The sequence below is a fragment of the Porites lutea genome, chromosome 11 (assembly GCF_958299795.1).
Source record: "Porites lutea chromosome 11, jaPorLute2.1, whole genome shotgun sequence".
NCBI classification, from domain to species: Eukaryota; Metazoa; Cnidaria; class Anthozoa; order Scleractinia; family Poritidae; genus Porites; species Porites lutea.
The window spans coordinates 9,475,214-9,544,521 of NC_133211.1; the positions used below are offsets into that span (position 1 = coordinate 9,475,214).

The 69,308-nt window shown below is 37.7% G+C and overlaps 8 protein-coding genes and 1 long non-coding RNA gene across 12 annotated transcripts in view; 4 read left to right on the forward strand and 5 right to left on the reverse strand.

Annotated features, from left to right (window-relative positions):
- Positions 1-5,525: 5,525 nt before the first annotated feature.
- LOC140951804 (ribosome maturation protein SBDS-like) lies at positions 5,526-11,793 on the reverse strand. The gene is made up of 5 exons (XM_073401154.1): positions 11,643-11,793; positions 11,368-11,497; positions 10,119-10,319; positions 7,695-7,862; positions 5,526-5,945 (listed from the first exon to the last, which is right to left on the reverse strand). The coding sequence occupies exons 1-5, from the start codon at positions 11,768-11,770 to the stop codon at positions 5,817-5,819; spliced, it is 756 nt and encodes a 251-aa protein (XP_073257255.1). The 5' UTR covers positions 11,771-11,793; the 3' UTR covers positions 5,526-5,816.
- Positions 11,794-12,285: 492 nt separating this feature from the next.
- LOC140951680 (cytosolic arginine sensor for mTORC1 subunit 1-like) lies at positions 12,286-23,800 on the forward strand. Of its 4 annotated transcripts, none has more exons than XM_073400985.1 (9): positions 12,286-12,701; positions 12,973-13,043; positions 15,037-15,224; positions 16,450-16,588; positions 17,454-17,577; positions 18,029-18,121; positions 18,330-18,412; positions 18,884-18,978; positions 21,025-23,800. In XM_073400985.1, exons 1-9 carry the CDS (start codon positions 12,565-12,567, stop codon positions 21,103-21,105), a joined length of 1,011 nt encoding a protein of 336 aa, XP_073257086.1. In that variant the 5' UTR covers positions 12,286-12,564; the 3' UTR covers positions 21,106-23,800. The 4 variants fall into 4 exon arrangements, with proteins under 4 accessions (XP_073257086.1, XP_073257087.1, XP_073257088.1 ...); XM_073400986.1 differs by lacking the exon at positions 18,884-18,978 and adding an exon at positions 19,321-19,415; XM_073400987.1 differs by lacking the exon at positions 18,029-18,121.
- LOC140951681 (mediator of RNA polymerase II transcription subunit 31-like) lies at positions 23,674-27,748 on the reverse strand. The gene is made up of 4 exons (XM_073400989.1): positions 27,692-27,748; positions 27,524-27,604; positions 25,942-26,038; positions 23,674-25,553 (listed from the first exon to the last, which is right to left on the reverse strand). Exons 1-4 carry the CDS (start codon positions 27,729-27,731, stop codon positions 25,364-25,366), a joined length of 408 nt encoding a protein of 135 aa, XP_073257090.1. The 5' UTR covers positions 27,732-27,748; the 3' UTR covers positions 23,674-25,363.
- Positions 27,749-27,828: 80 nt separating this feature from the next.
- Positions 27,829-35,303, forward strand: LOC140952068 (eukaryotic translation initiation factor 4H-like). The gene is made up of 9 exons (XM_073401482.1): positions 27,829-27,955; positions 28,020-28,194; positions 29,566-29,620; positions 29,777-29,841; positions 31,169-31,283; positions 31,708-31,746; positions 32,210-32,410; positions 32,977-33,170; positions 33,535-35,303. Exons 1-8 carry the CDS (start codon positions 27,843-27,845, stop codon positions 33,159-33,161), a joined length of 948 nt encoding a protein of 315 aa, XP_073257583.1. The 5' UTR covers positions 27,829-27,842; the 3' UTR covers positions 33,162-33,170; positions 33,535-35,303.
- A 2,377-nt stretch (positions 35,304-37,680) lies between these two features.
- Positions 37,681-39,322, forward strand: LOC140951741 (uncharacterized). The gene is made up of 2 exons (XR_012167316.1): positions 37,681-37,786; positions 39,284-39,322. It is a non-coding gene; the product is annotated as an uncharacterized lncRNA (long non-coding RNA).
- Positions 39,323-42,180: 2,858 nt separating this feature from the next.
- LOC140951507 (uncharacterized) lies at positions 42,181-50,025 on the reverse strand. The gene is made up of 3 exons (XM_073400767.1): positions 49,948-50,025; positions 46,921-49,210; positions 42,181-44,658 (listed from the first exon to the last, which is right to left on the reverse strand). Exons 2-3 carry the CDS (start codon positions 49,208-49,210, stop codon positions 43,025-43,027), a joined length of 3,924 nt encoding a protein of 1,307 aa, XP_073256868.1. The 5' UTR covers positions 49,948-50,025; the 3' UTR covers positions 42,181-43,024.
- On the forward strand, positions 49,993-55,450 carry LOC140951508 (glucoside xylosyltransferase 1-like). The gene is made up of 4 exons (XM_073400768.1): positions 49,993-50,387; positions 51,983-52,274; positions 53,711-54,053; positions 55,041-55,450. The coding sequence occupies exons 1-4, from the start codon at positions 50,137-50,139 to the stop codon at positions 55,346-55,348; spliced, it is 1,194 nt and encodes a 397-aa protein (XP_073256869.1). The 5' UTR covers positions 49,993-50,136; the 3' UTR covers positions 55,349-55,450.
- Positions 55,451-57,582: 2,132 nt separating this feature from the next.
- LOC140951761 (MYG1 exonuclease-like) lies at positions 57,583-65,566 on the reverse strand. The gene is made up of 9 exons (XM_073401093.1): positions 65,478-65,566; positions 63,308-63,599; positions 62,018-62,248; positions 61,594-61,672; positions 61,139-61,261; positions 60,465-60,611; positions 59,949-59,983; positions 59,155-59,403; positions 57,583-58,684 (listed from the first exon to the last, which is right to left on the reverse strand). The coding sequence occupies exons 2-8, from the start codon at positions 63,565-63,567 to the stop codon at positions 59,199-59,201; spliced, it is 1,080 nt and encodes a 359-aa protein (XP_073257194.1). The 5' UTR covers positions 63,568-63,599; positions 65,478-65,566; the 3' UTR covers positions 57,583-58,684; positions 59,155-59,198.
- Positions 65,567-66,407: 841 nt separating this feature from the next.
- LOC140951803 (uncharacterized) overlaps positions 66,408-69,308 on the reverse strand; it is a 12,696-nt gene continuing 9,795 nt past the window's right edge. Inside the window, exons 11-12 of the mRNA XM_073401153.1 lie at positions 67,551-67,646; positions 66,408-67,205 (exon numbers count right to left, since the gene is read on the reverse strand). Of these exons, the coding sequence (XP_073257254.1) occupies positions 66,865-67,205; positions 67,551-67,646 (437 nt within the window). The 3' untranslated portion in view covers positions 66,408-66,864. The remainder of the gene's footprint in view (positions 67,206-67,550; positions 67,647-69,308) is intronic.

The following is a 69,308-nucleotide window of genomic DNA, read 5'->3' on the forward strand; positions in this document are numbered from 1 at the left end:
ACCTCACCAGGGGACCCATTAGTACTTAACTATAATTACATTAAGCCTAATAAGAAGTCGACGGACTTCAGGCCGAACGTGTGTGGAAAGTATGCTTTGTAAGGTTCATCCAGAGCTTTAAGTATTATCCTCCCACTGCCCACCCAATGTGACTGACCAGAATATTCGACGCTACTCTCATAAGGCGGCTGACGAGGTTTGTTGGCTTTGAAGGTGGTCTGTAGAAGACAGTGGACTGTTTGTGATTCGAATGAGGGTCACTGAACGTGTTGTCATTTAACAGCTGCTGTCTGGAATTGCTTGAGAATCGTCCAAACCGGGAAACAGTAGTGCCACCTGGCAATAAAAATACAAAAATCATGAACTTGAAAACATGTGTTTACACATTCATTGAGATCAAGAGTGGATTATTGCCTTGTTTGCTTTTTAAATTAGGATGACTGACAGGAGTTTTATGTTGTTCAGTTAACTACTTTAAATTGAAACCAACACTCTGACTAGCTACACTTAGGGCCTGTTTACGTGGAGGTGGGGGACCCCAGGTAGGTGAGATAACCCACCTGTCCATATAATCTCATAGTCATCCCACCTATCATGTAAAACGTAATCAAATTAAAATGAGAGATTATATGGACAGGCGAGTTACCCCACCTAAGCGGGTCACCTCACCTGCCTGGGGTCCCCCACCTCCATGTAAACAGGCACTAAGTAGAGCAAGCAATTAAACGGTTTAAGTTGTTGTTGCCTTTTTTGCACTTTTCTTATGTAAATGTGGTCTTTCAGTTTATTCAAGCGCTTTCATCCGCTTTAGAACTCCAACCGCAACAACAAAATTAACTTGACACTTAGTAAATACGTTTTCAGCAGTATTTTTTAAATGACCAATCAGCGTTTGTAACAGTACTGATCTTATTTTGTGCCCTGCATGAACTGAAGAATAATGCATCCATAGCCGGCCCAGATAAAAGCACGATGAGCATTTACTCGGAATAAAAACACTCGGTAAGAGATAGTAATTATGCCGTGGATAAGGAGCGAATTAACAATAACATGACTTCCTAGCTTGGAAAATATCGAATTCTTCCACTCTGCTTTTGTAACGTTTGAAGGATACGAACCGTGATGCATGCAGTTTCCTAGCTTGTAGCCGTTCAGTCAAGTTCCCTTTTGTGCCGCGCAAATTGCTTTATACGAGAACGCTGCGTTTATGAAAAAAACGTTTGCCATGAACAATATTTTTCTCTCTCTCTGTGCGATTCCAGGAGACAGCTGAAGTTCAGGCTACAAAGATTTTGAAAATCAAGAAAGAGAGAAAATTTCTGCGTTACAACGCGTGCTAAATTGCTTTTGTCCCCGCGATTTTCGCTTTTGAAGGTTGCGCACGAAATAACAACTCGCGCCAAACAAATCCATAGCACAAACATCCTGTCAGGATTTTCTAAAATACTTATTGCCAAATCAAAACGCTCTTGATAATAGAGAGTAAACTCATTTGAAACCAAGAAAATGTTTCTCTGTTTGCTGAAAAGGGCTTCACTGTTATCATGACTGCGCATGGCGACATAGCCTGTTGCAACAACTTCGAGTAATAGGTACGTAGCTGTTTTTTCGTCTTTTTTCCGTAACAAAAAGAAGTTTCTTCAATTAATTGTTTTCGTTCAGCTCTTATGTATTTTGTTCTTTGAATAAATGAATTGCCACGAATAATCCTACATTGGCGACTCGTTAGAAAAAGCAGTCCGGCGGTCAGTGTTTTGTTGTTCAAAATTTGAAGTGTTTGAGTGTAGTTCTTCATATGTTACCGTTAACTTTTTACAAAAAGACCGTAAAATGACTCAATAAGGAAACTCACAGTCTCTCGCAATATCGAATTCGACCACACAGAATATTTTACTTTTAAAGTAAAAACAAAAATAGAGAAACAATTCTTACCTTTTTTAGATTGGCGCCACGCGCGAAGTTGCACAGTTAAAATCTTGCTTTGAACTCAGTAGTTTTTTAAGACTCAGCAAATTTCTGAAAGAAAAAGAGTTGAAGTTTTCTTATTAAACTAATATCTTCGGCTCATAAATACTAATGTGAAAATTTAGTGAAACAGGGCGAAGAAAAAAAGGATTTTCAGTCACACGACTTCTTTGAATCGGAACTTTGCAGAATATTTGAAATGACTAACCTTTTCTAGCATTTCTCTCTTTTCAGGTATCTTTCTTCTTGAAAAGTCTTTAAACTCTTTCTAAAGACCTTTTTCTGCTGACAGGTTGGCGAAAAAGCAGGTTAAACATAATTTAGTTTCCTTTTTCTTCTAACAAGTCGCTGCCTTCACGCTTCTTTGCCCGTTTGGTAAAAACTGGCTGAGAAAAAATTTGCCAGCCAAGCAACAGCCGAGTGCGAAGTTGGCGCCAATGACACCACGTGGTTTAAATCCTTAGGCTTGATTGGCTTATTGCATTTTTTCATGACAGGTGTCAATGAGTTGTCAATCATTTAATCAAGGTAGAAAGCTTTGAATAAATGGTGAACGATAGAAAGAAAGATGTGTTTTGTATTGGTTACGTTAAAATTATAATTGAAGAGCAGCTAATATTTAATTTCCTCATGGTTTGGAAAGGATAAATTATTCTCACGTTTTTACAAGCCGCACGCACAGAACTTCTTTATGGCTTTTCTTCATGAAACAATGGAGGCTTAATGAGTTGTGCAAAACGTACGTGCTCAAAGAAACTCTGATACATTTCACTGATGTTTTCTGCAAAACAACTCTCTGCTGCGAAAACAAAGAGCGAGAAAAAAAGTTCTCGTGTCAGTTAAACTTGACTTTGAGCTAAACTTTGAAGCTGTAAATTAAATGTATCACCATCGTGGCTGCCATTCCCATGTTTTTCTCTTCCTTTCTTCAGTGCAATTCAAAAACATCACTTGAGGGAACATAGTACCGCTCTCCCCACCCATAGAGGATGTTTAGATGGATAGTGGGGGTGGTGGGGTGGGGGTATTAGACGCGAAGATAACTGATTCAACTGATAATATATAAATATACCTGAAACTTCCCAATACTCTCTTTGCTGATTTGTAATGTGCTCTTTATTGAGTGGCATTTACGAATCTGTTCTCTCGTTGAGGAAAAAAAAAAATTCGATCCTAGTCACGTGGTCTCCAACCCGAGGACGAACATTGGGAACAAAATACATGAAGTATCTACCTCCGTTGTGGATAATTGGAGATGACTTGTTCTTGAATTGTAAATAGATTATGCTCAAAAAGAAGTTATCCACATGGCATAATAAATGAAGGATCAGTCGAGGTAAAGCATGTTCTATATTCTCAGTGAACCTAAAATGAATAATTTGTCTTTTAGAGGCCACACCCCTGGGCTGAGGACTTGCCTGTTATCTGACCCGTGATGTTTTCAGTAAAGTATTTAACCCCAATAACTTCCATACGAAAGGGCTTTATCCTTGAGAACTTAAATAAGTACACACTTTGAACCCTTGAGCTGCTCTGAGCATGAGAATTCCAAGGAATCTGGTTCTAACCCTAAGAACCAGAAATTAATTATACAATTTATGATTTTATAACTTACATCAAGAACTCTGCCTTTCCTTGGCTTTAAGATAAGCAACTGCAGTGTTTTCAATGTAAGTTGACTGTTATTTTATTTCTGGTAGGCAAGAACTACAATGGTAACACATTCTATATCTGCCATAACATGCATGTCTCACCCCCGTGGATTGAAAATATTTATCACACGCATACAGGAAAATTTCAGTTTGTACCCAAAATAGACTAGTGAACGTTGCCAAATGTCATGTTTGAGCCCTATTAAGGTAGTTGAACACAGTTTAGGCAGTTTGTGAGAATATGTCATTTGCCAAATCATGGCAAGAAAAAGGTTGCAGCTCACAAGCTGAAACTTGGCAAGTGAAAAATATACTGATGAAAGATTTTGATTGACAGGTAAAATTTGACATTTTTGCAGTTTCCATGGCAACATGAACGACTGAATACAACCTTAAATTTTCACTTTTGCTCAGTTTACATAAAATTCCCTCATTAGATTTTCCTATTAACTTGCACACAGCTTATTATAATTAATCATTACCAATTGAAACTTATTTGACCAAATTTTAACAGACGGGTTTTTAAATAATCAGTGATATAATTGTACTGTAATTATTAAATGTGTCACAAAATTTGTCTGTTCAACTTGCATTTTTAAGTTCGCATTATTTAAAATATGATAAAAAGTAAAACTTCTGCCAAACATCACAAACTTTTAATGAGTAGATTTTGAGAAATCGTCTTCTGTGTATCACTGCTTTTTCACCGCCATGTTGGTATGTTTAATTTAAAACACTCACCGTCATGTGAGTTGCCGCTGACCACCCACAAAACTGTGTTCAGCCACCTTAAATAACAAGCTAAAAGGCTGTGTTTCAGTTAGAGGGACTAGACTTCCTAGACTTGAATTCACTCTGTATCAAATATAACCATTTTTTTTAGCAACCCAGGCTAGATCTTGTGAGAACTGAATCTTGAGGCATATTACCCAACAAAGCAAATTATATGGCAAAAAAAAAAAAAAATTGGAGAAGTCTCAAAAATTAGCAGTAACTGTGTAGAATTAACTCATGCAGTTTATGACAACATGGTTCTTTTTTTTAGGTGTCATTTTAAGACAAATCAGCTGAATCTCGAGAGTTTCAACCTGATGAGCTCAGTGTTTCAGAGGCATACAATCATGCAAGCTTTTCATTCAAGTGTGATGAAGACAATAGGGCCATCTATATGAGGAAAAAATAAGATGCATTTTAAATTAGATGTAAACTTTTTGTAAATGTGGCACAAAAATGTAGCCTGAAATTCATCCGATTGCTTCGAGTCATTTTCTCCTCTCTGAGGGAGTAATAACGACTCAAAGTAATCGGATGAAATTCAGGCTAACAAAAATGCTTTTGAGTCTTAAAACTAGGATGCAGCTGATATGCTTGTATATTATGGTACACTTCGCGTCTCCTTTAAGATGCACCTTGTGTAAGAAATGTCATATTTTTGCTTGTATAAATGGCCCTAATAATTGCCAAACCCTTGGACTTGGCAGTGTTTGATAATGGAACAGTGATCACTGTAGGCCTTGAGGAATGGTCAGTTTATGTTAATTAAAGGATTTGTGTCACTACATGTAACTGATTGGTTCCTCAAGTATAAGCTGAAGAAAAAAGCTATAAGACCTACTAAAGCCCTCAGGAATGAGGCTGATGCCCCTGATATCCTAGGGCCTTTCCATTTGTCAGAATTCCCCATCATAATGAGAATTTCACTTTTAATCAAAACTATCCAGCCAGATCAGTAAAATCCTAAATAGTATGTGTGCATGAAAGAGATTTTTTTTTCAGCAAAAACTCTTGGAAAAAGGCAGTACTTCATTGTCAAAATGACTGGTTCTGGCCAGTTGTGACTTTTGGAAAGCCCCCTGAGTAGGCCCACACTTACAAGAAGATCTGAATCCACCACAGCGAGGGTTTCATTGAAATTATTTTATTTCCAGAGTAGGTGTTAAAGCAAGGCTCTAAAGTAAGAATTTGATTCCTTGGAATCTTTACTTACATGTATGGTCATCAACAGTAAACTGTAGAATGTGTCAGTTTTCTGAGGGCTTGAAATATGAATGACACTGTTGTTAAATATCACTTTTTTGCTTTGCTGACCATATTTAATGTACACTTTTTTACGACCTTTGTTCTCAACATTTAACTGGCCTCTAAAATAATAAAATTTAAACTTTGAAAAAGACTTTGGTCTACAATGAGTATGATTTGTTATTCAAGTCTTTCATCCCCTTCCTCAATATCCTTTAAACTGATCATTTCCAATGTTCCTCTTCCACGTGTTTCAGCTCTAAGTGTTTCATCAATAACTCTGTAGCAACCTGGATCAATGAGACAAACCTAGAGAGAAATCCGACAACAACAAAATTTTAGGTGTGGGAAAAATGTTTAACCATACAACTCAGGGCTTGAAATATAAAATATAGAAAAATATGGAAGAAATGGTACAAATTAATACAAGAAATTATATGTGAGTATAAATATTAAAATAACGATACAATATGACACAAGATTTTGGCAGTTGACAAATTTTTTTGTTTGGTGGGAACTAATTTTTGCAATCAGACCAGAGTGAATAATGAACTGCCAATTCTGTGCATGAGCTTTTCAACAATATAAAATGCATATTCACAGCAAATTTGCATCTGCACAGTACTGCTAACAGCAGCAAAAATGATACAATTCCTGTAAAATATTGGGTTTAGAAGCCCACTTCCCATTAATTTGTTTGAGGATTTATATACTTATGAAAAGCTCCATTCTATGATAATTTGCCTAATTCCATAATCTGGGGTGATTGACACAATCACTGTTACATAGGTAAAATCTGATATTATGTTGATCCAGAATTTCCTTAATTATCTTCTTTGAATTGTAAAATATAAAATTAGATTGAATACTGGATGATTTTACATGCAACATTACTACCTAGCAAGGGTGAGGTAACAGGTAAAGGCGCACACAAGCCAAAGGCCCGAACAGCCGGAGCTTATACTGGTTTCTGTAGCCTGAAGCATGCCTAGGAGTATTGCTACTCCCCCATGGATGGGATGCTAGTCCATCGCAGGGTTACCCCCCAGCAGTATGTCATACCCATTTATACACCTGGGCAAAGAGAGAGGAAGTGGAGTAAAGTTCCTTGTCTAAGGAAACAACGTGATGGGCGACGCTTGAACCCTGGACCTCCAGATCCGGAGTTCGAGGTTAGATAGACAACGTGGACAAGTTTTTATTGACCACCATAATAATTTAAAGCACATTGCATTCTTTTTTACATTTTCCAAGGGCTAATGATGTAATTATTAGTCACCTGTAATATTAACATCTTATGGGAGCCCGAGAAAATGAATGTCAAGTTTCACAAAATTACATCTTTCACATGAGATTTTCAGAATTTTACCAGTGTTTTCACAATTCTTGTGAAATTTGACATTCATTTTCTCGTACTCCCATGGCAAATTTTCTTTGGTGTTATTTTATCTTTAGGCCTTGAAAAATGTAACAAAGAATGCAATATTCTTTAAATTATCCTGGTACAAGGGGTTTGTCCACTGAGAATTGGATTCCGTCTTAACCGCTTGGCCATACACGCCTCCACAAGAGTGAGTTTATACGTCAAAGAATGCTACGGTGTTTTTCAAAATAGCCAACAAAAATGGGACAGAGAGGAATCTTAGGGCATTGGCTGGGATATGTGACTTTCACTTATTAAGTTATTTTTAGAGGTTGTAAAGGGACGTCTAATTCCTAGGATGTCTGCAAATTTTCATTGATTGTTTGAAATGTCATCAAGTCCTTGTATGCCTGCTTCATAGAAAAAATTGGAGGACGTCTGTAATGGTGACCGTTGACTTCTCTCTTGACAACGCTGAATAAAAGTTTATGGACTGCTTCCTTCCTTCCTTCCAACTTTCCATTAATTAAAGCATTTAACTGGTCTAAAAATAACTTTGGTGAAATTCCCATACCCCAAGGGCTAGACTGGGTATTTTCCCTGTCCGTCCCATTATTTCCTCTTGAAGTAGCCTACTGCTAAATAAGAATAAAAGCTTTGTTATTCTAACCTCATGAACCAATTATTGTTCTTACCATTTCTAAATCCCCTCCTTGCCAATCTTCTGATTCAATTACTGATATGTTAGGTTTGAGTTTTTCCTGAATTCGCTTGGCTTCTTTGCTGGGTACAAATAGTCGCAGGCGCATCTGAGCACGTTCTATTTCCATAGTCTCTTTCAACTGCTTTATAACTTCAAGAGCCTGAAAAATTTAAAATAAAGGGGCTTGAATTAACTTAGAGTCAAGATGTGACACGTGACATTGAGCAAACATTACCATCAATAGATTCAGTCAACCAGAAGAAATTAAGGATGCAAAAATGAGCAGTTTTTCATCTGATTTCCGAACACTCTTTAAGGTGGCTCGACTGGATTTTTTGGGGTTGATACCTCCCAACTTTGAGCATTAACTACGTCGGGATGAGTAAAGATATGGAAAAAAGGTTACCACAACTGTATTATATAAAGATGAAAATTTCTTATGATCTGCGTTTTATTGCAATCGGAGTCGCCATGGCAACGTAATGACGCCATTACGTTTTTCATTTATCTTCGTGTTTCTCTGTTCCAGGAGTTTTTTGAAGAAATCGCTTTAGGGAGTATGTACCTGCTATAATTGCCTCCATTATGGCATAGTTTGAACAAATTCTATGAGAGCGTTTTCGAAATATTTTGAAATGTAGTTTTAAGAATAATAAAAACAGTGAAATAGCATGCTACCTACATAATTCGCTAATATTTTAAGAAAATGATAAGCATCGGGAACGAGGCTTCATCTCATTGTGGTTTGATTTCATTGAAAACTGCATACGAAAAAAGAGGGGAATTGCTCTGGGCGATTGCGAGTAAGAAGAATTTTATTAACTTGCGTTTAGCTGCTTTTGATACAGTTTTTGGACGTAATTTGGTCCATGTCTAAAAATTTCGCCTTTTTCCAAAAACCGCTCGATAAATTTTTCTATAAATTCGACAATCCCGAGATCAATTGTCAAGAAATATTCCCTACAAGTTTTAAGAACATTGAAAATAGGGAAGGCTTTTAAATAGGGCCTCAAATATAGCCATTTTCCCCCCCAGATTTTGTGTTTACAAGTGAGCGTCCTCATTATTCACTGGCATTGTTTTCAAGTTTCATATACACGTGCTCATTTAGCAAAAAGATAGAATTTGCATCAAAAAGGACCCTCGGTTAAATCTCCGGGATATGCTAATTATCGGGTAAAGAGATTAATGATACATTATAACATCAGAGCAACTCTTTGTGAGAGTTTCTGTGATGTTATAACCCGAGTAAGATAATTAAGTATTTCATCCTACACGATGAGCCGTGACGTTCACCGTTTCGGCTCTCACTGCTATCTGTGACGACAAGCCAATTATTAGCTTATTCCGGATATTTCTTCGGGAAGTAATCGAGAGTTCTTTTTGATGCAAATTTATATCTTTTGCTAGTTGTGCACGTGCATATGAAACTTGAAAACAATGCCAGTGAATAATGAGGACGCTAACTTGTAAACACAAAATCTGGGGGAAAATTGGTTATATTTGAGGCCCTATTTAAAAGCCTTCCCTATTTTCAATGTTCTTGAAACTTGCAGGGAATATTTCTTGACAATTGATCTCGGGATTGTCGAATTTATAAAAAAATTTATCGAGCGGTTTTTAGAAAAAGGCGAAATTTTTAGGCATGGACCAAATTACGTCCAAAAACTGTATCAAAAGCAGCTGAATGCAAGTTAATAAAATTCTTCTTACTCGTGATCGCCCAGAACAATTCCCCTCTTTTTTTGTATGCGGTTTTCGATGGGATCAAACCACAATGAGATGAAGCCTCGTTCCCAAAGCTTATCATTTTCTTAAAATATTCGCGAATTGTGTGGCTAGCATGCTATTTCACTGTTTTTATTATTCTTAAAACTACATTTCAAAATATTTCGAAAACGCTCTCATAGAATTTGTTCAAACTATGCCAAAATGGAGGCAATTATAACAGGTACATACTCCCTAAAGCGATTTCTTCAAAAAACTCCTGGAACAGAGAAACACAAAGATAAATGAAAAACGTAATGGCGTCATTACGTTGCCATGGCGACTCCGATTGCAATAAAACCCAGATCATAAGAAATTTTCATCTTTATGTAATACAGTTGTGGTAACCTTTTTTCCATATCTTTACTCATCCCGACGTAGTTAATGCTCAAAGTTGGGAGGTATCAACCCCAAAAAATCCAGTCGAGCCACCTTAAACATTTATTTCCTTTGTATTTTCTTGATGAATTATTGCATTTGAGAAATTAATACATGTAATACTGTTCTAACTAAATAAAGTAATTCAAAGATTGGTCAGGGAAAATGCATCACAGTATGCACTGAATTGTCTCTAAAAACTGGTGCTTTTGTACTCCGTGAATTTACCCCTTGAATTTAAAAACCAAAAACCAGCACAAACCATGTTTACCTGTTGTTTTGTTGTTCTTGTTGGTATAACTGAATAATGTATATCCTTCATTGCCCTCTCTATTATCCCTACAGGATAGGGTCTTTTGGATTCTGGGTTGACACATTTGTCAGCCACTATTGTAGCAATGTCTCTGAACATTGATTCAAGCTGCGTGCTTCTTTCCTTTTCTGATACTTGAAGCTCTCCCTTTGCTAGGATCTTTAAAGACACAAAACCAATCATCAATAATAGTAGAGAGATTTAGAGTCGTGTCTGTGGCAAAAGGCAAATGGCAAATGCACGGGAAATTGACTGAGAGAGCCTTCCCCTGGGTAGGGAATTTGACGTTTACGCGTTGCCTCAGGACCCCAGGGTTGGAATTTTGGCATGGCCACCATCTTGGAAGACCGAGAGAAACTGGAAATGAGTGACCTGCAGTCTTGCTAATACCCAGAAGTCACCAGAGGGGAATAACCTCAGCTTTTCTTCAAAGGATCAACACAACATGAGCGAAAGAAAGGTAAGAAAATCTGTTTTATTTTTCGGTATATATGAACCATCACTTCTTTCATTGTATGATCGAATGTTTACAAATAGAAGAGTCTTTGTTCCTTCTGTTTCTCCTGGATTACTTTTTGTGCATGTTTTCATTTTCATGAATGTTCTACATGATGCTTGATTACATTCAAAAGCTAATTATTATGCATATTTTCTTTGCTCTGTTTGAGGATCCTGATAATGCCCAAGAACAAGTCCTGTGGATACAGTGTGACACATGTGACATGTACTGTCATCAAGTTTGTGTTAGAGCATCTTGGCCACCATTATTACGCCCTGCAGAGGATGACATTTTCTGGCACTGCCTCTCTTGTGTTGCGGTAAACACTATGTGAGGTTTGAAAAGACATATCCTTTCCAACCTGTCAATTATTATTAAGTCCTTACTCTGATAGAAAAAGTTACCCCAGGGGCGGGAAATTGACTTTCAGTATGTGTCTGGGGATGGGGAATTTGACTCTGGCTTCCATGAAAATGTCAAATTCCCCTGGGTCTGCCCCCCACCCCACCCCCCACCTTGGTGCTTAACATTGATAAGTGCATTATTGCTGAAATTATGTAAAAGGGGAGGCATCACGAAACTTGGATCAGATCAACCACTTCAACTCATAATAACTAAATGACCAAAGGTCAAGGATATGGTTGCAGCTAATACAGGGTTAATCTGGTCTAATGTGATCCAGGTTTTGTAAACGGCTTTTTAAAGTACCTGTAAACAAATCTCTGATTGATCGGTTGTTCCAAATGCCCTAGTTAAATCCTCATTTTTAGCCATCTGCCCCTTTGAAACATTTGTGAAAACTGTGTGCGTTTGAAGAACTTCATCAATGTCTTTCTCGCTGTCAAAGAATATGGTTGAAAAGTTACAAACTGATCAATAAAATCCACTAGTAATATTTCTATGTTTTCTTTACATTCTGTTTAATTGCAATGTCAGCAAAAAAATACCAGACCGAAGAGCGGAAGACTGAAGCAGCTACTCACACTTTGTTCCGCCAAGACATCACTTTGTTTTTATAGCACGCGATTTCAAAGCGCTTCCCAGCCTTCTTCAATCTCACCACTGCGACATTTGTTAGTTTTACTTGATTTGTTGGAGTAAAAATCGACATTTTGGTTGTAAGTAAACGACCAGGCGAACTGTTGTGTTGGAAGAGAGGACAAACACAATCCTCACTTCAGTAGGGGTAGGTAAGGTTATTTGTCACTTAAGTTTACTTACTTATAATTTTTTCCCTCATTAAAAAAAATTATATATCGAATCTATATAATAAATATAGGAAAGAAGACAAGCTGACACTTTGCATTTTCCGAGAATGATCTTGTCATTCCCGTTTAAATATCTTTTGGTCTCACCCTACTCTAGTCAGGCTACACATCGCCTTGTAACCAGGCATTTAGTTTGATATCGAGGCCCTCACTTACGTAACGTGCATGTAACGCCATCTTACTGTTCTGGACAAACCGATCAAACGATTTGTTTTCATTAATAATTGCGGTCCTCCGAGTGTGGGAAAGGAAATACACATTGCCTCCTACTCACTTAATAGACTGCAGCCTCTTCTGGGGCAGCCAATCTTTTGCACGGTTTGAAAACTCGTACTAACAGGTGTGGCGAGTGGCGATCGGTCTCTGCACCCCTGTAATGAAGCTTTTACGTGGACATACGAATTTACTGGAACTTTGATCTCAGTTTGGGAAAACATTTTTTGTTATCGTCACTTGGCTATGACAGGAAGTTCCTTTATAGTTTGACAAGAGGTTGACCCTTCGTGTGCTTTTTAATTCACATCCGATCGCGCGTCTTTTGAAACCCATAGAACCGCGGGAAGTGGGCTCAACAACAGAGAAGTACTTCCAGCAAGAAACGCATCGCTTTTGACGTCTCTTGTTGTGTTTGAACAATATGATGAACGGAATATTGAGCCATTCTTCTGAACTTCATATTCTGGAGCACAAACTACGAGTTTCCAACTTAAAGAAGGATGCGATCTCTCTGTATACACATGCTCTTATAAAAATTTCATTACTACCTCGATCAAAGTATGTATGGGCGTTCTGTGGCTTTATTATTTTTTTCTAAGCCTATTTCTCTTTTCAGATCTTCAGTGAAAAATGTTTGAACTTAATACATTTGTACTCCAGTAGACATGCAATATTTTAGATTACAACATTGATTAAATTCGCATGTAAACTACGGTCTGGATGCGGCGAGTTGCTATCAATTGCAACCCATAGAGAAGGTTTTTTTTCCCGTGCTTCTTGTTCTGTGTGAAATCTGCCATATGTTTATTAATTCTGTATTTTCTTACAGGCCAAGGTTCTTCAGCTTTACAGAAACCAGAGATGGCTATACAATCATCGTCGAAGACGAACTTTGTAAAGGTAATTCAGTTGTGCCGTGTAAACTTTTATGTTTATATTCATGAAGCATGCCAAGATAACGTGGATTGTTTTGCGCGGGAAAAGCGAGATTGCATATTAGAAAGGATGTTTCGAAAACTGTATTTACGAACTACCTGTAATTGTTGCAGATATTTGTTTCCGAGAAGCAAAGTATATTGTACAGTATGTTATGTAATACAGTAAGGATCTTTATCCCTTTATCATACTGTTACATGTTCGCGTGAGATTCTCATATTGATATTGTTTTGGAACAGATGATCACTTTGATGAAAACGATAAAAAAAGAAGTTTCACTCCAGCCTAACAGACCATAAACTTTAACTTCGTGTCTTAAGATAACTCACTGGGCAGAGGAGTTCACGTGAAACCTCCGGGTAAAGAGGTTTCGTCGGACTCTGCTCTCATTTTATTTTCTTGTGACAGGAAATGGCATCGGAGGTCCCTTCCTCGATGTAAACAAACTCCTCTCACATTACACAATCTGATGAATTCCCGGCCATCATCATAAATTTTAGTAGCTGAAAGCGATTTTTAGTGTTTTATGTTAATGGTTGTAACCAGTGGTCATTTCTGAAAATTATGGCAAAACATTTTTTTAATAATAGTAAATATTTGAGCACTTGCTATTGATTTATGTAGGAAGGATAAAACACATTTCCAAAATCCTTCAGTGGTATGGATTTCAGTAACCCATTAAGGCTCTGTTTAGATTTTGTGTGTTGATGGAAACTCTGGACTAAAACACCTTTGTTAAGGCCTGTTGCAGAGGATTATTTTTTCTTGTTGATTTTTTGAATTAAAAATCATTCAAGGTGCTCTATTCAATTTTCATTTTTTAAAGTTTTAGTTTTTTGTCATTCAAAAAATAACATACATGTATATTGTTTTCTTGCATTATGTATTAGACTACTTTAAAATATAATTTTAATTATTCTTTTTAAGTTCAGAAACCAATATAGTTTTACTAAAACCTTTTTTTTATGGAGAATGAAAAGCATGTGCCAATAAGTTTTGTGCCTGCGGATGAAATCATTTAGTTTGACTAAGTGAATGGAATCTCTCTCGTGATACTTGTAAATGGTGCCCATTATTTTTCGGATGATTATGATATCAAATGTATATTTTTGTTTCTTTGTGCTGTAAGCCACCAGTTATTTATTATACAAACTAGTTGTCAAAAATTTCTTATCTTTTATCTCACCCACATAGGTTTACTGGGGTAATAAAAATTGTGATAAGTAAACAGGGAACATAATATATGGGTGGGCAGATCTCTTACCTTCAACTCAATATTTATTTCATAAGAGTATTCACAGCAAGAGATTGTGAAATTGACTTAAACACCAGGAATGGAAATTTATATCTTTGATACAAGCACTGCCTTGTTTACTGTATAGAAAAAACTTCTTTAATTTAAAGTTTTAAACAATTTGCTTAAGATTTTCCCTTTCCTCCAAAGCTTTTAAAAATTCGCTGAGGGTTATACAAACAATTCTGGTCTTTCCTGAAAATTTCCTTTTATAGGGCTGTAGAGTTCCAAAATCATTAAAAGATTATGTAGTAAGATCCAAAGCCATTTTTATCATTCATATTTTGGTTGTTGAATGCAACAGTAGCTAACATAAATTTCCATCAATCTTCACTCTTGGTAGTAAAGAAAAATGTTCTGTTACCCTCTATGCAAAAGTGCCACTTAAAATATTTATGAACAGAGGAACATGATACCCAAAACCCGAGTAAGAGGATCTTTGACAAATTTTAGGTCTAGATTGAGATCAGAAGCCAATTTACTCTACAGCAACCCTCACTAATAGTTAGGATACATTTTTGAGTCTCAGTAATGTAAGTGGTTAGGTCAAACCCGTGATGTTCAAATAAAGTTTGGCCCATGACAAGTTTTGTTTTTCTGAAGAAGGGCTTACAAGTATTCTTTAATAATATCACTAATTTTATCTAACAATTTCTTTGACAGAGCTCCCCAAAAGCGACAGTATTGACATGCCTGATCTTGTTTGGCGAGTTTTAACTGTTTCTGCTGGTGCTTATGGAAGCCATCAGCTGACTGGAATCAGTAAAATTGTCAAGACTATTATCACTCCTTTGGCAGACTTCCAAGTTTCTGTTCTGGTCATCTCAACATATCAGTCTGATTATGTTCTGGTAGGTTTGGAACTACTTACTTGGTAGTTTAGTATCGGTAATAAAGTCAAACCCTGCTTTATAGATACATCATCATCACAGGCAGTTTGTCCCCGGGCAAAGAAAGCCCTTATATTTTCTCTAAATTAAAACTGCTTTTTAACAATTATTTTTCGAGCCTGAATGGGCTCTGAGTCAATAGCCCATGAGATGGGCTATTGACTCAGGGGCCATGAGGGCGAGAGGAATAATTTTCAATAAATACCATTTTCCAAATATTTTTTTATCCTCTCTCAACATCATAATTTTAATTGAATCTTTCTTCACAAATATTCAAATTTCACTGAATAGTAGCTCAGTAATAATAATAAACTGTTATTTTGTTGTTTTAAAAAATAATTATTGTTTTAGTAAAATCCAACTAGTTGGTCAAAAATATCGAGAATAAAAAAATTTTAGCTAGTTAAAACTAGACTTTAATCCTTTTTTGCTGCCAAAAAGCTGGGCTTTTCACTACTAGTAGGCTAAAACATATAGCCTAGTAGTAGCTCAACCAATAAGAACGAAGCCTTGATATATAATAGACCACAAGTTGGATTTTACTTAATATGGACACCCCATTTATATGGACACTTTCTATGGCCCCTTAGTGTCTGTATTAATGGGGTTTGACTGTAGTTAAGATGCTTGAGTACTCTTTCTTGATCCTCTCATGTTACACTAGTTTATTCGTGTTTTGTACTCACTGAGTTTGGAAATATTGGAGGGTTTTACATAAGGCTCTACTCTCTCTGTAAGTTTCTCTCCTATGCTCATCCTGTTTTAATGCAGCTAAATGCAATTTAGGATAAGTTAAATTCGACACATGACTGGCTTAAAGTCTCTTGTCAGAAATATGTGCAGGTTGCCCTACTTGCTTGGCAGGGGTTCATGGGTATTTTACAGCTATTCTCTTGAGGTCAGGCCATTACATTCGCATGTCATTGCTTGTTGTGGCTCATGCTTGCAAAGTGTTTTTTTCTGCTCCCTACCCATTCCCTACAATGGACTATCATTAGTATAAAGTATGTTAGGTTCCTCTGGTTAGCAGTGTGACGGTACCTGGGTGGATGCCACTCTCATGGTTGTGAAGGTTACGCATTACTCTCAGCTAAAGTTTGGGTCTCCTCCAGCCTCACAGGCACCTTCCCCCATGCTCATCTCTGTTGATGAGTAGTTTAATTGGCGTGTTTTGTCTTCGCTCAAGGTCAAAGAAGTTGATCTTGACACTGCCATCAAGTGTCTTTCTCAAAACTACAAGATCTTTAAAGACAGTGGTAGAGGACTGGAACCAGTGACCTTGTCCATTGCTGATATGGCTGAAATGATGAATCACAGAAAAGCGGGTAAATTATTCAAATAAAACAGAATATGATAGCAAATATGGTTATAGTCCAGGGCTGTCAAAAAGTTTTCAAGTAGCAGGCTGGTAATGAATGGTAGGTGGCTTTGGAACTTGCACCAAAGGCACAAGTTCTTGAGCGCCGATTGAGGCATCTAAGTACATTAATTTTTGAAATTTAAGACTGTTGGAAATGGCATTTCCAGAGTTTTCAAGAGCTATTTTCCATTGCAGACGCCATGTTTTTTTGTCAGAATACACGCAGGACTGGGAACAATGCTGTCGAAATGTCCAGGCGCTCCATGACGTTGCACGGTGTGAACATTTCCCCTACCTAAACCTTTTGAAATATGCATTCAATGTCATCTAAAACTGGGAAATGGGTGCATTACAATTTTATTCAATGGCACTTATTTTTTGTTAGCAGTTATGGTAAAAGGAGGTGAAAGTAGCCAGCTAAGGATGGCTAACTAGCCAGTGGTTTTGGCCGGCTACCAGCCCTAATTGACAGCCCTGTAGTCTGGACCAATTTGTTCAAATCCTGGTTAGCTCTTATCCTGGCCAGGTTAACTTACAAGAAATCAGAGTATATCAAAAGTTGTCATGGAAACTAGCCCTGTAGATAATTTGAAATAAATGACCTTTGAACAGTGACCTTGGTCTTAGTTATTTAAGATTTGGACAAAGTATTATCCAGTGAATAAGTCGTGATACAGTAGTAGTGCAGGGAAACCGATACTACTTTATCTACTGGCAAGTGGTTTATCCATTGGATTCTTTAAACAGCTGAGGCCTGGATTATACATTACATGTATATGTATGTATGCTGTTAAGCATTTATAATATTGATTTCTTCAATTAATTTTCAGATGAACACAGACCAATTGTTCACCCATTCTCTTGCCCACTGAACAGATTTCATGTAACAAGTCTAGAATTACGAATGTTACCAAGCTTGACGTCCACTTTACTTGATCTGATGTTCTATTCAAAGTAAGGTTTGAGATTTTTGTCAGCTGGTATTTTCATTTATAATCATTATAAGTTTCTCAAGGTGTTGATTATTGGTGATGTATTGTTACCCTTAAATTCTTGAATAGAAGGTAAGGGAGTGAGTACTGGGTACAACACAATGCAGATTTTATGAACAGCTTTAAAAATTAATGTGATTGCTCGTCTGTTGTGTCTTTTAATAAAAGGTGGGATGGGTGATATTAGAGTGTCAGTTCTTTTGGCCTTAGGGTGATAAGGTAACCCCAACTGTGAAATTTTGCTCCTAAACCTGAGCTATCTTTAACCTGCATGCCAAGGTATTCCTATCGCAAGCATTTCCCTCCCTCCTTGTAAACAATACCTGACATATGATTGTGGAAAATAATGGACAATAGGTACCTCACAGCTCCCTACGTATCACTAACAACAATATTATTTGATTGACTTCTAGGTCACCGGTTGACAGGGGCTATGAGCCATTTTTTCATATTTCCATTGTTGAAGGGGACATTTCGCTGGTGTTGGACAATGAAGCCTTGTCAAGGTATAAAATTTATGCCACCAGGATGTATGCTGATATTTATTTAATAATAATAACTTACAGTGCCTCAGGTAGTTCAGAGTATTTGTTATTAAAATTCAAGTATGCTAAAGAGAGTGTGGGGCCCCACTGAAAAACACCTCAGTGATGTGGGCAATCCTGGATAAGTATTATTATGTTCACTCATTATTGTTTGTTGCCTATTTGGCAGATTTCCTGAAGGCTCACTTTACACCAACACTAATGATGAAGGATGGAAAATGATTCGTGTTGGAGATACTCCGCTGGGGTTTGGTGCGTTCTCATTAAATATTTCAGTTCTGTAGGTTGTACATAATGATTGATCAGTAGCAGGTTATGTCATTGAACTCATTGTCATTATCTCCATCCCAGTCATTGTCATCATTATCGTGTTTATCATCATTGTTATCATCATCCTCATTATCATTACAATCATCAAAGCAACTTGTCATTGTTATAATCTGTCATCTTCATCGTTACCATCACTAATATTAACAGTAAGTCATGAGCTGCAGTAAGGATACTTCTGTTCTTATATCGAAACAGTACTGCAGGTGCGCACTGCGGTACCAGCAGCTTTAATATGGCATTTAGGTCAGCAGCATATGAAACCAGAGTTTAAAATAATTTGTTTTGTCTTACATATTTTAAAGAGTATGGTGGCATTACTTGTTCTGTGTTAAGTATAGATGGCTGGCTGCTCAGTGTGCTTGTATCACTCTCTGCTTGTCATGTGTTATGTAGATGAAACTGGTGTAGCTGCGCAGATTGCTGAACCCTTAGCAGATGTTCAAATGACCACTTATTACATCAGTACGTATGGCCTTGGTCATACGCTGGTATGTATTGCCCTGTCAGAAAGTGCTGTGGAAAGTCAACCTTAGATACCTTATCTGCATTAATTTTGGTAGCTTGTTATTTTGGCTGGCATTCCTACTCAACATTCCTTTTGCCAGAGAATGTCCAGAAAGCAACTTGTGAAACTCTTTCCTGGTAAGGGGAAAATTTTCAATATATATGTCATGCAAAGTTGGAAATGAATTGAGGGTGACGAATTTGTAACCAGTAAATAACTTTCTTTGCCTCCAATTATGTATTCAAAGGTATCGTCAGAGGATGTTTTTCCACAGACACCATTTAATTCCATAATTAACATCTAGCTATTTGTATGTTGTTTATAGAGGAGAGTGGGATAGTTGCCCAGGTATCCGAACCTCTTACTGACGCTTCCTGTAGCACTTTTTACATCTGCACTTTCCTTTTTGATCATCTCTTGGTATGTACATCCTATGGCAACCATGGATGCAGTCTTACAATACACTTTACTAATATTATTATTATATTAAGGATGCATGGGAAATAACTTAATTTTTTTTTTATTTTTTCACTTTCAGTTATTTCTGTTTTGCAACTTATGTCATTTTATCGTTTTTTAACCAAGTAATGACAACATCACTATCTTAACCCTCAACTAATACACTGTTTATAGTTGTTGTGTGATATTTATTGTGATGCATTTATTTATGAGATAATGTAAAGGATTAATGCATGTATCGAGCAATTTCTGTTGAGATGACTGTTCAGTGTTTTGCTTTTTCAAAGTCCCCTCCGGTGTGGTGAAAAGTATTTAGAGTTAGTTAAACTTAAAGTGGGTATGATTAATCCAAGAATATACTTAGAGCTTGATTTTAATCAGAGATTATAGCACAATGTAAGCCAAGAAAATATGGGGGGCATAAGGGACCTTTCTCTTTTCATGATTTCTTACTTGTGTTTGCTGTATTCTAAACTATTTGCCAGTCATTGGTAACCTGTTGGTGATCTGTTGGTTAATTGTCGACTAACAGTCAGTTGGTAGTTTTTTTTGTTGGGGGTGGGGAGCTGGAGCTGTTTTTCCATTTATTGGTACCGTAAATCCTCTATTAAGCCCCCCCTCTCAAATAACCCCCCCCTCTCTAATAAGCCCCCCCTTTTCAGAGGAGGAAAGTTAATAAGCCCCCCCTCTCTATTAAGCCCCCCCCCTCCCCCTCCTCCAATCCTTATTCTTCACAAAAAAATTAATGATTAACGTGGACTGATCAGTTATGGTTTATTCATAAAAATTACCGAAGAACATGAGGTCGAAAGCACATTTTTGAAGAATAAGAATTTTGTTTTTGTTACTTTTAGGCTCCCACAAGTGAATTAAATACTTTTGACGGTGACTTTAATTGTACAATGCGTTAGTCTACTCTATCTCATACCACGGTATTTTTGCTACAGGTGATGTGTTTCGCTAAATTAAATAAGCCCCCCCTCTCTATTAAGCCCCCCCCCCTCAAAAGTGCTTGAAAAAAATAAGCCCCCCGGGGGGCTTAATAGAGGATTTACGGTATTACCATGTGAAGGAAACCATTGATGCCCATGACTGGAACTTCATACCAGAGGGAAAAAACATATTTTAAAAATATCAAAGAATGAAGTTGGTGATCACGTACTTCCACTTGAACTCAAACAAACAGAGCTCATTCACCCTCCACAACCTTGCTTGCATCTAACTTCCAACTTCCCCCAACTAAATGAGCGATAGCTTGAATTCATAACACTCTATGAAAGGGTTGTATCAAAGCAAATTTGTGCATAATCTTTTGGTACATACTGGTAGTTAGGAGCCAATTTCAATGTTCCCTCTTCCCCACTTTCAAAATCCAAATCCTAGGAATAGAGTGTACAATGAAGATGTTGTACATGTAGTACTTACTACCACTAGTGGGGATTAATCAATGTTGGTGACTGGTGCTGATGTCAGCTATTTGTTAGGCTAAGAAATAACTTTCGTTCACTCAAGTTGCCATCTGAGGCAAGTCTATATCTTGTTTGCATTATAATTATATTCTTCATTTTAGGTACCTGAGAATGAAATTGAGAGGGCCAAAGAATTACTCAGTTCCTTACAAGTTAGAAATGGTCTGCAAGAAAACTCATAGTTATTTACTAACATTATATTTTTTCACCTGTCCAGTAATCTCAAATTCATCATATTTTTTAAATTTACCTTATTTTTAATTTAAGAGTTTGCAAAATAGAATAAATACATCACTGAAAAATTAACTATTGAAACATATGACTCCCAGTATACATCACTACAGAGACATGTCGTGTAGTTTTCATTTTCATTTTCCCTTTGGTGTGGCCATTCAAGTAAAACCTCTTTGGTAGAGTACTCCATCTTTTTTTGTTGGTTTTAGAAAATAATGCTGAGGATTTTTTAGTAAAATATTGCAGTGAAGATTGCACTACCTGATTGCAAGTTATGTTGATAAAATTCTTTGCATCAGGTTGACTTTTTTCTGCTTATTTTTTATTATCTTTGATGAGTTTCAAATATAATATTAAATGAAAAACAAATCAAAATCCAAAATGGTTTGAACAGGACCCACAGATGCATTTGAAAGTTTGCATTTCATTTCAACTCCTTTGAAATCACATAACTCCACAGCTCCTCCAAAACCTGTTCACTTTTGATCCATAGTAACCCAACAAATTTCTCAAAATTTTGTCGAAAACATGTTGGAAAATCATCAAATAATTTTTTTAAAGTGGTAATGTTAATAGCAGGATCTATTCCGGTTGTCACTTAATACAGAAGTCACAATTCCAATTCTACCTGCACTCATCACTAAGGATGTCAATAGGGTTGTTTACCTATCTAATAAGGATTGTTTTGCATTTTAACAAACAAAACTTGAACTATTTTATAAAAGGATGTCGTTTTTTTGTGTTTACATTTTACAGAAGTCACACTTTGAACATTTTCTGGAAAATTGTTAATTTTTCTATGAAAATATGGTTGGCAAACCTCAGCCTCTTAGAATGTTGTTTTTGTCGTTACTTTTCTCTAACTGAGACCAGGTAGTTTGATAAACATGTTGCAGTATCTGCCTCTTGGTTCAATCTTTGTTTGTTTACAGTATTCTAGTAGCTAAGCCCCTTATTAATTAAGGAGTTGAGTTAATTTAATTTGAAATAATTAAGGAGAATAAAATAATATATTTTGCTGTATACTGACTTAGAGGAGCTGTCTAAACAATTTACTGACTAGAGGTATACCCCATTGACACCCCCAAGACTGACATTTAGAGTATGGCCTTTCGAATTGATTCAACAATCATAATGAGTGCATTTTTTTATGAACCTATAGTTTGTGTTGTACATAAGACATTATTTACAGTTATGGTAAATTATTGGATCAATTGAGGCTTCTGGATATCCAGCCACCTACCCCTCCCTTAAGTCAACGTACTTCTCACTTAGGGTGAAATTGTGACTCGGGGGAGGAGTAGGTGGTCAGTTACTCAGAAACCTCAAGTGATCTAGAAAATTCAATATTATTAATTAAACAAGAGTTCTTATTACACATTATTTACAACAGATTATTTTAAACATACTTTTTTAGCCTTGGAATAGTGCTTGGTATAATTACATGTAGATTGAGATACTTAGTAACAGAATTAGAAAATATAATATTAGTAGGATTCAGAAGGAAGAAGAGGGGTTTGTCTAAAGTGCGTTTCCAGAAAATATCCACGCTCAGCCATTGCAGGGTCAATGGAAATTCTCAGCTGGACCAAAATTTTTCGGTGAAAGTTCTGGAAGTTGTTGGGGGAATGGGGTCCCAACAACAAACTCTTTATGTGGAAATATGGATAGTTTCTGCAACAAGTTAACACTATAATAATATTAAAGGCTGAAAGGAAAGAAGACACTTCCAAGTTTTTAATGCAGACTTCAAGGTATCTGAATGTTATATGAAACACTGATATGTTTGATATGGCTTTCCAAACTGATGGTGATTACCTTTGTTGTGCCTTTGTAGGGTGAGATTGGCATGTTTTTAAAATGTTTTGAGTGTTAGAGATTATTGCTTTAATCATTTTGAAGCATAGTTTTCCATCAATATTCAGCAGAAATAATATTACAATTTTACAGACATTGTTTTAAACTACATTACTTTTTGTCATATTTGTGCATCTGCACTCAACTGGATGGACAAAAGCTAGCATTGATATGGAGTGTAACTTAGATTTTTTAGACCCACGTTTTGGTCTTAAGTTAAGGGGGGTGTTGTCACAAAATTATTTATTTTAGACAATTCACAGTCCTCTATTTTCTCACCTTTTTCATCCATCACTGGCCATGGTGGAAAAAAAAAACAACGCATAATATCTTGAAAAAAGAATTACTGGATCCAAGTGCTAAGGGAAACATTGTGTTGCTTCGAAGGTGATTCACACTCATGTGTGGTTCATTGGTTTGACCTTTTCCCCTTCCTCCCTCCACTGTCACAAGTTGGAAATCATGCTTTCATGATTGTGGTCATTAAACCCTCCCATGACCCTCGATTATTTATTGAGAATCAAGACAGGATGTGAAGAGTTTAAAATAATTCTAAGTTTGACTTTTTTTTTGTTAATAATGGATTGTACATGTAGACTAGAACATTGGAAGCAGTAACAATTTGTCTTAGTGCCAAGGTGCTCTGACAAGGTGTCCTGTTTCAAGATTATAATATTTTATTAATATTTTGGAGGCTTTATACATTGGTCTACATTATTTACATTAATTAATTTATTATAAGTAAGTTTGTGGTGACATGTTTATTTAATAAAGACATGAAAATGACTTATGTGTTGTTGTTTGAAGAACTTTGCAAAACTATATAGGGACTCAAACATAAAAATGAACACAAGCATGATCTTACATAAGCAGGCACAGAAGTATAAAAGTTTGGCACTACTATACTGGCACCAAAGAATAAAAACTGATGTGGCAGAAAAAGGTGGGATTGGTGACAAGTGCCATATTTTTGTTGCTTTTGCTTGTGCCATGTCACGTGTCCTCAATTGGATTAACACTGACATTATAAGCACAAGCACAAGAAGAACAGGTCCTGGTCCATCAAAGCTGGATACCACTACTCTAAGGTAAAAAGCTATCCAGTGGATAATGTCATCGGTTTCCCAAATACTTATTGGCTGGATAGTGATTTATCAGGCTCCAGTTGTTCAAGAGCTGGATAACGTGATCCACTGGATAAATCTTTGTCCAGTGGATGACGGAATTGGTTTCTGTATTTTTATCCCCTGGATAGTGCTATGCAATGTTTGAACAACCAAGGCCAGTTGGATAGCGCTATCCAACATTTGAACAACCAAGGCCAGGACGTGTTGATATTCTTACATTTGTATGTTCACGTTTATGCTTCAGTTGCCCTCAGAGAAAAAATTCTTATGTTAATGCTTATTCTTGTGTGGACCAAAGTTAGTCATGCTTATGACAAGTCAGATTCAAGTTGAGGATTTGTTAAAATAGAAAATGAGCAGATAAAAACTGTCCATGTTCTTGTGGATAAAACTGGCATGAAACTACTTATTTTTATAGGGGAAAAAGTGAACAACAAACACCAAGTAAAGGGAAGACTTGGTCACGTGGTGCAACTTCACCTTTGCCATTTGCTGTAAATCTGACTCTAAATCTCTCTATTATAAAAGTTATAAGATTTTCTTATCTGAGGTTTTTCTTTTTTTAAAAAAATCCCTCTTTGGCTTATTTAATTCTCTCAGAATAACTAGGACTGTCCCTCACTCCAAACTTCAGCACTGAATCTTAAAGAGTGCACACAACTACATATGTCTTGAGTGAGGTTAAAGGGGTCGAAAGGAGAACAGAAAAAGTTGCTTTAAGAATACTGTGGTTAGCCCAGACAGGAAATGAAATAAACAAATTTGAATTAACCTTTTTTCCTTTCACATAATAATACAAGCATTTAGAAGAAATTTTCTCAGTTTCTGCCTTTAAAATTTATGCCAGATAAACTATATGGTTTAGTTTCCCCTCATTTTGTTGTTTACAAACTCATGTTTGCATGTTCACACTGCTGGCATAACTACTTTCTGTTTAACTTGAGTAGTTATGTTCCTAGTGTGAACCAGGAATGGCATTATGACATTATCCTTATGTTGTTTTTCACACTAGTGTATTCCAAGCTTTAGTGGCTTATGCTAACCATGACACTACTGTGGTCTATATCGTGTTAACACACTAAAATGGTTTCTCTGTTCTTGGACGAATCTCTCAGTATTTGCTGTAGATGATGTTATGTTCAGTTTTTTGTTACAGGATGTTGTTTTGACTCAATTGTTTAGTATACATTTTTTTATCTTTGGTTTCCTTGCCTTGTGTTCATCATTGCTCGGATGGTTCAGAACCAGTTTGTCCTGGTTTTGGTAAAGTCATCCTCATTCTTCTCCTACAGTAATACTGCCAGTGGAGAATTTGCTGTTCATCAATGAACTTGGCACATGCAGGGTTGACAAGTTCTCGACGAAAATGTTCATATTGGAGAAGTTCCAGAAAATGTAGGCACTGGGGATATCTGAAAGAAAGTATGAAAACTCAAAAAAAAAAAAATCAAGTCATTCTTGGCCTAAATAGTGAAAATTAAATCCAACAAAGAAATATGCAATTTGCCCAGAATATTCTTAAGATTACTTTTATGTACAAACTAAAATTGAAACACAACTTATAGAATAACCTTTTAATGTTATTGTATAAATTGTGGTTCGATTTTATTTTTTGGATTTTAAGTCCACTTCTGTTTGTTCTCTGGGTATGGAAATTTACGATAATAAGTTTGAAACATAAAAAAATCAAAATTAAATGAAGTCTAGAAATGAAGCACAATGTTGATTCTGTACCTGGGAAGTCCAGCATATCACCTTGAGATATAACAGTGTGAATTTTTTAAAAGAGTTTTAACTTACTTTAGGAACTTTGCATACTCTGGTTTCTTCCAGTACAGAAGATAGCTGAGGTAATTTATGAAAGACTGGTCTTTGAAGTAACCTCTCTGGGCCAAAACTGTGCATGCAAACAGAAAAAGAACAATTATTGTTCTTATCAATTTAATAAAAAATATAAATTGAACCAGCCATACAATTATCAGACTGTGCTAGCCTGTAAAACTTCTAGGTTCTGATAGCTCTGACATTCTTTGTGAGATTATTTCCAGGGAAGGAGGGGGGGGAGGGGGGGGGGGAGAAGGGTGGTCCCTATAAAAGCCGATATGGGGAGGCTCCACCTGAAAGGGGGCACCTTTTTTAGGCTTCAGGTGTATGAAAGGGTAGGCATTTCACTTAATGAAGTACATGAAAGGGTAGGCAAATCTGTCATTTCCGTCTGTAAAAAAGTCCCCCAAAAAACAGATGCATTTTATGGCTGTCAAAAAGTCGAAGAATGTTCTTGTTTTGTAATTTATTCATTATTCTAAAAACAGTGCATTTACAGAAGTTAAAGGGATACAAAGTTTGAACCTTGGGGTAGGGCCTACCCATATAAACCTTTGTTGAGTACTCCCCCCCCCTTGCCCCCAAGGAGATTTTTCCACAACAATGTTACACTGTAGAAAAAATGCAGTGTAAAAACGAATGGGGCTTGAGTATAGAGAATTAATTGCTTTACTTGTTTGATATACCTTATCTGGGATAAAAAAAGGGATGCATGAACAGGGACAAAAGGATCCTATCCCCCGCCCCCCCCAACCCCTTCGATATTAAAATCATGACTTTTTCCCCAGCATTAGAAATGTTAGGCCGCTATTGCATGAAGTAAAAACTGATAAAAAGTTGCGATTTGTGGAAAAGCAAGAGGTCTCAAATTACTTGTGACATTACTCCTGCAGGTTTTTAGCATTTTTTATCTTGCTGCGAACACGAAAGGTACACTCAAAGGTTTCTTTTATCATTTATTCAAGGTTAACCACACCCCCTAATTTTTTGCTGTACGTTTTGTGGTAACTTTTGCGAAAGGCTCGCAAAAACATTCCAGTTTTTGAAAATGATTTGCGGTGACTATTCAAGATCATATTTCAATCTTTTTTAATTTTCTGCAGTCGCGCATGTAAATACAAACCTTTACAAGTATAAAACAGTTTTGATAATACAAAAGATAGACTTGATACAAAAATACTGAGTCATGTCATATTAACCTACAACTTTCACAGAAATTGCAGTTGCCTGATCGGGCAACTAGGATACTTAAATTAATTGCCTGGATAAAATTTTTAGTTGCCCTGGGTGCAGCTGTTAATGTCCAGCCCTGCTAACCCTAACCCTTAACTTTCAAATGGGACCCTTCCCCGTCCCCCCACCCCCCCTCGCCCCGGCATACCGCCAGCCTTAGGGGAAGGTTTTAAACATTGTTTCAATATGCATGTCTCTGTATTCTGTTGAACATGAGCGGAATGGGCCTTCAAGTGTTCCATTTGCATTTATCTTCCATTTTAAGATAAGACATCCTAAAGCTCCAATTAGGACATAAGACTTCAGAAACAACACAGACACTTACAATTGAGATAATGAGGATTAGCGAGACACTGTACAAACTCCAGTTCAACTTGAAACCTAACACGTGCTTGGTCTTCTGTTTCTGAACGTGAAAAAGAAACAGGTCACGTATTTTTGTCATGTCAAAAATTACAAGGTTACAAATATGACTGCGTTCTACGATATTTACCGTGTGATCTTCTTTCACCAATGTCCATGCCCGTCGCCATTTTTACTTTATTTAGAAGACATCTTATGTGATGTTACACCAAATAAATATCCTGTGTTAAGTTACCGCTGACTATGTACACTATGGTCTCGCTTCATTGTGTTGCGAAAATATGTTGCTAAAATTATGGTCTGTTTTGTGTTCAGCCAACATGGCGGACGACTTCGACGGCAGAAACGAGTTTGGTGGAAAAGGATTCTACGATAATTTTGGCGATGCTCCTAGGTAAAAATCATCAAATTTCCTCGTTGTAGAAATTTTATAAAACAAACTCGATTTTGTTCCTTAGGGATTATGGTGGATCGTACGGTGGAGGAAGACGGCGTGGTGGAGGAGGTGACCGAGGGAATCGCGATCGCGGTCCAAGGCCACTTCCGACAGAGCCACCTTTCACTGCATTTGTAGGGGGACTTCCCCCAGAAACTGTCCAAGGAGATCTGGATCGCATTTTTGCAGATATTAAGGTTAGTTATCGTACCGATCAAAGACCAAAAAAGGCCCTAGTTTGAATAGAGTTGATGCTCCGATCATGATTTCTATAATAACCCACGCGTGCTCTCCTTGCAATGTATATGTGCAATGATTCTCTCGATTCTTTACCTTCAAACTGCATGGCTTTACTTTCGGTGTAGGTTTTGCTCGGGCGTTAAAGAGAGCGAAGCTGTAGTGTACTTGCAGGTCAGATGCTTTTCCATTCAACATTGACATTGCTGTCAATAAGATTTACAAGCTTATTGATCTCACAACAACAGTGTTTTATACAAGCTTAACAAAAAACTTATAAGTCAGCGATCTCGTTATTCAGATAAAGTGCTGCAGCAAACTCTTGCTAGTTAAGTTTGGCGCGAATACTTCGTCACATTTTCATTGTTTCTCTTTAAATATTTTAAGGCGTGGATAACGTTGTCTTCTTTTACAATAATCATGGCAACGCATGCAAGACACATGCAAATATAAAAGGTGTTGAGGAGTGGCAAGGTATTCTGCATGAGTATTCTGCAGATAAATGAAATTGCTTAGAACTGAACCTGGTTAAATCCAAGGTTTTTTTTGGATGAGGGAAAAAGGTGTTTATCAGAAACAAGGGATGTCATCTATTACTTCATTTTTAAATTCCCAGGGGGACTTTAAAAGTATTTTCCTCATTAAAAGGGAAGGAGGTGGGTGAGCAAATGATCGGTGAAGGTTTTAGTGTACAACTGCAGCTCTAAATGAATCCTTGCTTATTTCCACACATGATCAATGTCATCGACAGGGACTGGGAGTCACAATCACATTTTTGTGAGTTGATGGTCCTTTAATAATTAATCATGATACTTCTTCTGCAAATTATTTATGGTCAAAGGCAGATAAATGACCCCTATTTTTTTTAGTCGTACCAATTTTAAATGGTCTCAGCAGTTCCTTAGATTTTAAGTTTTGGCTATATTTTGTCTTGAAAAAGTTCATGGAATAGAGTTGCTTTCAGGAAGGTAACAAAGCAGGGGTCTATTGCCGTGCTTCCAAGTAAAAATGCAAATTTTCTGATGGTTAGAAATGGTAGTTTTGAATTTTTGGCAGAATGTTTGCATTGCTACAGATGCCATCAATGGAAAACTTGTGGGTGAATTTTTGGGGATCCCCCTTTTCAAACAGACCTTACTTTCTGTCTGGTTCCCTCTATTTTTAGGCTTGCCCCCACCTCCTCCTCCTCCTCCTCCTCAAATCTCACAAGCTCTCGCCTATTAATAAAATAATGAACAGTCTGTAAATAATGGCTTGTCAGTTGTAATGCTTGTTCAATGACCTCTCAATAGACAAATTTGAGGATGATAAATATTTTGATTTTATTGTAGGAATATATCAGAAGTGTTCGATTGGTGAGAGATAAAGAAACTGATAAATTTAAAGGTACCATAATAAAACATTATTTTTAAAATTTCCTGGCTCTTCTCTTGAGGTGAATTATAAAAAAACAGATTAATTTGAGTCAAATATTAATTTTTTAGTCTACTGATCAGAGAAGGTTGTGAGTGATTTAAAACTGTGACTCAATCCCTTTTGCAGGTTTCTGTTATGTTGAATTTGATGATCTTGCTGCTCTTAAGGAAGCGTTATTGTATGATGGTGCAGTAAGTACACACATTTACATTGATTGGCTAACCAATAGTGACTAAGATCAATTTTCTCCTAACAATATCAATACATTGTCGACAGATAAGTTATGAGAATTAATAAAATCATCACCCAAGTAAAAATGCCTTGATCTTCTTACAAATTCTCTCAACTCATTCTTTAAGGAAATGTATGGAGATGAGTTTGGAGAATTTGTATGTGGATACTGGGGCTTACAGGGTTAACATACAGTTTATTGTCATTTGGTGAGCTTGGGTTGCATCTCTGAGCTGAATAAAATTGTGGCTAAGCCATTGCCAAAAATAATGGCTGGTCAACAATGACAATGCCCGGCTAGAATGGCAACTTGACTGGCCAAAAACTACACTGGCCAGTCATGTTGACCTTGGGTGTTGACCGGTCATGAACACCCTCATTCTTGGCCAAACAGCCAAATCCACACCTGTAAACTTAGATTTTGGTCTCTTTGTTTAAATACATTATTGTACAATCACATTCATAATTAGAAAATTTAGCAAGGATAAGTTAATTTTTTCAATGTTTTGACTGACAAAAAATTTCTTTGGCCAGTCATTGTGTCTGGCCACTGTCTGAAAATTATTTTGAGCCCTGTAAGCACAGGTAGTGTTCATGGCAGTCCTGACCTACCTTACTGTTAATAACACCAAGCACCACCAAAAGTAAAAATGACTGGTAAACAACATACAGTGTGTGCCAGGAACAACATCATTCTTAGGGTATTGTGCAGACAAGAATATGGGCTTCTTCAAATCACGCCATTTATGATGAAATTCTGGCTGATTGAGTTGCCTGAATTTCATTTACTCCAGTGCATTGCAGGTTTGTCAGCTGAGTTGTCAAAATAAGTGCCCAGTCCAGGGATATTTTATTTAAAAAATGCCATCTGTAAAGAAATGCTAAGCAGAGTAGCCAGCCGGAAGTAACCAAGAAGGCGACGATTTTCACTGGCAGCCTGCTACTTTTGACAACCCTGCATTGGAAAGTACAGGAATACTGAAGGCCCAGCAATATCTTATTATTATTATTTTCAAGAGTAAAAGGAAGAGATCAAAACTATCCCCCAGTGACCATGACAGGCTTCACTGCTTTGGTCCTGAGCAAACAGGATTATGTGACAGCTGGTTTATCATGGATATTGTTATTGTACTTAAGCCTTATATATTCACAGCACACCCAAACCTTGCCCCTTAATTGCCACTTCAGGGTATACACCCCTACAAGAATTCAAAGAAATACCTTCTGGACAGCCTTCTCTGCTATTCATGCCATGTGATAATGTAACTAAAATTTTGTTAATATTAGGAAATTGGCAATCAAGGAAGATCTCTGAGAGTTGACATAGCCGAAGGGCGCAAAGAAGGTGGGCGTGGCAGAGGTGGAGGAAGAGGAGGACGAGGTGGAGGGGGATATTCTCATGGTAGGGGTACAAATAGTTACCTACTGGTATAAAATATAAGTTAAATAAAAATAGGTTAAATCCTGCATAGAGAGATTTCCTATGTTAGCTAGGTTTAGGCAATGGTGAAAAGGGATGAGGGGTGGGACCAGGGGAGGGGGAAGGGGGTGAAATTGGACAGCTGGTGTCAAGTTGTCAGAGAAAACAAATAAATTTTTTCCTTACTATCAATACACAATTTAGGGAAAAAATATTATTCTGAGGATAATATTTTAACGAAATGATCATCAAAGAGATAATGCTTTGATCTTTTATCAAGTTCTCTCAACTAATTCTGTTAGGAAATGTATAGAGATCAGCTTAGAGAATTTGTATGTGGATACTGGGGTTTAAAGGGTTGATGCAACACTGCATATACCTGACCCGATTTTCTGTTTCTTTTTAGGTGGATATGGTGACAGAGATGGACAACATGGTGGACGAGGTATTTAAATTCGTTACTCTTTTAGCATGGCTGAATGGTCAGTGTCTCAAACTGATATTCTGGGTTCAGTTCCTGTGCATTTCGTGTATGGCTCAGATTCCAAGGTTCAACTGTGGTTCTCTCTTGCCACTTGAGGATCATTTATTGTAGATTATTAAATTTATTTGAGTGTTATTTAACTAGCTGAAGCAGCTTATTGCATTTCAACATTGAGCAAAAAAAATTTATGTTTTACTTACTTTTGTAAAGGTCACGTGCACAAGTTCAGAAAGTTTTAAACCCTAGAAGAATGGCCTAAAATTCAAAATAGGTATTTTACTAACCTAGTCATAGGCTCCACCCCGTACCCAGTTATAAGATGGATCTTCTGGTCATGGCTTGATTCATAACCAATAATTAGCCAGATAAAGATTGTTAGAAAGAACTTGTTGTATGTTTTTGATCACTACTTTGACATTTACAGGAGGTGGAAACTGGAGCAGCAGAGGAGGTGGTGGCAATTGGGGCGGTGGTGGAGGAAGCTGGGGTGGCCGAGAAGATGGCTGGGGTGGGCGAGATGAAGGAAGAAGATCTGGTGGAGGAAGATATGGTAACAGAAGTGGATTTGGAGGAGGTGATAGAAGAGGTCCACCACGGTCGGAGGAGTTTAGAGAACCTTCAGCAGGTAAGAAAGTACTCTAGTCTCTTCACTCTTTGAAGTAACCAAAGTTGAAACAATACATAGCAAAACACAAAACCTCCAAATTTCTTTACCATAAACTGCTGCCCTGGGCTTATACATTTTCTTAAGGGGTTTTTGGAGGGCATATAAAAGGAGGGGCTTATGATTTGAGGGGCTTATATCCGGAATAGAAAAAGTGCTTCAAAGCAAGCTATAGTAGTGCTGTTCAAAATATATTTTGCATTTACTGCTCTTTAATTAAGCCTCAAAAGGTCATAATAGATCAAATTCATTTCAATACAAGCGAGAGGGGGTCTTTAATCTGGGGGGCTTATAATCGGACATGTACAGGTTGTTGGGCTTGTAGCTGGGAGGGCTTATAAGTGTGCTAGGGGGTCTTATAAGCAGCAGTTTATGGTGTGTAAAGTAAAGAAAACATGTTACCATACCTATTTGCTACTGCTGTGTCCTGGCACATGAAAATCCCTAAAGATTCTCCATTTGGTGAAGCAGTTGTTACAGTGTTTTTAGAAAACATTCACATTTATTTTTTTCCTTTATAAAAATAGAGGAGCTTGCAGCCAGACCAAGATTAAAACTCCAGCCACGCACAGTGAAAGATCCCGTGAATGAAGTGGCATCAAGTGTTCAACAGATGACAATATTTGGTGGAGCAAAACCAAGAGATGAACATAAAACAAACAGAGAGGAAAGAGATAGAAGCGAAAGCAAATCAAGCCAAAGTAGTGACTAAAAAGGCAAGGTAAATCAGCATTGGTGCTTTATACCTGTGGCTAAATTTGCTTTCTCTTTTTGTTTGCTATTTTGCTCAATCATTCAATATAGTTTTGTCATGATATCACCAGTACAAGGTTTAGTAACAAAATTCATGCAACCAGGTTACATACTTTCAGTCACATGAAATCGTAGGTCACATGATTTTCAAGTAGACAAAGATGATTGGTGTTAGTAGTGTATCTTTTATCGTTGCTTCCATTCATTGAACTGGGCACTGATTAAGACATGGTACTTGCAATATGCATATTTAGTGATTCCTCAAAGGTACCCATTTTGGTACTAAAGTTCGTATTGCATGTCCTAATCCTGTAATTCTACTTCCACTACAGGAAAAATATTATTTTAATTGAGGACAAGACTGCTTTCTTGGATATTGAAAACATCAAAATCTGCTGCAGAAAAAACCCACAGCATTTTCATCTCAAGAGCAGCTCCCTGTTCAGCTATCCAATCAGTAGATTTGTCAGACTATTTCTACATTTCAAGGCTTGGTGTTACTTGGAAGTTGTGAAAAATCCATAGTTGATGATGACTTTCTGAAGCAATCCTTCTTTAGGACTGCTTTCAATGGTCATAGAACTGCAAGAGTTAAACATTATAAATTAATATGCATGTTTCTTTGTACTCTCTGTTGCTTGTTGGAATCATATCCTTTAGATATTATTATAATTCTTTGTGTACACTTGATTGTAGATTTATTCCTCCAGTCATTTTCCTTTCTCATATTTTGTTTATTAGAATTTCAGTTACAATCCTATACATTAAGTGACATAAACAATTTAACATTTTTCTTGAGGAAGTTATTAAAAATTGTCGAAAAAAATGAAAACCCTCTCCTGTTCATATTTCACTGTTGTGTTATTGACGATGACTTCAATTTTCTTCTCTCTTTGGGATATCGTAATAAAATAAATAATTGGTCACTTTGTTTTAACTGCACGCAGAATGAAAAATTATTGCAGTTTAAAAATTAATAGCCACAAATAAAGAGAAAAAAATATACACTTTTCTGTTTTGGGTGATTCTCTTTTTCAACAAAAGAGTGTTCCTGTATTCAATTGTCCCATTATGTTTACTTTTAATCTATATACTTTTACTGAAAATGTTAGAAACTCTCCTTGAGCTCGGTAGCCTGGGTCAGGCTCATTAATTTTTGTATACTTTAGTTCTATTGTTCATCAAAGCTTTTTCCTTCTAACTAGTAGACGTATTGACTAATGGGCACTATTCTCTGACTTAAAGATGGTCATTTAAGGGGTCATCAGTGAATCAGTAGTTTCAACAATTTTCTTTATGATGTACTGTTTAGAGAAGATGTTTCATTCTAAGCAATGGTCTGATGGGTTGATGGAAATAATGTTATTAGGGGCTTTTTATATGATACCATAATGACTTTCATTCCAGAACGAGTTTTGTCCAAGTGTGAAGCTTGTACTGCATTCACATTATAAAACTGAACGGCTGAGCCTAAGGTGTCTCGCTGAAATGTGTGGTTTTCATCCCATATCGGATACGCAAACACCACTCAACTCAGACTAAACAATTTGTGATTTTCAATCCAGAACAAAGCTAATTTTCAGTTGCATGATACCAGAATGGAATTCCGTACCAGAACGGGAATTTCATGCGGCCTGGAAGCCGGAATGAACTAATTCTAGAATGACCTGTAGGGGGATGGAACATTGCAATTCGGTATCATGTAAACAAATATAGAGAAATATAAGGAGATGGAATGAATTCATTACAGAATGAAAGTCATTCTGGTTCCATAAGAAGAGCCCCTAAGTCTGTTGACCAGTCAGAAACATTGATGTAATGTTAATGCCTATTAAAGTTGTTACCAATGATCTGATTTTGTGACAAGGTATTGAAAAAATGTATGTCACCCAGACAGGATTTTATGTGATGCATGTTCTAGGTAAGCAAGTCATTACGACTTGAAGTTGCTTTTTTGTGCATTTTAATGTTTTTGTAAAACAGAGTTGTGAATGGTGAAATCACACTGGTAAGAGTAGTGATGTCACTAGGATATTGTATTTAATATTTAAATATCCAGTGTCAGCCCTGTTCAGAAGAATAAACACTCTTTGTGAAAGAATTTTGTCATTTTTTACCTCTGATAATTTTAATTTATAGTCACATATAAGCTCATTAAACAACTCAAAGTTAGGTAGGGACACACGAAGCTCATGTTATTTGCCAGCAAGAGCCCACGCTTCTAGTGAGTTGTGTGGCAAGTGTTTGAAGCGGAAGGGAGCTTAAGTATTATAAAGGGCACGAAGGAAGGTAGGACTGTGCTATGGCAGTGCCGAGTGGCCGCTGGTGCCTTACTTTTGTTTTTGGGCAACTAAGAAATCTTAGCTTTTCCATTAAAGTCATATACCGGACACCCAGGTTTCACAGGTTCCAAGCACTGGGCTCCCAACCATGGTGGAGGAAGAAAGAGAAAGGAACTTCCCTGATCCTTTCCCCTTCGAGCAGATGTTTCTCTCTTTCTTGGCTTTAAGCAAATATTTTACAAAGCTGTTCGCGTTGCTTATTAGTGGTGAAGTTACTTTTTTCTTTGTGCCAGGTATAAAGAACAAACTAACTATGCCACTTGCAAGTAACACAAATGACTTTGTAAACGCTAAAAGCCAAGCAAGGGAGAAACCTCTGCTCACAGGGTACTTCTCCTTAGCTTTCTTCCACACCCTTCCCAATCTTGCACTTTGTAATTTACCGTTTCTCTCCTCCTTTTAGTTTGTCGATTGCCACACAGGGGCTATATTTCTCGTGTCACTTATAATTTTGCTGTGAAGGAAGATTAATTTTATGGTGGAAGAGTAAAATGAAATCAAAGTGCATTATGCAAAACCGAAATTTGTAGAGGGATGTTGGGTTTGAAATCCTTAATTTTTCAGGATGTACAATAATAATCATTTCCTCAACAAGCTTACTCCAGTGAGTTCAGGATTAACATTATGCCAGGGCTGAACCCCTAGGGGGCACTCCCCTATTTAGCCTATACAGACCTATACAGGTATGTGCCACTTAACAGGGTATGGTTTTCAGGGTCTTAAGTCTTAAACAGGGTATATAATATTATTTTAATTTCACTATTTAGCATCTTCAACTGCTCTGAGGCACACGCAACTCTGCTGTATGGCTACTACCTTACACATATGCACAACCATATCACCCGGGCAGTGGCAGCCATGGCTAGCTGTTTTGCCCTTGTTGGGGCTCATCAGCTTGGCATAGCAGGGACCGCGGAGGGGGAGGGGCTGGTAGGGCCGCGGCCCCACCACTTTTTTGCGCCCCCGCCCCCACTTCTAGCGCTAAAAAGAAAAATAATAATAGTACAAGTTTTTTTCCGTCTATATTCCGCTATATTCTCTGTATTTTCTTTAATTTCAAACGCCAGGCATTTTGTGGGGCTCCTGTGCTTTTCGCGGTAATTGTGCCCTGGGGCCGACTTGCCCCTTGATCAAACGCCATGCCTTGGCCACCCCTTCGCTTCGTTCGGCAGCGTGTTTTGTACTTCCAGCTCCGGCAGAGATTTTTTTTGGTCAGATTTATCAGACGAAATAAAGAAAATTACTAGCTTTTTCAGGCCAAACGAAGCTGAGTAGTTGTTTTGAGTTGATAACAGTTTTATATTTTGTCTTTCTCCTTTCGAATCAATGAAATATTCGATGGCAAGAAGAATTACATTACTTGAACGGTGAACACTAAACGGCCATAGTTAGAAATTTTTGAGATCACTTCAGTGTAGTATTTTCTATACTAAAATTGTAATCGCGTCTTTTCTTGCATTGAATCTGAACTGACCGTGTATGTTGGTCGTTTATTGAAAAAGTATTTTCAATTTGTCAGCCCTCCCACTTTTCACCTTGCTCCGCGGTCCCTGCATAGCTGTCAGGTCAATTAGCGGGGGTAAAAGTCCATGTCCAGTCCTTAATACAGACATTTGGTTATATATTACAACCACATGAAGATTGCAATATCTCGACCTGACCATGAAAATTGCTCAGTTATCGTCATGTCTCTGAGAGCCCCACTACATAATGCCTATTGTCATAAACCTAGCCTTGGTTGGGTCTGAGATGAAAGTTCTTATATAGGATTTCGCTAATTTCATGCATTTTTCCATTAGCTTACCTGCCTGTCAAAAAATTATCATTTATTCAAACAAAGAACCAAAAATAGGGGATATTCCCACAGCCAGACCGCTTCAATAAATCTTTGGTTAGTCTGTGCTCCGAGCCTTGTAGGCTGGTGAGCCTGTGCCACAACCTGCATAAACTGCTTCATATAGCAGGTATCGAATATGACAAATCTGCCATATTGAAATCTGGTGAAGGGTTTGCAGACAACGATGGTAAGCTGACAGATTTTTACCATTCAATCCATATTTGATTTATTTATTGAACAGCTCCATTTAAAATTTTTCTGATCGATTTTATGTTGGGTTATTTTATCTTCACAGTCTGCCATCTTCAACTTTCAAAGTTTGTTAACAGTGGTGCTTTTGTTAATCTGTACATGTGCTTACATTCGATCGATTTACCCTGCTCTCTTGGACAAGAATAAAACCGGGTAAGAAAACTCCTCTGCTTATGGTATTGACATTTCTGAGTATAAGATTGCCCTGTTTCACCTCTGTGTTTGGCCTTTTAATAGTGCACAATACAGTTCACCACTACATTAAAAGATTGTTGTGTGATGACGTGGAAAAAACTACGATCTACGCCTTTAGCCCCGGAAATTAATTGCCTCTTTAGTTCAATCAAAGTAAGGCGTTTTTCAAAAACTGCAGATATAAACCACACGACACACGATATAAACCTCTGGTACAATTAATTTTGAGTACCGGTTACACTCTGTATTGGCCGGTATGAGTATGTTGCCTGTCTGGAGGGACTGGGCCCCCATCACTCCAAAATCAAGGAAAAGGCCAAAACACCTCATCCTTGATTTGGATGGGCAAGGAGATGGGAGAGGGGGTCAAATTTTTCTATCTATTTTGTCCCAGATTGCAATCACAGACAGAATAAACTGGAACAGCCAGCAAATCCCCCTTCCCCCAGAGGATGAAGCCCTCCAAAGGCCAAAATGTGCCACTTTCCCATCCTTGATTTTGGTGGGTAGGGGGATCTATTAGATTGTAGCCTGCATGACAGGCATTGCTAAGAGGAGGGGGAGAAGAGAATTCATGCAGGCATGCTAACATAATGGGTGCGGAAGGGAGGAGAAGGCTTGCAAGAAAGCCATTGTTTCTGTCATCTCCCCATCATTAGATCCACAAATCTGAGTTATCTTAAGAAAAGTTGGCAGGTATAGAAAATCATGGTATGTGAACCACATCTTATATTATCTTTTCTCTCTTCAGAGAAATGAGTAAAACAAAACTGCATTTCTGCCTTTAATTTGTTTTTAACAGTTATGATTTTTTTAAAGATCCCTTTTTCCTTAGGCAACCAGATCTTTTATTCAATTAGCCATTTGAGGTCACATCTGTTTTGTTTTACTGTTGACCTTTGCCTCAGATTATTCCACTGCATGAATGTCACTACTTTAGTAATGGAGTGGAAATTGAATTACACTTATTCTGTACAAATTAATAGTCTGATACATGTATCTCATTCTTCTCCAAGAAAGGCTCACCCATCAAACTAAGATGTTGAGCAAATATTCAATATCCATTTTTACCAAATTGCTTACATATTTTACATCAGCCTAGAGTTGTTAGGATCTCACCAGGGTACTAATTGAGAACCAATATTCAAATTAGCATGGTTATGATTTCTACCACTCTGATGGACACGTAATTAACAAATAGCAATGTGCATATGCTACAAATCTGAGTGTAAAAAAAAACGGGTCAAACAATGTCCTTGCAGGCATTCCTTTCCCTCTTCCCTCACATACCCATTGCATCACCCTTTATCTTCCCCTTTAAATGCCTTACATTCAGGCTGTCAGTTACTGTACTGTAATTTCTGTAATAAGCCCCTCCTTTATTTTAAGCTCCCATTTTTGTTAAGCCTGTTCCCATTAAAGGGTAACCATGGCTGATTTTTCTTTGTTACACAGCCTGTTGGGAATATTCTGGAAGGCTGCAAGAATAGGTGAGACTGGACTACTGTTAATTTTTCTTCCTTTAGCCCACCTTAATATTTACCAGTTTGCATCATTAATCAAGTGTGTGGTCAAATGTGACGTCTTAATATTTTTAAGAAAAGGATTAAAAAATATTATATTGATTTATTGAGGTAATATAATCATACCAAAGATAGCCTTTGTAATTATCTAATTGAAACAAGTACAGCCATTCACATGTTGATTATGTGTTAATCATTTTATACTTTACAGCAGGGGCTCTCCTTGTTAAGCCAAAAAGGGTTTGTGGAGAGTTCCTACTCTACTCTTCCTATCCTGTTGTGAAAATGTACCTATGTAACTGACACAATTTGTATCCTCAATCAATCAATCTTTTATTTCACGCTGGATGGATTTTGGCTGAAAATTTAGACATCATGCAATTATTCTTTATCCTGCTTTATATTGTGTTAGAAATCTTAGTAAAACTATATTTAAAAATAATTTTGAAAATCATGAAGAATTCTGTTAATGGAGGTTTATTAAAAATCTGACTACGTATTTGATACTCTTTCCCTTAACTCTTTTCTGTAGGTGAAAGAAAAAGTCCTTATGTTGCTGTTTGCTGTATAGCCATGGCCGCAAGCATTCTCTTTTGGCAGTGAAGCAGTGATTTATTACTTGTATCTATCAGTGGAATCGATGAAAACATCAGCAGGAGTAAGAGGATAATTACATAATATTATACAGTAAACCAGGAAGGGAGCAAGAGAGACAAAGTTTAAATGAAAATTATGGAACATGTATATGGACAGTATTTTTTCAACATGAAATCTGCATTCTACAACTTTGTAAAATACTGGTAAACAGTATTATTTATCAGTACATCGTTTTTGTTTCTAATGGTAGTGGAATGAGTATTTTTAAATTCATTCATTAAACTTTTTTGTGGACTTGATATATTATAGGTCAAGCTGTTTTTTGATTGCTCAAGCTTTAGTTTGGGTTAAAATATGAAAAAGATTATACAGATGCTATCAGTGACTAGAGAATAATAAACATGTTTTAATAACAAACTTATCATCTTGACAAGCCAGGACATGAATGATCCTTCTAGACAAATAACTGTTATCCATAAAAATATTTCAGTTCAGTTTTCAAGACAAGCTAAGCAGATAGTTTATCCACTAGGATGATCGTCCTGTTTTCCATTTTAATACACACAGAAATAATATTGATGATGATGTCAAGTTCAGTAAAACAAGCAAGGTATCCTGTCCCAACGTGGTCAACATTTAGCTGACATGACAGCTTATTATGGTTGAAGATGTTATATTCTCTAACTCATTAATAATTCATAAAAAAGGAAATTAATGTTAAATGATTGTTTGAAAATCAGATGAAAAACTGTCATTTTTGCATCTTAATTTCTCCTTCTAAAATTATTCAGCATTAGACACAGTGTTTCATCACCAGATGAAACACCTCAAAGTTCATCACTCTACTGCACGTCATATTTTTAACTCTCTTCTCGGTGTTTCATCTGGGGATAAAACACTGCATCTCCTTTGGGGCAGGCTTTCCATTGGTGAACTTTGACTGGTCAAAAATCATCTGGCTTTCTCTCAACTTTCTTCAAGACATAAATAATATTCCATGAACTTGAAATTCTTTGTACATTAAAGTGGAGTTCTGAGACAATGTTGTGTATTGCTCCTTTTCTTTGCATACACTTGTTTGCTCAGCAATGTGTACCCACCTATGCAGGCATTTTTAAGGCCCAAACATACATTCCTCCCCTTACATGACAAGCTGGGGTGTCTGTGCACACTTTACACGGTATCTTTTATGTAGGGTTAACCTCTAGATATCCCCTTTCAAGAGATATTTTGTAACTTTAGTTTTTATCTCTTGACTAAAGTATTGTGTTGTGTGTTGTATTGTACTGGCTGAGTCTAGCTCTGGCCTCTCCCTCTCTGTCACACAATGCATGGAGAGAGGTGGAGGGGCCAGAACAGGGCTATTTGGAGGCTAGGCATTGTGTTGTGTTATGTTTGTTTGTAGCCAAGTTTCTCTCCTTCCCTCCAAAAAATAACAGTGAGTTAAAGATACCGTGACGACCATGAAAATGTCAAATTTGAGTTCTTTCAAACTCCATCATGATTTTCCCAATTCACTTACTTTTTCAAATCCAAGCAAACTCTTCTGGATTCGAATTCCTGACAACCATATCAACATTGAGAGAGAGAAAGAAAATTTCAGTCACTTGTTTACGTGAAATGAAAACGTAAAATGAGGCTTATTCATGAGTAGTCGTGCAGCAACGGTAAAGAAATGTACAAAAGAGCGTGAGCGTTGTTTTGTTAATCTACACCTATTGCTTTTTTGACATTTCTCATTGCTGTCGCTGTCTTGGCATCTTAAACTCCCTAATATCAAAACCAGAGGTGGAACTGAATCACTTGGCAAGTTTTAAGTGTTTGAGTGTCCTATGGATGCCCGGTTTTCAGAGAAAAAAAATGTTCATTTTGACACGTTGGTGTAGAGTACTGTTGCTGGCTTAAGAGTTGATGTGGAACCAGCCTGTTCCAGGAGTTGAGGGAGAGAGGATGGCAAAAAGAAGAAAAACAGAGGTGATAAAAGAAAAGGAAACTGGGGAGGGAAAGTGAGAGTTTCCTTCTCTCTCCTTTTCCCACTTTTTCGCTACGCCTGGCATTTCCACTTTGATCACTCCTCACAACCTGACTGCTTGCTAAACCATCTCTGTCAGAAACTGAAATCAGATGAAAATGCTTTAAGAATACAAAAGCTAAGTTAAAGTTAAAGTTGCTGTCACGGTTTGAAGGGGATGTAAGATTGCTAAAAGGTAAGATATGCAACTACAATTAATATTTGCTGTAAAGTCTTGACTGATTGAAATTAATTATCAAGGCAAAACAACCAACACTGAAATTCAAAAGATTAGAAGCTCTTGATCACTTAAATGTAAATAAAATACATTTCCTTGAAAATTACAAGCACTGAGAAAATGTCTAGCGACACATTTTTTCTTCAAAAACACTTGTTTTCTTTTAACATACCTTCCACATTTCGTTATTGTGTAGTAGCCATGGGATAGAGAGTACAGGAGTGGTTTTTGATCTTTTTGAATGACTGCTCCATTGTGTCTCCATGAGCAGTGGGACATGAGAGAATATCTCTTGAACCACATTCTTCACACAGTTTTACAGCCAGTTGACAACAAAAAAATGTGGAATGAACTAGTTGTGTCTGACAAATCCTATCAGCTACACAGGCTAGTTCTCCCTTCCATTAACAGTTTAACCGATAAAAATGTTGCTCAGAATTTTAGCTAGCCTGCAACACATTAATGAAAAGATACCTTTTTTGAAGGAGAACGCAAAGCTGGAAGTTAAAGAGCCCTAAAGTTAAGAATACACAAATCTTTATAGAATGATTTCCCTTAGAAAGCAACCACATGAAGTGCGAAAGTCTGTTTCTTAAGACCCTGTTATCTATCCGTTTTACTAGAAAAATATCACTGTCACTTTTCCTGACTGTACTTGATAAGTAAGACAAGGTTCACACATGCATATTAAACACAAGTCATACCAATAATGATTACTCTGAAGTACAATGATTAAAAAGTAGAATTAAATGTCATACTACCAAGATTCAACCAAGGTAGGTGTTTCTAACTCTATCCTAGACCAGGGAACATTGTCTAAAAGTGGCTTATGATGACACCACAACTTCAGTTGAAAAGACAACCTCCATGCCTTGAAACCAGTTAAGCTCAGTTTGTTTCTTGTACAAGTTCTCAAAAATGCGGATATTTTTCTGCACAACCTCCAATTGCAGGGCAACATCTGCGACGGTTTTTGGCTGTAAGAAGTTTCCCAGTATCCCACCTTCATCCTTTGACAGGACGCACAAATTGTCGTACTCAGCAGCAATCTTCTCTGGGGTAAGTTCTAGACCAGCATGACTCATAGCTGCTATGAGACATTCGAATGCCAAGTTGTCAACTTCCATCCACTTTGCACTTTCTGATTCAGATTTTATAGAAGGGGAGGAGAGGGTGAGACCTGGAATACGACTTTTGATCACCTGGACTTTGTGCCTGGGTCTGAACCTGCGAACTTGTCGAGCTGGTTTGGAAGCTTTTGCTGCTTGAGCTGTGCCATATGGATTGCAACAAAGGTAGCAGCGACACCTGTGGGAGCAGCCAGATGCATTCCGATAACAGGCACAGCGGGTGAGGTAACCACCCTCCAAAGTCAAGCAGAACTGGGTACGCTTCTGGTTCTTGCCACTTCCTCGTCCACAGCTACAGGAAAAAGTCTGCTTCTGGATGTTTGCACCGTCTGTGAAGGTTACAACTGCTTCATTGTCAAGCAGGCCAGGCTTTCTCCCAGGGGTGGAGGCTTCTCTCAGTGACTTACCACGTCCAGCAGCAACAGGTTCAGGGATTAAAACCTCTTCACTACAAGCTGCCTTGTCTTCCTTATCTTCGCAATCCATAGACTGATCTATCACATCCTCTGCTATGGTATCGGTTGGCATATTTTCCTCTGCAACAGCTTCATCTTCTTGGGGTACCACTTCTGTTTCACTGGACTGTAAAATGGTTTGTTCTTCATCTACTGTTGGTTCAGTACCTGGTACGATTGCAATTTTTAAAGGACTTTCAGTAATGGCTGATTGCATGGTGCTCTCATCTACCCCCGCCTCACTGTAAGCCATTTCAATAAGGTTGGCCGCAGCTTCAACTCCTTCATCAACAGTACCAACAGTTGCAGAGGGAGCCAGGCTGGAGTCCTGCACAGTTTCTGTAGTTTCACCTTCCGTTTCCCCTGTGGACATATCTACAGGTATGGCTTGTTCTGTTACATCAGCAGCAGATGAATCAAGTGTGGAAGACTCTAGTGCAGATGAATCAAGTGCTGATGAATCTAGAATTGAGTCATCTTGTGAAACCTCAGCATCAGCAGCATCTGTTTCCTTTGGAGTCTCCTCTCCCTCCTCCTGAGAATTTCCTGATTTTGCTTTCTTTCCCCTCTTCTTGGGAATTTGATTACTCTTCTGTAGTGCTATCTTCTCCCTGTACCGTTTCCTGCTATCCCTGCGTCTCTCCAAAGGATCAGTCATCAGTTTTGGCAGGATTATGGAACTACTAACATAGGTCCCTACATCAAAGAACCCTCCAAAGCCAGCTGCATTGTAAGCCACGTGGACACAAGAGCCAATGATAATGGCATCTGATGGTACTACAGGGACAATGGGGAAATGCTGAAGGGAGGTGAAGACGATGACTGGCACTCGCAGGACCTTAGCAGCAGCAATTGGCAGGAGATTGGACATTTCAGCTACAATACAAGCAAAAAAAGGAATATTCAACTCAACTTATTGCAATAACATTGAACTCATTGCTTGTACAAGTGCAACTTGTAATATTATCCACTGCCTATCAAATTTAGGCTGAAAACAACTGCAAAAGAACATCTTGCCCCTCAGTATTAAAATAATTATACAAGAAATCTTGAAGAGAAATAAAACAGATAATTATCAGACTTTACACAGTGTTAAAGCATTTTTTATGGATTGTTTTTATATGAAATCAATACTACAAAAGTCTGGTTTCCAGTTCTATATGCCAGAGAATTCAAACTGAAAAAACTAATCAGGGCCAATACTGTCCAAGTTTGAGGTTTAATTATCTTTCCATTCACACAGATTTGGAAAAGCTATTACCACAGCTTTATCACACAAATATGAAAATCTGTTATGAGCAATGTTACATTGACATTGAAATTGTCGTAGCAACGAAATGACATTGATATCTATTTAACTTGCAGCCATATTTTCTTGGCACTGGGAGTTTTTTTGCACAATCACTCACAGGAGCTTGTTCCTCCAATACCTGCTTTAATGTTAATGAAGTTTCAGCAAAATCTATGAGAGCATTTTTGAGATATTTTGCTTAAGTTTTTATGGTTAGAAATACAGAAATACAAGACTGGACAATCTTGATGTTCCATCATCATCTTTAGAAAATGAAGTGCTTTTCAAATGCAATCTCACCTCATATTTGTTTCAATCTCTTCAAAAACATGTCTGAAAATCATGGGGATAGCTCAATAGATTTTTTAAAAAATGCCATATTCTCCACCTTATATGACCCTTAAGTTTCAAGATCATTGAAAACTTGTAATACAAGAAAATAAGGACTCCACAACACCAATATTTTGTTGGAAATTTCGTGTTTGCAAGTGAGACTCAGAGCCATTTGATATTCAAAGCTATTGTCTCCAAGTTTCATAATATTTTCGTGGACAACAATAGTTAGCATATCTGTATATTTCAAATGCAGTTAGTTACTGCTGTTCAGATTAAAACAAAACTTCTGAATAACAGAGGCTCTCACTTGTAAGCATGAAATTCACAGCAAAAAATTAGCACACTGGAGTCCTTATTCTGTTGCGTGACAAGTTTTCCATGATGCTAACACTTGAATGTCAAATAAAGTGACGAGTAATCTCGAGCATATCATATTTTTAAAAAAATCTATCATTTGTTACAGTAGATGGCAATATTAACGAAACCAGAGGAACAAGCTCCTGTGAGCGATTGTGGAGAAAGAAAAAAACACCCAGTCCTGAGATACATTCCTGCAAGTAACATAGATAATGACATCTTTTTGTTGCTATGATGACTTCGATATCAACATAACATTGCTCATAACAAATTTTTATCTTTGTTTGATAAAGCTGTTAATGGCAACATGGTTAATGTTCAAATTGGCCCTGAAAAATCCAATCGAGCCACCTCAAAGATAATGATGATGTAGAAAATCTATGTTTGTTTTAGAATTCTGTACAAAACATAAAAATTCCAAACTTTCTGCTCTACCAAGGATCATGTAAATTTCAAGAACTTAAGTCCTATATTATCTACAAATTTTCCTATCCTGCCTGTAAATAAGGACAATATTACTACATAATTATAAAGAAAAAAAGAGATGGGTTTTATGAGTTTGTCTTATAAAACATATTAAGGAAAATTCAGCCACTCAACATCTCTCCTAGTGTGAAGATGTTCAGACCAGAGACTTTGCTTAACCCTTTATGCCCTAATATCCACATACAAGTTCTTCAAACTGATCTCTGTACATTTCTTTAGAGAATAAGTTGACAGAGTTTGATAAAAGATCAAAGCATTTTTTCTTAGGTGATCATTTTAATTCTCATAACCTGATCTCTTGACAATGTATGGATATCGTTAGGAGAAAATTGATGTTGGTCACTATTGGGACTAAAAGGGTTAAAGAAAAGAACTTTATTTCATTTTTTGTTTAATGAATACAAGTGTAAAAGGACTCCCTAGTATTAAATAAAAACCCTGTGGAACTGTGTTTTCTTGAGTCAATTGTTCATCCTATAATATTATTCTTCCACTAAATATCAATTATGGTAATTAGACAGGCTCTATAATAGACTGTATCAAAACATTTCATGAGATGTATGTGTACTGGTGCTGAAATTTAACCCTGGCGAATGATTGTGGCTAAATTGCATGTCAAACGTTGGGAGAATGTATTCATAGTTTATGGAGCCTCTTATGTTTCATACCTTTAAAGTATCCTCTGTTTCTGAATGCTTGTGCCTCTTCTGAGAAGCTGATCATATGTGACACCAGAAGCTTGCTGTAGTCTTCTTCACTCGCCAGCCACTCATCACTAATCAAATGTCGCAGCACAGAAACATTCTCCTCCAGGCTGCTCCCTTCATCAGTAAGGTAACCAATGGATGCAAGGTGCTGTTTAACTGATTCTATTTCAGGCAAATCACTTCGAAGGATGGAGTTGAGCCCAGAACTGACTGCAGTGAAGAACCCATCTGCTTCTGTAGTGTCCTTCTTCTCCGAGAACACCATCAGCTGGTAGTAACGCAGCATTTCGCTCAGCCGTACCTCATGGTTTGATCTGTCATCAATGGCACATTCATTGCGACTGAACAGGATCAAAGAACAAGCCATCAGGTGCAACAGACGAGGGTTGATGGACACTTCATTGACTGCTTGTGTTTTCAAAAGCTCCCACACAGACATCAGATTTGATGCTCTTGCAATGACTTTCTTGAGAACTGACTGACTCAAGCTGTTCTCAGTGCTTGCCTGCTGTACCTCTGCATCTTTGTGGCCATCAAATGCATCCAGGATCAAACATTGCAAAGCTAGAACATCAAAGGAGTAACTGGCAGAAGAAAGGCCATCACTGGTCTCATCCTCTTCTGTCTTGACAATTCCAAACCTCTCAGAACTTGGTGTAAAACCACTGACTTCTAAAGTGCCCCTGTACTTTGCAATTGGCCTCACAAGAGCACCAATTGGTAGCTGATTAGCTTTCCTCTCATTCCACACATACAAAAGCGTGGATATAAGAGCCAAGGCCATGTCAACATTCAGAAACTTTCTCTCCAAGACTGGCCTTAAAATGTTCTGCAGGTCAGCAACATTCTCAGTTGTGGAGGAGACGGGGATTTCAGACAGGCACCCTGCTGTAATGTGATTTTTCAACTGAGCAATCTGCCTCTGTGCAGCCAGCGTTAAGACACGCTCAGTCCCTTCAATAATTTCTTTCCAGCCAGTAACAAAGGCATCAAGGTTTTCAGTAATAATCTTTGGAGGAGGTGTGTCCTCTTGCTGGGTGTCTCCTCGATCAGATGGATAACGAAGGCACAATGCAAAGTCGCGAACACAAGCTTTGGTCAACTGATTATCTTCTCTCTTCTTTGCAGGTATTTTCCTGACTACTCGGTGAATGGCTTTGGTCACTTCCAATTTGACAGGTACTTCTGCACCAAAAATATCCTGGAACAACTGTTTGGTTTCGCAACACTCTGGAACAAGGATCATCTCCAGCTGCCTTCCTTGCTGTTGGAAACGCTGCTGCAGCCCAACCAAGATGTCTTTCACCTCATTTAGATCTTTTTCTTTGCTAAACTTCCATGCGATGACTTGGCCTTTCTCATTCATGACTGTGTACATGTTTTTAAAGTGAGTTGCCCACTTCCCATTGTCTAGTTTTTCACCGATTGTAGTGGCTACTTTGAAGTAATAACCTGCGATAATACGTTTAGCAGACCACTCACTCATTCTCTGTATGTAGTAGAGCTCATTTCCCTCAAACATGTGTACTATGCTTGACATGATGGTTTCCAAAGATGGCACTTGTGAGGCCTTAAACTCAGGGAATTTCGCAATTTCTGCTGAGTCGGTATCTGGGTTTTTCTCCAAATAAGTCTTTAATTCTGCCTCAAATTTGCACTTGCGGTCTTCATATGCATCACGATGCCTCTGAATCAGCACATTTTCGATCTCATGAAATGTCATACCAGCGAACACGCACGAGTGAACCCAGTTTGCCAGTTCGCGAGTGAAGCCTGTTCTGTGCAACAGGAAGAATGGAACTTGAAATGATGAAGGGATGTTCTCAATGATTCTCGGATCATGAGCAATGACTTTGTGGCCTTTCTTACAAGTGTACATGCGACTCACCAATAATGTACTTCCATCACAGCAATAAAGAACGCGCGGGACATCCTGCGTTCCACGGGCAGCTTTCCATCTACCATAATGGCTCTTGCTGCTTGTGTGGGTTCTGAGCACACAAAATTCATTATCATGGATCTCATGAGGACATGACAACTCTGTTAAGTTTGGAACTTGACTGAGGGGATCCCAAAGAATGACAGTAGGTACCAAGAACTTGGCTGGCTTTGGTGGACCTGGATCATCTCTTGCCACTGGTATCGGAGGAAGGACAGCATCAGCAGAGAGCCCACCTTCTGTTTCTTCATACTTCTTCAGGAGATCAGTGAGGTAATCTGCAGTCTCAAGGGTTAATCCCTCCTTTTGCATCTAAAATTAGAAAGGAAAAAAACTTCCATTTTAAACTTACAATGAGGTTAGTAAACACGAGATATGCAAGTTTTCTTTAAGTCGTCTCAGAACTTAAAAGATAAAGTCTTAAGCTATAAATTAACTTCAGCTCTAGCATCCCTCTGCTGTGCACCAAAATGCACACCATTGCACAACTTCTTGAACAAAGCAACCTTCAATCCATCATCTAGCGACGTGAGAAAAACATTTACGGACGTTCTTGAGCTGGAAAGGTACGCTTTCGTTTCTTGTAGAAACATAATGACTCGCTGTCGTGAATATTTCAGTAATAAATGACACAAATCTTCATTCAGGTACTTTCGCTCAACCACACACACACAAAGCACGTTTCAGAGAAATTTTGCATAATTTTCGCGCTCATTTTGCATCCCCTAAAGATCCACGAGGTTGTTGAAAGGGAAAAAAATAAGCTAGATAACGAAAAGCAAATGCATTATCTTCCTTCCCTTGACCCCAAAATTCACAAAGATGCTGTCCCTAGCAATGTAGGCAGATAAAACTGCGAACATGAAGCACTTTTCCACGTGGGAAAAACTACAATCATTTTCATGCGTCCTTACATGTTGGCCACATTGCATGGGCATCGATAACTTTTTTTTCTCTTTTGCTCTCGTTTTTCAAAACTAAGGAAGCAAATCAATGAAAGACACTATTAGATACTAATTGACGTTATTTAGGAAGGGAATTAAACTTACCTTGGGATAATTTTTGGCAAAATTTAATCACTTATGGCGGAACCATCACAACTCCATGTGAAGCATAAACGAAACTGGGACAAGGAGCGGTTACCAAGCAGTTAATAAATATTTACTTACCTCAGAGAATCACTTCGAAGGTTTACGAGATCAATTTAAATTTGCCTGAATCTGATCGCACGATGTTAGATGGGTTTAAAGTTTTTCTCCAGAGTGGCAATCGCCTTAGCCATAGTTTTAATAGCAGTGGTTATCTTAGAATTTATGTTACCGACTTTATACGTTAAGGAGCAAGAAGGAGATGTCATTAAAGCAACACAAGAGCCGATTGTTGCAGGGATTAGGGGACTTGAAGTTGCCACGGAGAACAATAATTTCGCGTCATCTGCAAAAGAATCAAATTCTAAGAAAGAAGAAGTGATAGATGTTCCGACTAAAAGGTAAAGAAGTACATTTAGCGCCTATGATAGGCAAGAAATAATATATGCTTATAAGGTTATGTTATTACATGTATAAAAAACGTGAATCGTTTCGATTGTTGAGGAACAATGATAATAGAAACCTGGGTAGAAAAATATTTACACACGTAAAAGAGAACAAATGGCATGTTTTTCTCCCTGTCGTTACTAAAATGGAAGCCTTGGTTTGCGGAGTAAGGCATGAAGCCGCTTGCATTTAGTCATTGAGATATTCAGCTGATGTTTTCATTAACTGAATTTTTTTCCAGCTGCTGGGAATTAAATGATCAGCAGTTCACAGTTATCTGAGGGTCATTCCACCAACCTCTCATTGAGAGGGGGGCGTAAGGGGGGTACAAATACTCAAAACCTTGCATAAATACATTATAAACACCACACAGAATAACATTAGAAAACCTCAAACTTCTTGGAAATAACCCGAAAATTTCTAAATGTTGCTAACCGCTTGGTATTAAAAAACTGCAATACCGCAACTTAAAATAACAATTTGTGCAAAACCGCACCAAAAATCGAGCAAAACCGCGTCACTGCAAACCCTTACACCCCCCTCCATATATGAGATTTTTATGAGGGGGTTACTGCATTGGCACCTTTTTTTCTTTGGAATGTTTCTGAGGGATATGGAAAAATTCCCTTTGAGTGTAGGGCAGAAAGAAAAAGTGGGCTATTGGAGGAGCTGGGTAGTGGACTGGGTCAGTACTTTTGATCCTTTCAGTCAACTTATTTTATTTGAGGGTGTGGCAGGTGGCTGTTAAGTGGAAGATGTGAGCCATTTATGCATGGCCATCTGCTAAGGTTAATTCTGGCTGGTTTTTAGTGACAGCTAGAACTATAAATAAATAAATATTATGGACAACTCTAGATGATTTCCTCAAACAATTATGGTAAGATCGATCATTGGTAAACAATTCCATTATCTGATGTAGCATAGAGCATAGTTGTGTAGAATCCCATGCCCTTTATCCCTTTTGTAAGTTCATTTATGTTGTTTTTTTGTTTAGGGTGGGGTGGGGAGATTGATATAAAACTTAAAGGGATGCTCATTAAAGATTTTTAGTAACTGAACCCTTTGAAAACTAAATCTTGTTTTTGAGAATGGCTTAAGTTTATTTTCCACTGTCACATAATTTTTATGTGTCTATGTGCATAAATAAAATAGAGGCAATGTGTGGAAGGTCAGCCATAAGTGTAATAGTTGAGCCTCACTCAGCCTACAAGCGTAAATGCTATGTGCTTACGGAAATAAAAATTAAATAACAATGGAAATCCATAACTGATCCTTAACAGAACATTACCCAGGGGTGAATCCAAAAAATTCAGGAAGGGGTGGCCAGGACACTTCTCCACTTGCCAGCCATATAGATACTTTTTATTTTTCTAAGAATTCTATAAAAATAATACAAAATTTAAAAGAAAAAAAAAGGGGTGGTCGCGGCCCCCTTTACCCACCCCTAAATCCGCCCTTGTTACCTGTGACAGTATAACTCATAATTAGCCAAGGTTTATTTTCATGGTGAATTGAACATTTGGCTTAAAACTAGTTATATTCTATTTAGAACATTGACCCTACCTACCATTCATGTAAGTGCTGTGGTGTGTGGAGACCGGGCAATTGAAGCAACAACAATGCTCAAGTCAACAACTCTATTTACTAAGAGAACTGTACAACTCCATGTTGTCGCAGAGGATCAACTCCATGATGACTTAAAGAACATTTTTAATCAGTGGCATACAGTTCAATTTGGAAAAGTCATGTTCAAAATTTACTCTTTACACTTTCCTGGGGAAAAGTTTGATGAGTGGAAACGACTTTTCAAGCCATGTGCATCACAGAGGCTGTTTCTTGTGGTAAGTACAAAACTATTTATTATGTAATGTATGTCTTTACTCTGTTTCATTGCATATTTGTCAGTTTAGATAACGACTTGTGGCTTTCAGTGCAAATGAAAACGTAGAGCTGATTTGCAGGTTTTATCATATTGTGATAAGCTGTTTAAAGGCAATTTTATGTTAAATTTTTTATGTACAGTGAGAGAACCTTGATATAACAAAGGGCCAAGGGACTGGCAAATTATGTTCGCTTTGATGAGGATTCATTAATGAAAGTTCTTTTCCGTATTTTACTATTACCGGGGTAAAGAAAACCATTCGCTTTACCAAAGACTTTGTTAGATAGAGGTCATTATATCGTGGTATAACTGTAAGAAAAACTTAAGAGGGTTGTTTTAGAGCCACTTCAAATTTTGGGGATCTTGTGGTGGCATCTGAATACCTTCTTTATCAATTTTCTACAAAATCTCTCTTTGGATAAAGGAGGCCCTGCCAGGGGTGGTGGGGGGGGGTCCCATGTTGCCCATCTGAATTTTAAAATGTCTCGTGTCGGTGTTTATAAATGCTTGTCGCTTATTGTTGGCTTTGCCATCACTGTCGCAATTTGGCTGAGGGAAGTTGTCTCTTCTCGCTGTCGCTACCTTGTGGGCCATATAGCTTGTCGGAATTTACCCTGGCAGGGCCTCAGAAAGGTATTTTCAACAGAATATACTGTTGCCATGGTAACTTTGCACGTCAGGAAAATGATCATAACTTGTTTATCAGTGATTGGGCACTTGGTACCAGTGACGATTGTTTTAGTATCTGCTGATAAAGAGTAGTTACTAGGAGACATCAGTGTTTACATCAGTGTTTACAAACATTGTTTTTGTTATTCAAATCTGCAACAAGTAAGACAATAGAATCTTTTGTTTAAAGAACCAATGCACTTTTGGTTGGCACATTACACAAATGATTACAATGTCATTAGGGGACGTTAGCGTGAGTATTGCTATAGGACTAATTCTTCACCTGAAAGTACAGAGCATTAATTATTAGAGTAATTGTAAAGCTAAGTGGCAAAATTAATATGCTACCATGGATGTCCATTATCACCTTTCTTGGGTTTTGCCCTTCTTTTGATTATTATATTTGATGCACTAGCTAAATGCTGCTTATGGAACTTGGTAAAAGATTGTCAATTGTATTCTTTTTCATGGCCAGCTACATGCCCAAAAATAACCGTGCTACATTAATCTTCTAGTTTCAACAATGAAATGCAGGTTGTTGCCATTTTGAAAAAGTGGCTGTTACCTGAAGATTTCAATAAACATAAAGATCTGGACTGGCAGGCAGGACGCATTACTGCTTGGCCTTTACACGAAAGGGGCCAAATTATATATACATGGAGGTTTGCTTGTAATGGAACTGTTGTCAGCTTTCTTAAGATAGCATATTGAAAATTTATTTTCTAGGATGTGCTGGATTCCATTGATAGTGTGCTGTACATGGATACGGACACGCTGTTGCTAAGACCTGTGGACAACATTTGGGATCACTTCAAGAACTTTGACAGCTGGCAGCTGGCATCGATGACTCCAGAGGGTGAAGAAACATCATTGACCTGGTATCCCAGATTTGCACGTCATCCTTTTGCTGGCAAAAATGGAATGAATTCTGGTGTTATGCTTCTTAATTTAACCAGAATGCGAGCATTTGGGTGGAAGGAAAAGATAATTGAAGCTTACAACAAGTACAAACTTAGCATAACCTGGGGAGATCAGGACTTAATAAATATTGTTTTTCATGATCATCCAGGTAATGGCCTTGTTTCCTTTTTTGAAGATTATTTATTTCACACTAGCTCCTTGATGCTGAGGCCTTTGTGCAAGAATATCCCCTTAATAATCTAGTACATTTGTAAAGTGCTGCAAAATTTCAAAATTATGCAGTTTATTTTCACCTTTAGTACAGAAAAACTGTTTCAAGAAATTATGTGCGCAAAACACATCTGCTTTACAATCAGCCACAACAAATCCCCTTCTGCCTCCCCAAGGGCAAAATTAAGCCCAACTCTCCCCCAAACAAAGTTGTTCTTTGTTGAATTAAAGGTGAATTGTAGTTATTTATGGGATAGATTATTTTAGAAATTAATAATTTATAATAGACCTTCCCTGCATTCCTGTAAACAAAGGCACCAACTCAAGGTTTGGGTGGACAAATTACAGTGATTTGTATGAAAATCCACCTGAGCCTCATCCTCATTTCTTTACTTTTGCTCACTTGAGTATAATGCGGGAAAGGTCTATTTAATGTGATGTGCATTATCAAACAAGGTCGTAAGCTTGAGTTAGGCTTCAGTTTAGAAAGCTGCACATATTCTACAACATTGAAAGAGGGGGGAAGAGAAGGGATATTGCAGCAAGACATTGACCAGGGTAGTGAAGGGTAGTGTAATTAAGTTAAGTGCCATACAATGTGGTGGAGGTATGGATATTTTCTGACAGAAGAGCCATTTATACAATGAAAAATGAGATAGCTAGCTAGATGTGTCTTAATCAAAGCAAACTTCTTTTATAAAATTAATGATACAACAACAGTCTCAGTAAGACACACCTTACATAATTGCATTATGTTACTACTTTTGTCTTACAATTTGTCCTATTGTGTTTCAAATGCCCAAGAGATTTTGCCACCCCAACCTCCACCCCACCCTCACTGATGTTTCGTATTGTTATTTGAGAATGTCAGCTTTGCATGACTTGTATCTACAACACTACTAACAGTCAGATGTGATATTTTTAGGTTTGCTATATGTTTATACATGTGACTGGAACTATCGTCCTGACCACTGCATGTATGGGAACAATTGTGGGGCAGCTAAAGACAATGGCATATCAGTAGTCCATGGAAATAGAGGAGTCTTCCACAATGATAAACAAGTCTTCTTTAAAGCTATTTATAACACCTTGAGAGATTTTAAACCTGGTGAAAACATCACGTTGCTGGCAACTCGTTTATCAGAAAACCTTAAATCTGTTGGGACTGATCCCTATTGTAATGCCATGGTTGACAGTGTGTTAAAATATCCCAAAAAATATTCCGTCTTATGAAAATTAGTAATATAATTTAATTGTTTTCATAGGTAGTTTGATTTTTGCACAGAAAGTCATATAGCAACAGTTACCTAATTTGCAACTGAAAATTAGCCTCTTACATACCTGTATTTTGATTTCTTTATAATAAGCATAAAAATGCTAAGTACTTTGACAGTAAACATCATTTTCAAGTCCATGCACCCAGGGGCGGATCCAGGATTTTTTTAGGAGGGGGTGCACCCGTCTCTTGCTCTACTTCAACACCAATAAACCACATAGTTTTTTTTTGCAGAATACCAGGAGCCCATTTGATGGGCTCCTGAGAATACCAGTTGTATTAGAAAACCGCAGGTCATCTCGGGGGGGGGGGGGGGGGGTGCACCCCCTGCACCCTCCCCCTAGATCCGCCCCTGGCACCCTCTCTGTAAATGAAAGGAATTTCATGATTTTGGAGTTGAGCTCATTCAAGAGGCCTACATAATCAAACTTTCCTGTAGCTTCCCACTCAGACGTTCTCTTAGCTTGTCACACAACCCTCACCAACAAACGTGGGGCAGGAACATGTGACGAAGCCCTAAGAATGTCTGCATGGGAGGCTGACCTGTACAAGCTCGTGTTTTTTTTTATCTATCTATCTATATATCTATCTATCTATCTGTATTTCACCTACTGAGAGAAGGAAATTAGTTGTTGTGCAAATGTTCTTTTCGATAGAAAACACTGAGCATAGTCATTTGACATGTTGTTTGGGAAAGCAAATGTTTAATTCCAGGGGGGGGGGGGACTTCCTAGTAGTAGGCAAATGGGTATGTGCCACTGGATGGGGTTGCATTTTCACAACTGGATATTGACTATTTTGGGGTTGCATTTTTATAAGAGTTACTAGAATAGAGTACCGAAGTGTGACGTCATAGAAAATGAAATTTGTGAAATTATGGGATTTGTTAAGATATTCTGAAAGAACAACGTCCAAGACTTCGGTACTCTATGGGGTTGCACATTTTCAGGATATTGGGGGTGAGAAAATTCAGGTATGTAGGGATTTAAAAATAGAAAGATTTACACCACATTAAGCTTTAAAAAATGTGTCAGTTCATTTCAGGATGACCATTAGTTAAAAGGCTTTAAAAGGAGGTGCATAAACAGAAAATGGCTAAGTTGGGATTGAGAAAAATACTTTTTCCCAAAGTGACTTTAAGATGGGGTCTATAATATGCCAACAGAATAGCCTACAGTGTGGTAGGGGTTCTTAGGAGACTAGTGGCGCCTACCCATCAAAAATTAAACCAGTTACGAAGTACTGTTACTGTATATGTTTTGTAACCTTTATATAATTATGTGATATGCATGCATGGTTCTTGTCTAGGTTTTAATCATTTATTTATTTCAATACAAGTTCCAGTTAGTGTAAGTTATTTATAATGTGTGATTCATATTTAGATGTATTTAATAGACTAGTTTATATTTTAAAAAGCTTTTATTAGTTCTCTAGTAGCCTGTAGTTAAACAACAACTAAAAAAAATTAATAACAAATTTCATTATAATTTTTCTTCACAAATGAATGCGAATAAACATTAAGAAGACATATCGTCAAATTGAAATGGTGCTAAAACTTAAATTTTAAGAACAATGTTTTAATAGAAAGATATATATTTTACTGTGCCGATTTCACTGGTGGCGAGGTGACCAGATACCGTTCATGGGTATGATACCTTTTACAAGGCCAGTATATATTGTCAATAATGAAATGATGCTAAAACTTAAATTTTTAGAATGATGTTTTAATAAAAAGATATATATCTTATTGTGCCAATTTCATTGCTAGCGAGGTGACCGGATACCGCTCATGGGTACATGATACCGTTTTTAAGGCCGGATGAGTATATATTGTCAATAATGAAATGGTGCTAAAACTTAAATTTTTAGAATGATGTTTTAATAAAAGGATATATTAATTGTGCCGATTTCATTGGTGGCGAGGAGACCGGATACCATTCATGGGTACATGATAACTTTCATGAGGCCAGTCTACATCAGTGAAAGGAAACAAATCCACCATAACAGAAATTTTACCTTTAAAAAGCGGTATTTGCATAGGCTCCCCTTATAGGGGTAGTGGTCAATTTTTTTTGGAGGATGGGAAGGAACTTTTACTACGTCTTGTCCCCCTACCCAGGTGTTGGGGGGTTGGGGGGGGGGGGGGGAGTAAAAAAGAGAAGAAGGAGTTTTCAGTGTTTTTTTTTTTTCCAGAAACATTTTACCCTGTCATAAACTGTATCACATCTACACTTAGCCTCGCTTTGCGAAAGAGGCTTGCTTTGTTATACAATTAGTTACAGATATTTCAGAGCTGGTTTACATTCAATCCTTTCTTTAATTTGCTGACAGACACTCATTAAACGAATACCCATTTCAATTTTAAAGAATGACAAACTGTAAATAGATTAAACGTTAACCAAAACATTATTACAAGAGAGACATTTACTAACTTCTACTCCTCTTAAATAAATTGATCATTAATTTGCATTAAAAAGCACACAGGGTCTTTCCATTCCACTTGATTTTATGATATGTCAGTGGGGTTTTAACAAACGTGGGCTCTGAATTCTTAATACAATACTTTCTTATCTTTAAGTGGCGGCAACTTGCAATATTATTGTTTATTAAACACTTACTTACAAAAAAATAAAACATTTTCCTATACATGTTGTACAAAGTTACAGATATTTCAGAGCTGGTTTATGTTCAATCCTTTCTTTAATTTGCTGACACGGACACTCATTAAACGAATACCCATTTCAATTTTAAAGAATGACAAACTGTGAATAGATTATTGAGTTCAACTCCACAATTAGGTTTGGCTCCAGTCTGAATTTTTTTAATAATAATTTCACTTTCTTTTAAGACATACACAAGCTCTAAATACAACTAACAGGTACTTATATTTTCATTTATGTCTCTCGTGCATAGATGATTATTTTCTTTAAAAAATAAACAAGACAATTTCTTCAAAATCATGATTTCTTAGTTAACCACCCTCTTTAAACAGTTATTATTGTATTAATACAAGATGTTCATGAGGCTTGTAGATACTTGACTGATGTCTATAAATTAACATGTCAAAATTGAGACATTCCTTGTGTTTAATAAAACTTAAAATCATTACATGTATTCTATCACATCTTCTCAAACACCACCATTTGCCATCCCCGAACTCAGGTGCCTGATATCAAGTCCTGAATCCAAAGCAATCACTTCAGGGTATGTTAGCCCATTGGGTGCCACAAGATGAGAGATGAGGTTTTTCCACTCCTCTTCACACAATTCATTGATGTTGCTGTTCAAGCCACCTGCAGGAAACAATAAAAGTTCAGAGGTTTGGATTGTTTCCTCTCCAAAATATACCCCATTTGATGATGATGTCACAACAGCTTTGTCCCCCATTGAAGTGTATTTCTGGTTGATTACAACTAGGGTGGACAAGCTGAAAAATTTCCTCTCCTCCCTTACAAGGAATATAATTTGAATGTAAATTAAAAATTACGTTATCTAACAATTTTATGGAAATCTGGATGGGAGGGGGGACTTTGCACTTGAAAGTCCTGAGGAGAGAGGGGGGGGGGGGGGCTCAAGCAGTTTTAGAAATCTGGGTGGAAAGTGGGTGGATGGGAGGGGGGGGGTCAAAATATTGTGCCTTATGGTGGGGTGGGGGTATGGATTTTTGCTGGAATAACCCATTAAGTCAGACTGTTCTTCAGGAAGAAATGATAAATCAAAATAATATCATATTGTTGCAGATCGGCACTGCACGGTTATGTACCTTTCTGGTCGTCTTGTAATAGCTCTGGTTCAGTGCAACTACCATTAGCTAGTACTACCACTATTTCCATTAGCAGTGTTCTTGGTGTTTCTGCATTGTAAAGTTTTTCTGGCCATACTAAGGGCCCCATTGCGTGTCTCATTGCCACCAATAAAACCACCTGCATGGACAAAAATGCATCCCTGAATTCCACTGAGTAAACTGAGGGGTTCATCTCTTATTCCACGCCATTCTTCCAACAAGCTTAGCCTATGGGACAGAAGCAAATGTTAGGCAAGTGACAGGAGATGTTCGTAAAAGGCCATTTCCATGATGACATTTGAATAGAACTACCACAATTTATCAATTTTGTTTTTACTTTCTTATTTAGACATGTCAATTCCACTGAGGTTTAAAATAGACAATAGCTGTAACTACTTTTGCACAAGAAAACCACAAACTGAAGGATTCTAGTAGTTGTAGTATAATGACATTATCATGCAATAAATTGAATGTCCTGAGTGATAATCACACTGACGTCACCTATTGCAGGTATTAATAAATATTCCAATCAGAAGTGCAGGTTTCTTGAAACAAAAGATTATTTTGTTTTACTTGTCACAAATTTGAATAATAAAAAAAACATGTCTCCTAGCTATTGACACCAAAGCTGTTTCATGTCTAAAAGCTGTTCAATTTTTAAAATGTTGAGCTGCCACTGATCAGAGTCAGGCATAATATGTGTAATTAAATAAACACCTAAAATGTTTGACCTTTCTATAGCAACTGTTATGGGCATCATAATAATTTATTACCTGTTTTCAAAGGAATCAGGGCGGACAGGAACACACTATACAGAAAAAAAAAGATCTTAATATTAATTTTCTTCCATTATTAGTAACCTTATGATCAGCATTAGCCACAGCAGTGTTTTTGTGTTGCCATTTTAGGGGATTTTGTGTACTATTTGTATTCCATTTGGTTCTGGTGACTCACTGGATAATAAATTTGTTTGCACAGCTACAAAGAGTCACCATGAAGATGAGACACTTACACTTGGGTGTTTACAAGAGCTCCAAACTATTATTATAGTGCATTGTCTTTAGAAATTTTGGAGCTTTGGATAGGAGGCTGGCAGTGTACAAGAGATGGTTGCACAAAGACCTTTGAATGCATTTTTTTGAAGTTTTGCAGCTCAAAGTAAATCTGCATGACAAAGCCCTTGAAAGCAACTGCACATACAGGTATTTTAGTTACGAGTTTAACGAGTTGTTCTCCAGTGTTAAGGCCCCAAATGAATGACATATTTTTCAGTTATGTTACCTACTTACCTGTACTCTCCATTTGTGATTTTGATCTGTATATATGACAAACTTAATCTCCCCCTCAATGTTTAAGTCTTTCTCTAATTCAAACAAATGTTCTTTCCAAGGGAATCCACCTTCTTCAAACTCTATGATCTCGCCACTTGGGTCAACCTAATTGACAATTAGGAAAGAAGAACAAAACACAATCAGTTTATACTACAACCAACATTCCAGTTCTTTTTCTATAAGGCTAATAGCCTATTTCTAAATTAATTGCTAAGTACTGATGGTATTATTTCCCTCCTATTTTAGAAAGGTCACATGATCACTTGATTACTCTTTCTATGGTCATGAATACTCAATGGCAAACTGGGATTGCCCACTCAAAAAAGTAAGGGATCATTACACATTTCTGGGAAACTGCCCACCTACCCCTCCACTAAGCCAATATTTTGCCCTATGTAATATAAGTGAGAAGTAAGTGTTGATGTTGGCTTAGGGGAGGGGTTGGTGGGCAGTTTCCCAGACACATAATGATCATGATCCAAAGTAACTATGGAAAGGGCACTGTCAATTTCCCCCTAATATAGTGTTGTTGGTCCTCTGGGTAAAAAAGAAAATGTGAGGCAATAGTTTCTTGAATTTTATAGCAGCATCATTTTTTTCACAGAAGTGAATTTTAGAACAGCAAGATGTACCTCTTCTCGTTTACAAAGTGCTTCCTTCACCAGACCTCTTGCAGGTAGCCAGGAGTCACGGTAAAAACAAACTCTGTCCAAAAACTCCTCCCCAACTAAATTCATGGCCTTCTGAAACTGTTTCTGTTGATGAAAATTACTGAACATGACTGAGCTTTAATGCAAGTGGAGGAATTAGACAGTTAAATGAGTGAGTTACTTTCCCTCCTACAAGAGTCATTATATGACTTCCTATTAAGAGATATAGTCACATTTTGAAGGAAACAAGCAATTTAACGACTACTGAAGAAATGCATAGGTGCCTAACATAATATAATTAATTCTGTCATCTGTCTGTGTCTTTCCTTGTCCACATCTTGTGTAGTTAAAAAACCTCACCACATTCACATTTAATTGAGAGTTGCCCTTTCACCAAGTTAGCAGAGTTACCTATCTATTGTTACAGTTGTACATACCTCAGAATCTGGATTTGGATCATTCCATCGTGGATTAAGATGAGACACTCTAGAACTCAAGTTTGTGTTGATGGAGTACCTGTTTTTAGAGGGTTTGATATTATAAATCATGTAATAATTTGTTAGTTCACCTGTGAATGATAATAAACAATCATTTATCAACATGATTTTTTACCCACTCCCATACACAAAAACATAGTCTTTAAAGGCTCTGATGCAAATCTTGTTACAAAACAGGTAGAAAGGCACTGAATACAATAAATTGATCTCACATTGGGTTCAGTATCCCACACTTCAGCCAGGTTGGTTTAACAAAATTCAGGCAGGTGCAGGAGATGTTTTCGAAAGTGTATCATAGATCTCTGGGATCAAGCAATTTTTTTTCTTGTGTGGAAGTTCGCCTGTAAAAAGTAGACGGTGTTACCTTGGCTCCCCATCGCATTGACTGATCCCATTGTCAATAGCATCAATTTCCTGAACAAAGTTTTCGTAAATTTTGTCATATATTTTACAGGTCACATCATTCTCTTCTTTGGTCTTGAGAATTTGTGAGATGACTCTATGTCCAAAGTGAAGATAAACAAGGCCTGCACTACTGAGTTTTGTGACCCAAGGTTTGTTTGGGTTCAGTGTCTTCATGCATCCTGTGAAGCTTCTATAATGAAAATTAAGAAATTGTTACGGTAAAAATTCCTTCCTAACAGTCAACTAGGGATAACATTATGGCTCCAACTTTCAGGATCAATTTACCAGTATACACATTGATGTAACCTCTTTTCTTCCTAAGACACCTTATGATAAATGTCCAGTAATTGATTAAAAATATGCAATTAATAAATTGTTAATTAACCAACTGCCTCACTTAAGTGGAAGGTGGGTGCCTGGGATACCCAGGGGCTTCCACTGTGGCCAGCCAGCCACTAAATAGACAACTGCCCCCATGGCTGGCAAATCCCCGCAACCCAGCCATGAGGCCCCATTCCAGGCACCGTCACACTGATGAAACAGTGGAAGGAAGAAAAATAGGGATGGGAGGGGGGGAAGACGCTAAATGAACCGCTCCACAGACCACTGCACAAATGCCCAACAAAGAACTCGCAGATCCTGGCCGTGTACAAAGCTACCACAAACCATGTGAGCCTGCACTTATGGGATTGACCGCTGGATGCCCGCTACGCTTGTGGGCCGCTTGACTGCTAAGCTTGTGGACCGCTTGACCGCTTAACTTGTGGACGGCTTAACTGTTAAGCTTGTGAACCGCTTGACCACTATGCTTGTGAACCCCTTGACCGCCAAGCTTATGAACCGCTTGACCACTAAGCTCGTGGTGGTTAACTTAGTTAAATTACATTTAACCAAATTTTATCAACAGAAGTTTTGTCACTGCTACAGCTATCCGAGAAATATTGAGTTTTTTGTACGTGGCTTAGAGTTTTAGGGTCAGTGCCCAGCTGTCTGGGAATCAAAGGTTGGAATCCTGTCAGGCATGCAGTTTTTTTGTCCTTGTTGTTCCATCCATGATATGATATGATGATAGAATAATGCATCTTTTTCATCTCTTTCTATTCCTTTGGTATATCTCCTTCAGTACATGGTTATTATTTGGTTTTCTCAAAGTGATGATGACTGAAAAAATTTTGCAAAGCACGAAGGCTTTCTGATTAAATTAACTTCTAAGATAAAATTTATTAAAGAGTTTTGTTCAATTGCATACCGCTGATGGTGGTCATATCGATGTTTTTCAGCATCATAAACACCTCCAACATCAACAACAATGTCACACTTAGACAGCTCCTCAGGATTCCTAGTCCTTATAATATCAGCATGTTTGTATTCTGGTAACTGCTTTAACATAAAGCAAGCTAAGGCCTCATCACAGTGAAATGTTCCGTTATGTGTTCCTATCTTTGGAGTAACAAGAGGCTTTTTTGGTTGAGGAGAGTGATCATCATTCTTAAGGTCTGACTCAGCCATAGCAGCAAACCAGCTGGAGCCTTGAAAAAACCCTGTAGAAAGAAACAATACAATCATCTAAAGTCTTTATGTTGATGGACATATTAGTGGGTTGGGGGTAAAAACTTAGCCACCAGCCATGGGCGTCACAATGCACCCACACTAAGGAAAATCATGGGGCCGTATTGAAACATGGCTGGAGACTGAGCCTAGAAAGCGGGAAGGGGTAGGGATTGAAAAAACTTGAATTAAAATTGTAGTGTTCCCTTTGGAAAAGCAGCGATAAGGTTTTCCCTTCTTTTCTTTTTAGTTACAAAGTGAACCACAATAGCCTTTGCTGATTGGGAAATTTTAGTGGGCATGAAGAGTCACTTGCACGGAAGAAAAATCTACCAGTCCCAAACAATTGGACAAGACTTTCTTCAAGAGTCAGAGGAAGGAAAAATTCTCATATAAAAGGCATTAATATGGCATCCCATATTAATGTATTATGGGGGATGTACAAATGGCAGACTATTATTTAGTTGAAAGAGTTCTTTACCTCCTTATCTCCTAGGACTGTTCCTCTGGAGTTTCTGGATGTTTTTTAGATTAAAATATAATCAAAAAGCAGTAATGACATGTATTGAGTAATGTACCAGTCAATTCTAAAACTGCCCATCCCTCCCTCTCCCCAGGCATTTGACTGAAGTTTTGTTCTGTACAGTGGGGAAGTAGTTCCAAAATGAGGCCCTCCTGGTTGGGCATTTGACTTTTGCGTCAAAACGCTGGTCAGCATCACAAGCAAAAGGATTTCGTAATTCTTTCATTCAGCATGTGCACCTCATTCATGGGTCATTGCTCATATATTCACTGTTTCGTTTGAGAATTTGAAAGCCTTCTAAAAAACCCATTAAATGTGGACTTTCTGAAAGGACAATTTTATGAAATGACCAAACCTCCATAAGACAGCTTTCCGAGACTAAAAATATTTCGGTGGTGTTTAGTAGCAAATTAATTTTGAATAAATGGTTTTGATGCATGGGAAAATTTTGAATAATGGCTGGTGGGTGGGGGATTTGATGCTTTTTGAAGTGTTAATTAGCTAGTGGGGCATTTGACCATCTAAACTGCCAACATACTGGGGAACTTCACCTAGATTTTTCAAAACAGCCAAATGCCCGTGGTTTTGCTGGGGGTTCTGGAATTGACTGGTACATAATATCTTTGCCCATTCTTGCTATCACTTTGAGTCAGCATTCCTGTTTTACCTTTGCATAACCATTTTCTTAAGTTTTTGCACTCACATGATCTCCCTGACACGACTGCCTTGCACTACAACGTAACAATGTCACCATTGTCACATAGACCAATGATAATGCACCCTGTTTACCCCCCTACTCTCCTGGGTAAAACAGTAGTCCCAAGAGAAATTGAAGACAATGCTTATGCAAAATTTTGTGGGCTAAAAAAGGTGCATTATGGTCTATGCGAAATTGGCGAGAATATTGACTTCTGAGTCACTGATGTCAGTGACGGTATAAAAAAGCACTCTAGTTATAAAGAATCCACCGAAGGATTAAAGCCAGTCAGAAACGGAGAAATATTTTGAAAGAAGAATAACATCAATAAAAAATTAAGCATTTACAACTGACGAAGGAAGAACATGACTGCCGCACAGGTTGTGGAAACTTCAATCACTGTTGGTCAACAACAGAGCTGTTCAGGACTGCACTCAATCGGACAATCACATTCCACCCTGTACTTACCAAATGACTCCTGTGTTGATCAAACTTTTCACTAAAAAAGAAGTTGCAATTCTCTGGGCAACCTCCCGAACCTCCACCGAATATTTTTGGATATGCGCACAAGTCAAGGCCGCGGTAACTTCAGTAGAGTACAAATTTGAGGTTATAATTATCATTTTAGGGGTCTTAACATGATTATATTACCTCTGAAGAGGAACTTGCTTGTCCTCCTTCCAGCTGCTTGACTCAACACGTGCACGAAGAGAGCCGTAGTGTCCTTAGCGAAAAGAAAACAGAGGTGCTCTCGGCGCGCTTGGAATAAATTATAACCTTTCTCGGGTGGAGAGAGTGGAGTTTGCCGGGGAGGGGCACACAGGAACACCAACTACCAGATGTTTGAAACGGAATGGACTTCAGAGAAATGTCATAAATAGGACGAAGGAGGAACAAAAAAAAGCAGAAACGAAAACCGCCCATGCGTTGCCAAATGAAACATTCACGGAGACCGGGAAATATCAGAGCAAGGGCAAGAGCAATTTGACTTGTGGGTGGACCTCCTGGGCCCCTGTAGGCCGAGGGATTTTGGCAGATTGTCGCTATGGAGCCTAATCAGGACGAGAAAATACGGAGAAAATTTCTTAAAAGGTGGAGTCTCAAGAATATGATATAAGCCGAAAGGTATTGTTTCAACGATCAGTTATAGAACCAGGAGAGGCATATTATTATCTGATTGCCCGATATTTGGTTAAAAATTGTATTTTTGGCTGGCGCCTGAATATACGGCAAGAGCGAATCTCACCAATCACTTTCAAAGAAATAGAACCAGCGAATTTCAGAAAAAAACAGAATATATTGAGTCCTATAAAAAATAAAAGAATGTACATAACTAGCGAGTTTCAACAAGGATTGTTGATAAACATCCTAAAAATTCACATACAGCGATATGTAGTATTTAAAAAATAAATAAATAAAATAAGCCCATCTATATAAAAAACCGCATGAAGACCTTTATTTTTAATTCCCCACAGACCTTACATAGCCTCCCACGAACGTTTGCGTGGGAGGCTAGCCCTTACAGGCCTTACAGAGGCTCAAAAAATCATAGTTTATGCATAGTTACTTTTGAGGACAGAGCATCCACACCAACGTAAAACCTTTGTCGTTTATTCACTCCATATAAATCCTATTTATGAAATTACAAAATTTCGTGACCTAAACCTTTGTTCCATCTCCTCCAACACACTGATGGAAATAGCATTAGAGGTAAGGGTAACGTGTCCAGTTTTTGTTTGTATCTAAAAACCATCAAATAAGCTAATTTTCATTTGCATTATTAACACGACTGTTTCAGTGTTTTATGTACACACAGGTATTCTTTCTTCGTTCTCAATACAGCGCTAGCCGAAGAACATTTGAAACTCAGAACGCAAGTTCAGTTACGATAAAACCCATTTACACCCTCCCAATCACCTAAACTTTTTATTTAATAGAAAATGAAGTTCAATGATCATATTCTGCCTCACTTGAGCGAGTGTTCTACTCAAAGCGTGATCAAGTGTTCCACAAACTCCACGGGGCGTGGCTCATCATATTAAATCCTTTTCTCGCGTTTTTTTTCGGCCTTCTCGATATCGTTCATTAAGACCGCAATTTCTCTAACCATGTTCCTTTCTGGCTTAGAAATCGTTTCCCTTCGAAGGGAAAGTGGGGGAGGCTGGAAAGGCAAATTTAGAGGGATCCCCTCTATGTTAGCCATCTCCTGAAGAGTCCTTGCTTCAGCTTGTAGCCGGTTTGCTTCCATCATGATTCTAGAACGACGAATGGTCCGTGCACGCGTTATCCCAGCCCGTCTGACCTCGTGCATTTGACGGTTAGCTTCCGAGAACAGGTTTCTAACCCTTGATCGTTCCTTATCGCTCATAGCGTCATAACCTAATTAAAAAAAGACAATAACTTTGTATCCATGTAAACACGTGCAATTAGGATACAACATGTTACTCGGATGAAAAAACAAACAAAAAACACGCAGAGTTGCCCAAATTTACGGGCATTCGGTTAGCGCTTGAAAAACCATTTCCCGCTCACTGAGGTATACTCCCAATTCAATTTTTTTTCTTCTAAGAAAAATTGCTTATTGTCTATTCACTTTTATATGCTTTGGAAGATACACGAAGGCGCGCTAGGAATGTTACTTTTACTGGCAATACAATCGGAGCAGCAGGGGATGGAGTCAGTATCTTTAGTAACTTCCGAAATCCCTTCAGTGAGACAACAAACCTTTGACAAGAGGACCACAGTCACAATGTGGACAAGATCCGGGAATCCTAACAATCTTGCACAGGGAGGGGCACTCTGGAGAAATGTTTGGGCACCCTGCAACGTTACAGTAACAGTAGAAGCTAGTAGACATGGGAACGAATTAAATAGATCGACGGGGGATAAAAAAATGGACGAATTACTGTAATTAACAAGGAAAATTCAAAATAATTAGCAAATAGCGACTCGAATAGAAAAGGCGCCGGCCACTCAAAAGCTAAAAATAACTTTTTAAGTGGGACAAACAGATGTGGATAAACAAAGGTGATCTTTTTTCCCTGGTAGCTCAAAATGCACTGAAATGCACTTTTCAGGAACCCCAAGATAAAAATTATCCTACGGGAGGCCCCGGATTTCCCCCAATAAAAGGAAGTAGCCCATTTCCCATACCTATCCCTACACACAAATCTGCCACGTTCAAGACACGCCTTTCGATCGAATCAGTTGCCGCCTACTCAATGTTTTTTCACCTTTTATTTCACATTTTCGAGAGAACCCTGTTATATACCACATAGAAAATTATAGAACTTTCAAGGAGGCGGATGTCAGTTAGACTACGAGTAGTCCCCCATTTTTCCTCAAGGGATAGTAGAGCGAGCGAAACGCGCGCGCGCGTGAAAATCATCCCACGCGAGAAAAGGCGACACGCGGCGGGGACAGAGAAAAATCGCGTGTCGCCTTTTCACGCGCGCTCGCGTTTCGCTCGCTCTACTATCAATGTGGGACTACTCGTAGTCTAGATGTCAGTTACAATATCACATAACAGAAAGACTATAAAATTCGGTAAAGAGGATGAAATAGTTTGTTAGAAAGTTATTAAAAACAGAGCCATAGTTTTAAAATCTTTATTAGTAGGTCATTATCGAAATATATCGATTTGGCTTGGATCTTTAATACAGATGTTTACTTGTTTGCACTGGGAGATATTTCTCAATACAAATATGTACCCATTTTAACTTTGAAATTCGCTTAACCGTCACCTCTATTATGTTATATGAAAAAAACTACTTGAAAATGGAGACTACCTAGAAATGTGTTCATATGCGCTGTGTCTTTTACATTTTTTTCTATTATTTTAGTTTCAGGTAACCATGATTATTTCTTAGTTTAGCTCACAATTCTAATCCTAGTTTCAGAGAAAATATTGCATGAAATCCTTCCTCCACTCCATTAATTTACAATATTTTTAGGTGAAATACGACTTAAATATAGAATCGACATTTCTCCCTACGCCATCTTACAGATATGGTTTTTACAAGTTCACAGGAAGAAATTTCAGTTACTTCTGTCAATCAAGAGAACCTTGAGAAAGCTTGTTAGAGTATGTTAATAAAGTATTACAATCACGCTGATGTGGTCTGAATGCCAGCTTAGTTGAGTTTCAAGAAACGTTAACTCAGTAAGAAATAGATGTAGTGGAGACCGGTCGTTTTAACACAAAACCGTTTCGATGCAAGTCGTTTCGATACGAACTCAACCAGTGAAATTGCACACTACTTTTGACCACTGACTTCAAGTATAGTTTTTGCTTGAACACGAAAAACATTAGGGGTGAATATTCTTCTTCCTTTACGCCAAGAACGTGAAACTATTTACACCTCGACTGAATAAAATTGTATCGAAACGACTTGTATCAAAACGACCGGTAACCGATGTAGTTATCAGTTCGTTATGGAAGAATTCCGGCACCAGTTAATCATTGCCCCAGTAACTGCTCCT

What these genes read in the sequence shown, in the direction of transcription:
- LOC140951804 (XM_073401154.1), bottom strand. Translation starts at nt 11,770, where the DNA reads ATGTCGATTTTTACTCCAACAAATCAAGTAAAACTAACAAATGTCGCA. An exon ending in ATGTCTTGGCGGAACAAAGT is followed by an intron (nt 11,498 to 11,642) that starts GTGAGTAGCTGC and finishes ATTCTTTGACAG; the next exon opens with CGAGAAAGACATTGATGAAG. An exon ending in AATCAGAGATTTGTTTACAG is followed by an intron (nt 10,320 to 11,367) that starts GTACTTTAAAAA and finishes GTGTCTTTAAAG; the next exon opens with ATCCTAGCAAAGGGAGAGCT.
- LOC140951680 (XM_073400985.1), top strand. Translation starts at nt 12,565, where the DNA reads ATGATGAACGGAATATTGAGCCATTCTTCTGAACTTCATATTCTGGAG. An exon ending in TCATTACTACCTCGATCAAA is followed by an intron (nt 12,702 to 12,972) that starts GTATGTATGGGC and finishes ATTTTCTTACAG; the next exon opens with GCCAAGGTTCTTCAGCTTTA. An exon ending in GACAATGAAGCCTTGTCAAG is followed by an intron (nt 18,122 to 18,329) that starts GTATAAAATTTA and finishes CCTATTTGGCAG; the next exon opens with ATTTCCTGAAGGCTCACTTT.
- LOC140951681 (XM_073400989.1), bottom strand. Translation starts at nt 27,731, where the DNA reads ATGGCGACGGGCATGGACATTGGTGAAAGAAGATCACACG. An exon ending in TGGTGAAAGAAGATCACACG is followed by an intron (nt 27,605 to 27,691) that starts GTAAATATCGTA and finishes TTTCACGTTCAG; the next exon opens with AAACAGAAGACCAAGCACGT. An exon ending in TAATCCTCATTATCTCAATT is followed by an intron (nt 26,039 to 27,523) that starts GTAAGTGTCTGT and finishes TTGCATGCACAG; the next exon opens with TTTTGGCCCAGAGAGGTTAC.
- LOC140952068 (XM_073401482.1), top strand. Translation starts at nt 27,843, where the DNA reads ATGTTGCTAAAATTATGGTCTGTTTTGTGTTCAGCCAACATGGCGGAC. An exon ending in TGGACAACATGGTGGACGAG is followed by an intron (nt 31,747 to 32,209) that starts GTATTTAAATTC and finishes TGACATTTACAG; the next exon opens with GAGGTGGAAACTGGAGCAGC. An exon ending in GTTTAGAGAACCTTCAGCAG is followed by an intron (nt 32,411 to 32,976) that starts GTAAGAAAGTAC and finishes TTATAAAAATAG; the next exon opens with AGGAGCTTGCAGCCAGACCA.
- LOC140951507 (XM_073400767.1), bottom strand. Translation starts at nt 49,210, where the DNA reads ATGCAAAAGGAGGGATTAACCCTTGAGACTGCAGATTACCTCACTGAT. An exon ending in AAACAGAGGATACTTTAAAG is followed by an intron (nt 44,659 to 46,920) that starts GTATGAAACATA and finishes CTTGTATTGTAG; the next exon opens with CTGAAATGTCCAATCTCCTG.
- LOC140951508 (XM_073400768.1), top strand. Translation starts at nt 50,137, where the DNA reads ATGGGTTTAAAGTTTTTCTCCAGAGTGGCAATCGCCTTAGCCATAGTT. An exon ending in ATAGATGTTCCGACTAAAAG is followed by an intron (nt 50,388 to 51,982) that starts GTAAAGAAGTAC and finishes TATTCTATTTAG; the next exon opens with AACATTGACCCTACCTACCA. An exon ending in CACAGAGGCTGTTTCTTGTG is followed by an intron (nt 52,275 to 53,710) that starts GTAAGTACAAAA and finishes TTTATTTTCTAG; the next exon opens with GATGTGCTGGATTCCATTGA.
- LOC140951761 (XM_073401093.1), bottom strand. Translation starts at nt 63,567, where the DNA reads ATGGCTGAGTCAGACCTTAAGAATGATGATCACTCTCCTCAACCAAAA. An exon ending in ATCACAAATGGAGAGTACAG is followed by an intron (nt 59,984 to 60,464) that starts GTAAGTAGGTAA and finishes TTTTCTGTATAG; the next exon opens with TGTGTTCCTGTCCGCCCTGA. An exon ending in CCTGATTCCTTTGAAAACAG is followed by an intron (nt 59,404 to 59,948) that starts GTAATAAATTAT and finishes TCTGTCCCATAG; the next exon opens with GCTAAGCTTGTTGGAAGAAT.